The following is a 51,233-nucleotide window of genomic DNA, read 5'->3' as shown; positions in this document are numbered from 1 at the left end:
CAATGCGATTAATCGTGATTAAACATTTTAATCCTTGCCCAACACTAATCATAACCAGTAAAAAGCAAACTCTAAGAACACTTCTACAGCTGTTGTATTCTGATAATTAACATACTACGGTACTTAATCATGATAGTGTGTGAGCTGTAATTATTATGCCTTCCATGACTTAAAAGAAACAATTTCAAATCAACCTTTATGTCTGTGCCTTGAATAATAGTGCTTTTTTATGCCTGTGCAATCAGCTACATCTATACAAACTTTTCTATCAGAGGAAGTTGTGTCTCTGTAGAGACAACAGACAATCACAGTTCCTATTATATTAGAATTTAATTGCTAATTCTAAGTTATGCAATAACAGAAGCAGCCACTCTGAAGTTCAAAAGGATTCTACACAGTCATATTCAGTTTAATATCCTGCAGCTGAACAGTGCAAAATGTACCAATTTTGAGTGAATGTGGACTTCAGCCAAATCAAGAGACAAAAAAAAGGAATAATGGTGCGGACTTACATACTTATATATATATTCAGGAAAGTGCAGTGAAGACACAAGGCACAGGAGACAGATTTATGAACCACTACTTATTTGGTAAAGCCTCTGTGATGCTTTTGTGTCCCACCGCTCTGTAAGGTGCATCTCAAAATCATTTATAAAGTTCAAGCCAATGACTTAAAATAAACCTTGGGTGAGTCAAGACTCCAATCAGAAGAAAAAATGAAAAATTGCCCCAGTATTAATGAATGGGAGACAAACCTTTAAAAATATCACCATAATGCATTTTATTTCACTGCAGTTTAGAACACCTGCAACTGTATACATGTAACTGGAACAATAAGGTCTATACAAATCTTCAGAAGATCCTCCAGCACACACTTCAGAGCTCATGCTACTTCTATATAATATTGCATAAACTCCATCAATTTAGATATCATCTCATCAGTCTCATTATATTGTACTTCTTTTATTTTACAAATCTTAACAATGTTTCAACTCGTTTTCATGAACTCCATTAACTTTATTCCAGGCAGTGACCAAACAGTCTGAAATCATAAGAATCTCAATGCAGCGGGATTTTGTGATTGTCCTTACAGCTCAACAAAGCCTGGGGCGTTGCCTGCTGTCAGCATCATCACCTTGGTGCATAGAAAATACAATGTCCATTCATTTCTCACAAACTCGAGTTTATAAATAAAAATCTCTCCCTCTTGCTCTCAGTCTGTCTGTCACACACACAGACACAAAGACATACACACAAAAACACACACAGTCTTTGCAGGGTGGAGTTGGGTATCAGCCCTGGAAGGCGTGGATCTCCTCTTTACTGAAGCCCTGCTGCTTCAACAACCTAAAGCATGAACGACCGGGAAAGGAGGACAAGGAAAGAAACTGCATTAGTGCACTGAAAAACAATACAACGATGATAACATAATAGAACAGTGAAACTCTGAAATGTATGTAGTCAATACTAGATAATACTACTGCTGTTAAAATAAAGGCTCAGTTTTTTAAAGGTTTTGAAAACATTGCCATTTTTAATGGATGACCGGACGTTTCACTTTTAGCTCTCACATTCACTTATTTCTGAGCGCTAAAAAAAAGCGTATGTGAGAGGTATTTTTTGTGTATGTGAGGTAAAATTGTGAATGTGAGAAGTAAAACTGTGAATGTGAGGTTAAACTGTGAATGCGAGAGATATTTTTTGTGAGAGGGAAGACATGAATTATGTCCTTTATGGCCCCTCATAACGCACACTGCCAAAAAAATGAAACATCATAATAAAAGGTTAGTCTGTATTATGATGAACACATTTTTGACAGTGTCAGAAACTAAAAATATGAAATTTTGGGACCATCAAAATTTGACTTATTGGGTCCAAAGCAATCATCTTAAAGAGCTGTAATTTAAATGATTATATTATATTTATCCATATTATGTGTGTGGGAAGACAGCAGGAAGTTAATCGCCTCGGCCATAGAAGTCTTGCATATGGTGCACATGCTCTTTTTTCTGTGTATACGCCATCAATGTATTATGTAGTAGTATTAAGACCTGGATACCAGATTCCACACTGGCACTTCACATGGGAATTTCTTTCATTGCAATGTTTTGTTTGGCCATTGGGACAAACTGGCAACACTGATTTGACAGAGCAGTATCTAGCTCTCTTGGTTCACCCATGGCATGTGTCCATGAACTACTTTGATAGGATTGAATGGGATGCTGTCTGTTTGTTTACAACCTGTCTGATCTTATGGATTTGAGAGTGCAATGTTATCATAACTGAAAATAAGACCTACATTGTAGTTAAATTGAATGCACTATTTTCTCAGAGCCTTGGGACAGTGAGGTAAACGTTATATAATAAAGGTATTATTACACACCCTGTTGTTCGCTCTGTAAAGGCAGTGGGGCCGCACACACACACATAGCATTTGGACCCATCTGGCTTGTTGAGGAAATTATTGAGCACAGACTCATCCACCTGACCCTTCCTGCCGGTCCAGCTGTTACAGGGATCAGAGAGGATGTACTCCACCTGAAACCTGAAATACAGATAGAAACACTTTCTGAAGATGTACAAAGACATGAGATGTAGCAGAAGAAAAGTGGATGTCTCAAGCTTAAAAGCACAGTGCACATTGACTTTAACTCAACATGTCCCTCAGTTTGTAACTCAGTTTATCCCTTTGAACACATCAAATATTCTAATATAAAACTATTTTTAAACTTCAGATCCTTTCATAATGCCCATGTCCAATGTCCCTGGGAACAGCATACAAAACAGAAATTGTATAATGTAGCCTATTTGAAGATCAATATCCAAGAACTGTTTTTCTCAAATTTTCCCCAATGGAGCGAATTTCTGCTATTTCAGCACATTGTTATATTTTACAAGATATATCTGCTTTTTCATGCAGTCAAAGTCTTCTACAGCATGGTTTCCTCAAGCCAATTAATTCCTGGATGTCATTCTTTAAATATCTACCATTCTTATATTATGTAGCTCCTCTCCACCACCTTGACCTTCTTGATTTGATGCTGCAGTTGTGGCAATTTTTCACACAGAGCTTTGTAAAGACTGCAAATCTGCTTAAAATCCACACAAAGGGGGGTTTAAATCAGAACAATCATTGAAAGTGACCAACCTCTCACTATTAGCAGCCAGTGCATCCAGTTCACAGCGCCACAGAATGTCCTCCTCTCTTCGGTTAAAAAAGAGCAGCTTGATTTTTCTGAGGACACAAAAATGTTGTTGATTATCAAGTAAAAATCAGTAAAAATGAACACACAATGCCTGTTATGTCAATACTCTACTGTGGATAGTAAATGCTGATGGACAATCATTCCATTCCTGGTGAACAACAATGAGTGGGGCTTTTATTTTGAAAAACAAGCCTCAAAATTGACATTAGATCAAAATCAATCAATCAAACTTTCCAGTTTCTAGACAAAGTGTTGTGTCTCATGATCTTCCTCTAATGGTTCTCACCTGATGCTGTCCTGCAGGGCCAGTTGGATGAGGCGAGCCATGGGTGTGAACCCTGTGCCTGCTGCCAGCAAGTAGAGATATGTGACATCACGAAGGGGGCGAAGGCTAAAGGTTCCCTCTGGACCACTAACAGATATACAGTCCCCTAGAAGGGAAAAAAGCATATAAGGGAACAAACACATTAATGAATATAATGGATTACACATTGCAGACAGAGGAAAGTCTGGAGTAACAGTGATGTTGATGTGAATACATAAATGATGAAAACACATCCAAGAGAGCACAAACACTGTAGGAAACAACAGATGTGCTTTGTTCATTTGTGCACCTTGAGCTCAAGCGCTTTTACACTAAAAACAGCACTCATTCACCCATTTACACACACATTCATACACTGGTGGCCAGCTAACCTAAATGGTGCCACCTGCCACCATCAGGAATTCATTCATACACCGATGAATTAGGAGCAATTTGGAGTTCAGTATCTTGCCCAAGGACACTTCGACGGTCAGGGATCGAACCACCAACATTTCGATAAGTGTGCAACCGCTCTACCAACTGAGCCACAGCATAGAGTGACGGCATAATGCTGCCTTACTAAACAAAACCCAACAGCACACAGATTGCATGGTAAAACTGATCAAGATGTAGAGCTAACCTGTGCTTTCATCTATGTACATCTGAATCTTTGTCTCTCTCTCCAACATTATCGTCTTTCTTCTTTCCTCACTGCCCACTCACACACTGGATGTGACTTACCGATATGCAGGTTGTTGAGATGTGGGGTGAGCACTCCGTCAGGGTAAACCTTGATCATGAGGTAGAGGTCTGCTTCCTGTGAGGAGTGGCTGGAGGTGGCTGCCAGGTTCTGATCTACTGGAGTGTAAGGCCTCACTACCTCCGTGTCTGGATATGAACAAAAAAAAAAAACTTTTTATATTACATATGAAGTATCTTATCTAGTTCAGTACACACAAGTCTTTCAGAACAATTTGAATTTTGTGTTAATGATGCTTTAAGGGTGTCTCAGTAAGATATTAATCTGTACTCATTTGGTATTTAATGTCTGAGTTATTCTCCTCTACCCACTGAACTCTCTACCTAATATTTAAGACTTCTTAGATTTATCACTGTGGTGCCACCTAATGGACATCCCATTACAACACATACAATGCTATTCAAGTTATGAATCATCTGTTCTCCTTTCAATAATGCCTATGAAAATATTTCGAAAAGGCAATAGCACCACCTCATACATGAAATTATACCTTCATGTTAAACAATAGTTATCATTTAAGTGCCCTGACATTTTTGTATTACCGGTGAACATGAATGAACCACAGTTCTTAAAGAATCAGATCGAATGTTCTTCTTTTTACCTTTCCCAGCTTTTTCTCATACAGTTAATTACTAAATGTAGAGCCTGACATGATTTGGTTAGAGGTTAGACTTTGTTTTCTATGAAGCTCACAGTGCACAGGGAAGATGAAACACATAAGCTTAATAAAGGAAATTAGTTCTATGTTTGAAACTATCATTTGTGGTAAAGTAGTAAGCCCAATAAGGTAAGTGTCAAATGATTTGGAGGCAGATCTAGAACAGAGAGGCAGGATAGTTAGATATCTCTAGATGGACCTTAAGGCAGACTGTTGAAAGAAGCAGTCATGTGACTTTCTGTGTATGTTTCTACTGACTCAGTGGACCATACCTTGAATGGAGGCTTTGAGGTAGACATGTTTTCCAACAGGCACATGCATGACAGTCCCACGTGGAAGTTGCAATCTGAACATATGGGTGTTGTGGTTCACCTCAGCTTTAGATACCAACACACAATCCCGATAGTAGAGTGCTGTAGAAAGAGATCAATATTTATCATTATGAGCCATCAAGCAAGCAAATATCTAAGATTAAAAAAACAGATGTAGAATGAGGAGACGAAGCAGGAGTTAGGACGAGTCTACAAAAGCTCATTATTTTGGTGGTCTTTTAATGCAATTCTACAGTTTCACTTCCTGAACCTCAACGTTATTATTTAATGCGACACAATCAATGTCATTAACATTCAAATAAGACTTTAGGGGAACTTTAGTTGTCACAGCAGCTCAAGATACAGACAGATGTATATATATATATTTGTTTTTATTATTATTATTTTAACAAACGACAAACAAAAATGTTTATTTGTATACACACACACACACACACACACACACACACACACACGGTGGAATGTTTTTTTTTTTCTCACCTCTGTCTTTTTTTTGTAAAAATGTATTGTGGAATTCCAGTGGTTGACCAAGACTTGACCATTTTCCTTTGGCCTGTTTGCGTATGGTGACTTGGATCTTTCCCACCAAGGAGGCAGTGTGGACTGTTGAAGAAATGACAGCATAAGAAACAGAACTTGAGAAATACACAGATTTTGCAAATACTGTCTATAATTGTTGTTTTCATTGAATCAAGATGTTGTCTTACCTTCAACGTGTCCTTCAACTTCATCAGCTAGACCTGAAAAAGCATGAAAATGACACTGATTCTACAACCAAAATCATCTGTTTATATTGTGTGCAGTGTTTTCATGTCTAATTATACAGAAATCCTGTTTGATTTTGGCAGTGTCGGAAACATGTTTAATACCATACTTTGAAAGCAACTGCAACATTCAGATGAAGTTTGGGTTCTGCAGCTAGATTTCAGTAAAACAACTAGTGAAACAGACGTGCCCTCATTTCAATAAATGGATGCCAAAATCCTTACAACAGCACACACACCCTCTCAGCAGCTCTAAAAGACAGTAATCAGCACCTCTGGGACACAGTGTAAATAACAATTAAAAAACAGAACATAAAAAAGACCGTTTGCAACGGTAGTTTTTGTTATAGGACTTTTTTTTTTAGCAGATTCTTATGATGTTGACTTTGACAAAGACTATTTCCTATGTGACACACAACACAACACTGACAACTTCACATTTACAATGCCACTTGAATAGCAAGCGTTTTGATCAATTGAGGAAATGTGCTAGTTCACACATACAGAAATACACATACTTGTGCCTTGAGTCTGCTAAATCACATCATGTCTGTCGCAACCACAGTAAGTTCTCTGTAACAATTAAAATGTGTCCTCACTTATGGTTATCCTGAAGACAGCACATTCAAATGTTGAAAGCCACATCTCTACTCACGTAAGTGTATCATGTAGGACATTTTCCCCAGCAGCACTTCCAGTCGTAGAACACCCGCCTCAAGGTCAACAATGGAACAGCCAGAGCTGGGGATCTGACAAAAAAAGCAATTTCCATCAAAACATCCTAACCTTTGATGCAGGCACCTCTTTGGTCAATTGGTAACTTCATGCTTAAAATATTCATTAAGATTGTCACCTAATGCTTCAAACTTGCATTATTAAAATAGACTTGAAAGACTTGAAGATAAAAAATCTTATCAACGTTGTTTGAACAGAGAGAGAAAGGCAGCCCAATTCATCATTCACTAAACCCGCCTGCAAAAGTGAAGATAAAGAGAGATCATTAATTAAGTAGATTATGTTATGTAAAATAAGCTGTACATTAAAGGGGTAGTCAATAAACAGTGTTACTCTTTTCTTACTTCATGCTTTTACAGTGATGGATCACTGCCATACACTGGCACACGGCAGCTGCCTGTGTGTTGTCGCCTCTCTTATTTGTCCTTTACACTAATGAGCTCTGCTCTCCCACTGATAATTAATTACAACTTATTACAAATCCAATGGAATATGTCTCTGAAAATCTCCCTTTCCCTCTCCCTCCCTCTCTAGTATGGTGAGTGAGTACCTTTCTTTTAGCATAAACGACCAGATGAACAGTCACATCTGTTTGGAACCAGTCGTACCTACACAAACAACAGATACAGTAACAATATTGTCAGTGATTATGTATAAAGCTGTAAAACTTTGTAGCTGTTGTTTTTTGATATACTATGTTCTTTCATACCGAGGCCGAGAGTCTTTGTTTGGGGCAGGAGCCACTGACACAGGTGGAGCGAGGCCAGTCACTGGTGTAGGAGGGATGATAGCTGAGAAGAAAAACAAGACAGATTTTAAGGCGGCCACTGATTATTCACTCCTTTTACCACTAAATGAAAATCAAGTTGCAGACACTTGCTAGAGATGAACATATCGTTGTGTTTTTCAAATCCCTTCTCTCTCACTAGTCACATGAGCAGTTCTTGGGACTCCAGGGGCACCAGCAGCATTAAATACCTGTTAGCAACTCATCAGTGGCTTTTTCTGAACAAACCCGCCTGCTCTCTGAATCAGACACAAATTTTTTCACAGTGCGATGATCTCTCTTAATTTTTTCGTGAAATATCCAGTGTTTTCATACCTTTCGCAAGATACTGCACTATTTCAGGCTTTTCATCTGCAGAAAGACCCCCCCCTCTATTGAATGAAACCTTTGACTTGCTTAATAATGTGGAACAACCTCATTAAGTTGTTTCCCGTTATTACGCGCACTTGGCAAATGAATCACCAAACTTGTCTAACATTGATTTGTGATCAATTTTGTTTCGTCGAAATTGTATTTTCATAATAATTTGGCTTGCAGTTCTGCTGTGTGGAGTTTGCATGTTCTCCCTGTGTCAGGAACTCACCGGGTACTTTAATTGGTGATTCTAAATTGGCCATAGGTGTGTATGAGAGCGTGATTGTCTGTCTCTATGTGTCAGCCCTGTGATAGTCTGGCGACTTGTCCAAGCTGTACCCGCCTCTGACCCAGTGTCAGCTGGGATAGGATCCAAGCCCCACGACCCGTGTGTGGATAAGCGTTTAAGGATAATGAATGAATGAATATTATCCTACTTCTTTCTAAATAAACTCTGTTTATTTCAAGCAGCCTTTGCTTTATTACTGAAAAAGTGTAGTATACTTAAGTATAGTCATATCCAAAGAAATACCTTACATTGTTGTTGGCCTTTTATTTTGAACTGATTGGTCATTTATTTATGCAGTAAACAATTCTTCATGTACATATGCATGAGACACATTTGCATCCTGTCCACAGTTGGTCCACAGACGCTGCAAATCCTATTATATAACTGCACAGGCAGGTCTGTGTCTGCTGCACTGCTGCAGAAAATACTGTATGTGTGTGTTTGTGGGTGAGTTTATACCTTTGATTGCCGTGGTGGTCTTCATGGCCATCCTTCCCACAAGGCACTCTTTTAACATCGATTCATAGTTCACCCAGCGATGTACCTACACACAAGAACATGCTTGTTACCATAGCAACATATGTAGACCCATCCGTTCACCCATATTAACATTAAAGAGCTTACAGAACTACATTAAACCTTGCACCTCTTACAAGGTAGCCAAGACAAAAATATGTTCCAGTCCTCCTAAACCCCTTTATACATGTGTTGGTTCGGCTCGGCTCGGCTCGGCTCTGCACATCAGCGTCTCTATTACAAGAGGGCTCTTGAAGGCGTCTTTAACTGATGGATGATCTACTTATCTTACACTGACAACGTTTGCTGCAAGTGATTTTCAGTCAGATAAATAAGTTTGTGAGTTTGTTTTCTGCAGCTCTTAATGTAATCTCACAGTGGTTGTTTCTGCTTGTAATCGCTTCGCACAACTCAGTGCAGCAAAACTGGTACTGGAAACCCAAATCAGCTTAACATTGCTGCACGGACAAAGTGTCAATGGAAAATCTCTTTGAAGGTCCTCTCTGTTTTGTTTCCAGGAAAACTTATATTCACAGCTTGACTGGACGTCCTTTTGTTTGGCCTCAATGAGATACAAAAAGCAAGCAGGGAACCGGTATTATTAGATAAGAATACCGTAATCAGTTTAATTTATCCAATTTATCAGTTAGAAAAACTTTGCCAGCCTGACACTTAAATGTATTATACAATGTTAACAAAACTGCTTGAAAAATAAATTTTATTGTGACTTTAATACCTAGAAAATGCAAGACTGCAACGTTTACCATTTGTACCTGAAGCTTTAAAGTTTAAAAATGAACATGACAATGAAAGATGATATTTCTGCATCCCTTCCCATACCTGGTCAAACAGTTCAGTGCCATCTATCCCAGCTGCCTTCATCAGCTCCTCTTCTCCACCAGGGTGGTAATCCATGTAGGGGGTCACATTGTAAACCATCCCTGAAAACATACACAAAAAACAGCTTTATGTACATTACATTCCCGTGTCCATGCTGAGAGAAAATGATGCGCACGCGCACAGACTCACAGACTCACAGACACACACACAATGTGTTCTTTGTATCAGAATATAACCACACACACACCTTACCATATACCACACACTACATAACTGTCAATTTAGGGTTTGATTTGTATTTACAGTAAGGCCAAGCCCTGTGGACAAAACAGTGTTGATTTCAATAAGGCAATATGACAATATCAACAAATAAATATAAAAATGTTTGTCGTATTGATGTCTCCTTATTGTAAAAAAAACCCAACTGTGGCAAAACTGTGCCACTGCAATGATTCATCATCTGCTAACGTTAGCGCTGGCTAGATTAGCATGGTGAAATAGTGAACAATGTGACACTGTGAAAGGGTAAAAGTTCTAAGACAAAAACATGCAGTGCACTGTGGTATTGACCTGTCAATCATACGGTAGCTCCGCCCTAAAGCATAACCTACTTTATCCTCTATTTAACTCTCAATGGGACCATCATTTACAAAATGAGCATCATGCTATGTTGAAGTAATATGATGATTATTGAAATAAATGACTGAGACCATAAACTCATTGTGAGAATGTTGATTGAGGTAATACATCCAGTGAGAGGCAGGATCATATTTCTATGGACTTACATACAGAAGGAGTTCTTCTTGCAACACATGGTGTTGCCAAGTGCTGGCCATTGGACTGGATAGAACGCAGTCTTACTGTTTTGTTGCAATTGGTACATGCACAAAATGGATTGGGTCAGCTAATGCAAGCGCCAGCTTGGTTACCAACAGAGGTGGAAAAAGTATTCCTGGTCACAATGAACATTAGTGTCTATGGGACAGTTGGTTGGAGTTGCTGAATTTTAGCAAATTTTGGCAATTTTTATGGAAATCACCCGGAAGACGAAGAATTACTAGAAATTACATTTCCTGCAGAAAACGCGTGTGGATGCTAAAAGCTGAAGTAAAAGTTGTAGTGGAAAGGAAGGAAGGGGTCTAATTAGTAAGAATATAATTGTAAAAGTTGATAAATACCAATAATTTGGTATGTGTAGTATGTGTAAAGTATGTATAATACATGCATTATGTGTGCACAGTATGTGGAGTCTGTATGCACACAGTATGTTTGTACATTATGTATAGTACGTGTCGAGTGTGTGTACAGTACAGAATGAGTGTACAGTATAATGTCCGTACATATCTATTGTATGTATTATGTGTGTACAGAATGTATGGTATGTATGTACGGTATGTAGAATGTGTGTACAGTATGTGCAGTATGCGTGTACATTATGCATAGTGTGTACTAAGTATGTACAGTATATATAATGTGTGTACAGTATGTCTCATATGTGTAGTCTGTATCGTATGTTTAGTATGTGTGAAGTCTGTATTGTATGCATTGAATGTGTGTGAATCATGCATGTGTGTACAGTATATATAGCATGTGTAGAATGTGTGTACATTATGTATAGTATGTGTGTATAATATGTATATATAGTATGTAGAGTATGTATTTAGGTCTGTGTGAGCTAATATAGGTGGGATATATATTCCCATTCATTTACAGCAGGTAAAATGAGTATTAAACACATAACCATTTTCCTCAGTAAAGATATTTCTAAAAGGTGCTATTGAAATAAGATTTTGACCAGATGTTGGTAACAGCCCAAGTAATCCATACATACAAAGAAACCAAAACAAATATGTTCAGAAATTAATTTATGTGTAATAATGTGAAATGACACAGGGGGAAAATATTGAACATACTTAATGAAATGTATTTAATACTTTGTATCTAATACAAAAGCCATTTGTAGGCTCGAACACTGGTTATCTCAGACACTGCCATTAAACTGGCATACCACAGAAGCAACTTCAGATTTTATTGGCCAAATAAATTAGTTTGTCTCCAAGTAGAATTTTATTTCAAAAGTGCTGCACCAGGACGTTAATTTAATTCTGTGAAGGTTCACTTCTTTGATCTTGTGGTCATCACACTGACAAGTTTTATCCTACCTGCTGAATACTACAGCTACCATGCAGACTCACCTCGTATGCAGGTCCAGCAGTCACCTCTTGTATTGTGTTTCTGCAACTCTTCCTGGGTAACTTCAATCAGGCGCCCTCTGAGTCCTGTCAGATCTTTTCCACTCTTGGAAAACCGAATCCAGTCCATAAGACTGTGACCAGGCTTCAAGGCCACCTAATTATGCAAGGACAGAGTAACAGAAGATAACCAACCTGCTTTTTAATATTTAGCCAGCTAACCTAGACACGATTTTCACTATCGTCACACTGTTAAAATAATCGCCTAACTCATTTTTTCAAGTTTTGCAGGAAACACAAAAAACTTCACCAAAAGAGTAACATATCACATTTATTGATTGAATGTGGCAAATTAGAGTGATTATCTTAAAGGGGTAAAATCACATGATCTAATCAACTGAGGATGTAGGCGATTTTACCATAGGTGACCGGCGTCATGAGTAGAAAGGAAAAAAAAAAGAGACAAAAATGACTTAGGCGATTATTTTAGTGTGACGCTATGTATGAGGTTGCGTGTTTCTGTCACTCGAGGACAACTTGAAAGTTTGGGAAAAGGTTGGCTAGAGATCATAACCAGTTCTGGTTAGTGTTACCTTGTTCCTCCCGGACTGTCCGGACGGACCGACCCGCTGCTGGGAACACGCCGCAGGGAACGACTGGGTCGGGATGTTCAACATGCTGCCAACGCTTCGGAGGCAGCCCCAGTTCCGAAGAAAACCTAATTAACCAACGGCAGTTTACCAAAATGGCACATACAGGACACTTTGGTAACTTAGTCACACTGGCTGTATGATGTTGTTGCTGCAAGTTCCTCTCTTGTTGTGACACATCCTTGTTTAAACAGCGTTGAGCAATGCAGCTAAGCTAAAGGGCTAAGCTAAGAAGGCATTACCTTTAACACTACCTTACTAAGCCAATAACAGCAACATATATATCGTCAAATTAAATATCGACTATAAAGTTAATATTTGCCGTATTACTCAAATAATTAACAAGCGTATTCATTAGTTGCTCGCCATCTAGTGATGGATTGCGAGCGAATTCCTGCCTTCGCGATTCAATCACCCTGAAAAGACTACAGATTAACTCTAGCTGTCGCACAATGTGACGTCGATGTCAACAAATGGTGTCGTAAAGCTGCGACGGACCTCTGCTGCCCTCTAATGTCCACAGCATCGCATAGCATATCCATAAATCTCGTTACGTTAATCAAAAAGCATTCAAAAATCTTTCTTGTCTTTGAAAATGAAACCAAAGAATATATTAAGTCTATTAAGAAATCTACCAACATGAAAGCTATAAAAACTTAGAATTTATGTACACTTTACAATGTTTTTGTATGAAAGCTTGCCTCTGTATTGTTGAAACCCCCTGACGGCGATTTGTTGGTGTATTGTCTTGTATTGCACCATGTTGCTTTAATAAAGTTTAAAAAAAAAAAAAAAAAAAAAAAAATCGAACACATGTTCCTCTTTTTTGCCTTCTTTTTCTTTGAGTTTTCTGGCGGATTGCAATCCCAACTTTAAGGTGTTTACCACCACCTACGCTACCGGAGTATGTAGAACAGGACCAGATTTACATTATTTCAAAAACAGAATAAAATAAGGTTACAATTAAATCCATAAATAAAGTAATAGAAAGAAACCAGAAAGAGAGATGTTTATATTAAATCAAACAGGTTCGAGTTTAAAAAGTATATTACCCCTCTCCGTGTTTCTCACACCTTATCACCACCTGTTCCTATTAATCCTTCTTAATTCCATTGTTGTCTAACCTCTTTTACCCTTTGCTGTAACTGTTCCCTTTCTTCGTTGTATTAGACACAGTGCAATAATGCGTGTTCAAAGTTTTCTATAATATTGAAATGCTCACATATTTTATCCAAAATAAACAATGTTTTTCTTTGTGGTTTGATCAAACCTTAATCTGGATATACTGCCTCTTCTCTTATATTTATTCCACTCACTGTATGTGCTCTTACTATCATTATCTCACTTTTTCTGCCAAATGTCCCTTATTTTTGTTTTGGTTATTGCTTTGCCTTCTCCTTTTCTAAATTGTATGCCCAGTATGCTATTCATTTTAGTGGATTTTTAGCCATTCTCTAAGAAATTCCATTACCCTCTCATCCACATGAACAGTTACCCAAGAAAATTCTTCACATATCCCCATTCTCTGTATTCTAAACAAGCATGGGAACATTTCAAATAGAATATCGTCTCCGATTGATTTCATGGTCTGCATGCTGTAAAGTCTTGCAGCACACTGAAGTCCAACAATCACCACCATAATTTCTGCTGTATAAACTGCTAGTTTATCTGTGATTCTATATCCCATGTGAATTTGGAATAGGGAAATGTATACTCCTGTTCCCACATGGTCATTTTGATCTTCTGAGCCATCATTGTATATCTAATGATAATAAGTGTGCATTAATCTGATTTATATAGCACTTTTAAAGATACTCAAAGTCGCCATCTGTAAGTAATTCTAAAAATTATTCCTTATGTACTGGTTTGCATGCTGTCCTTATATGCTATCCTCTGCTATGCTATTCCTTAGTTCCATTATATTAAAATGCATGGGGGAAATAGCCATGGAGGAATATTACTTAGTGAAGTAGGGGAACTAAACATTAATTTCCTTGACACAGTATTCTCCAACATCAATTGGAAGAAGTTTCTTTGGTCTGATAAGACAAAAAATTAGCTTTCTGGCCTTCAGACTGGACGCTATGTCTGGCAAATACCAAACACTGCACATCACCACAAATGCACCATCTCCACTGTGAAGCATGGTGGTGGCAGTATCATGCTCTGGGAATGCTCCTCAGCAGCAGGCCCTGGAAGGCTTGAGAGAGGGGAACGTGAATGCAGAAAAATATCGGAGGAGACGACTGTTGGTGTGAATATTCAAATTAGAAGAAACACAAAATAACCAGCAGTCTGGTGAGGAATCAGCCCAGAACTACGCAGGAGGAGCTTGTTAATGTTCTCAAGGCAGCTAGGACCACAGTTTGTTTCTTTCTATCCTATCCTGTCTTTTCCTTCTTAATTTGTTTGTTGCTGGACACCGCTCCATATCCTTCTCCTCCCAACATTCACCCATTCCACACTCATGGTACTGCTGATTGCAATCCGCCAGAAACAAACTCCCACTTCCTATATTCTGACCTTAGCATACATTTCTGATGAAGCCAGCATTGGCAAAGGCCTCTGGAACCAGAAAATAATGTGGGTTCTTTAGATATATGTTCTTTTTTTATTACGCAGATATTTTTGACATGCCAACAGGAGTAAATGTGTAATAATGTTAATAATGACTACGGTACTTTCCGATGTGCCATTTCCCAGCTCCATTAGTGTATTATGAATGCCTGCTCCATAGATATATGCATGTTTATAATATATAATGTTTTATCAACCTATCTATGGCTTGCTAACCCATGGTGCACAGTCTTAATGAAGTGAATTACTCTATGCGTCAAATTCAAACTGACAAGAAAAATACAAACAACCCACCTGAAAGTAAACTATTGAATATAGTGGTGAAAGATGAAGCATTTGGTCCTGTGCTTGATTCCCTCTCATTGTCATCATCACTATCCTCTTCTGAATCCAGCTTGTTTTCATCCGACATTGTGAAAACATGGTGTCTCAAGCAGCTTCGTCATTGTATCTCTACAGTGTAATACAGTGTGCCTTGGACGTTCAGCAGAGGGCTTTTCTTTTGAAAGACTAATCTGCTTAGAGGATTCAAGGACAGAGGCTCTCTGACTTCAAAATAAAGGTCCATGTTCACCTAGTAAAGACTCATAATGATTTTGTTCAACAGGTTCCCTGGTAATGTCATCATTATATGACCAGACCGTCATAAATATAATGTAACTATTGCTGAATTAGATAGACAAAAGTAAATTTGATTGCATTGGAGAACGAAAAATCCCACTATTGACCAGTTTTAATGCATTGAATAATGGCCATTGCTCAAGGATTGACTACTAGTTAATCTTGGAAAATATAGATTTTTGCAAAGAAGTTAAACAAATGACTGCAGAAACTGTTGTATTGGAAATGTCTACTTTGAGCAAATGGGAGTTGTTCTAAATCCAATCAAAAAATCAAGTTAGTTCGCAATTTAAAAAAGAAAATATTCTCATAGATTAAAAAAGCAGAAACAGACATTACTAGTCATATTAACATGTCATGTTGTAAAGCTGATTCATCATTGGAAGAACATGTTAAATTGAATGACCTGCAATCTGAATTAGATAATATTTGGAAAAAGCAAATGAGCATTTAAATATGTTCAAGGGCTTGTTGGATTGAAGAAGGTGAAAGTAATTCTAATTTCTTTAGTCTGGAAAAACAAAGACAAACAAAGAAAAATATTCTGAAGTTGCATATTAATGGTGTTCATGTTGAAAGCCAAAGCCAAAGCCTTTTTTTTTTAAATAGAAAATTGTATAAATCTTACTTTTCCCAGAAAAAAACTGTGTTTAGATAAAATTAGGGGATTTGATAAGATGATGGATGTGGAATTCAAGCAACACATGGTGGATAAATTTAGAATTGAAGAGTTAGCAGTACCCTTGCGAGACTTCTGGAGGGGGCATGGGAGTTTGCCCATCCAGTCTACATGTGTTTTGTGGATTTGGAGAAGGCTTATGACTGTGTCCCTCGGGGAGTCTTGTGGGGGGTACTGCGGGAGTATGGGGTACCGGGCTCGTTGCTACGAGCTATCCGGTCCCTATATAACCAAAGTGAGAGCAGTACATACTCGGCACAACGTCAAACACGTTCCCGGTGGGTGTTGGCCTCCGCCAGGGTTGCCCCTTGTCTCCGATTCTGTTCGTGGTCTTCATGGACAGGATCTCAAGGCGCAGCCGGGGGGAGGAAGGGATCCGGTTTGGTGACCTCAGAATTGCATCTCTGCTTTTTGCAGATGATGTGGTTCTTTTGGCTTCATCAAGCCGAGACCTCCAGCACTCACTGGGGCGGTTTGCAGCCGAGTGTGAAGCGGTTGGGATGAGAGTCAGCACCTCCAAGTCTGACGCCATGGTTCTCTGCCGGAAAACGGTGGACTGCCCCCTCTGGGTGGGGAGAGAGGTACTGCCTCAAGCGAAGGAGTTCAAGTATCTCGGGGTCTTGTTCATGAGTGAGGGTAGAACGGAACGTGAGATGGACAGGCGGTTTGGTGCGGCGTCAGCAGTGATGCGGGCGTTGTACCGGACCGTTGTGGTGAAGAAGGAGCTGAGCCTGAAGGCAAAGCTCTCGATTTACCGGTCCATCTTCGTTCCAACCCTCACCTATGGTCATGAGCTTTGGGTAGTGACCGAAAGAATGAGATCGCGGGTACAAGCGGCCGAAATGAGCTTCCTCCGTAGGGTGGCTGGGCTCAGCCTTAGAGATAGGGTGAGGAGCTCAGACATCCGGAGGGAGCTCGGAGTAGAGCCGCTGCTCCTTCGCGTCGAAAGGAGCCAGTTGAGGTGGTTTGGGCATCTGGTAAGGATCCTCCCGGGCGCCTCCCGTTAGAGGTGTTCCGGGCACGTCCAACTGGTAGGAGGCCCCGGGGAAGACCCAGAACACGGTGGAGGGATTATATCTCTCGCCTGGCCTGGGAACGCCTCGGGGTCCCCCAGGAGGAGCTGGATGTTGTGGCTGGGGAGAGGGGTGCCTGGAATGCCCTGCTTAGCCTGCTGCCCCCGCGACCCGGCCCGGATAAGCGGACGAGAATGGATGGATGGAGTTAGCAGTTCGGCAGATGTCTAACGGTAAATCTGGACTCAACGGCTTAACTGTCAAGTTTACGCTTTTTTTGGAATAATATCAGAGAGATGCTTTACAATGTCTTCTTAGAATGTATAACAACAAAGATGCACATAAAAAGGCTAATTTAACACTCTGAATAGCCCATAAGTATATATCTTTTAAAAAAAACGATCAAAATGAGTTAATAGTAAGTCACAATCTCATGTAGGGTTTTCTCCTGGGTGCTCAGGTTTTCCCGTAATATATACATTTTAGGCTAATTTAACACTCTTTATAGCCCCTAAGTATATATCTTAAAAAAATGTTGATCAAAATGAGTTAATAGTAAGTTAAGTAACAATCTCATGTAGGGTTTTCTCCTGGGTGCTCAGGTTTTCCCGAAAATATGTACATTAAAGGCTAAATTAAGACTCGGAATAGCCCCTAAGTATATACCTTTAAAAAAACGATCAAAATTAGTTAATAGTAAGTGATGATCTGGTTGCCCACATTTTTCTCATAAATGTATAGATTTTAAGACTTCGATCGAGCCTTTCTCATATCTATCTACTGTCTGATCCATCCACACTCCGGAGCAGTAGGTGGCGACAATGCACCAAATAAACTGCCAACCGCGGTAAAATAAGAAGAAAACGATTTGGACTCATCTGTTGTTAGGCCTGTATGTTTTTACTCCTTTACAATGAACAAAAACAAAGCCAGTGGCGTGTCGTGGGTGAAACCAGCGGAGCCGTCCTTTCTGAAGAAGTTTAAAAATGATGTTGGTTATAAAGAAGGAGTGACTGTTGATACTAAGGTAACGTTATGTGGTGCCTTTGATGATCATTTAACATTGCGTTAACCTAACACACAGACTCCGATCAACGTTGACTTCCATGAGTGAAATCTTGGCTCTGGCTTTGTCTTTTACCAGCCTTATGTTGCATTTTATTGGGGTTTTGTGACAGTCTGCTGATTAACGTTAATAGCTTAACTGTATCCCAAGTCGGACACCGTTCGGCTAAGATTCTATCAAAATTTCACATTAACTACTAATATAAATGTTCATGTTATGCTTTCAATTAATTAAATATTGTGAAGTTAAAGTCTAACTTCTTATCTTTCAGGCTGTATATTGTTTTAACCGTGTACGTTAGGCTCGGGTTTTCCAGAGTAGGCAAAAGGACGCTACCGCCGGTGTTATGTCCTTACTGGTTTCCACACTAACTGCTTCCCGTACTGGTGTGTGTAGCTGTTTTCTGCCTCATTTAGCAGATTCGTCACATATTTAATAAACATAGACAGTCATGGGAATAATTAATAGACCACCCTTGTTTTCTCCCTGCTTTCTTGTTCATTTTAATGCCTGGTACAACTAAAGATCCATTTGTTTGGACAAATATAATGATAACAACAAAAATAGCTGATAAGAGTTTAATTTAAGACATTTAACATGATTTTCTTGATAATGATTTTGGTTATAATCAATAAAAACATGGAAAATGTCCTGATATCAGTTCTTCAATTTAACTTTTATGAGCTATTTTTGTTGTTATCGTTATATTTGTCCAAACAAATGTACCTTTATTTGTGCCAGGCACTAAACTGAACAAGAAATGGAAGAAAACAAGGGTGGTCTAATATTTTTTTTCCATGACTGTAGAGGTGATGGTTCATCATGAACAATTAAAGTGGGTCGCAGTGAATTGGTATCCAACTCTAACCGAACTTGCAAACATTATATTTTCATGCTTTCTTTTTATGTATAGGTGGCTGGTGATGCACAAAAACAATAATATCCACAGTAGATAGGAGATGTGACCTGGAAATCACCAGTTAAATGTTAAATAAATATGTGACGAATCTGCTAACTGAGGCAAAACACAGCTGCACACGAGTATGGCAACCAGTTAGTGTGGAAACCAGTAAGGACATAACGCCGGTGTTGTGGTTCAACTGGTGACCAAGTTAACTGATGACTTTCCGCCAAATGAATCTGTGGTTTAAAACACACTTAACCTTTATATGTAGACTTTTATGAATACTTCAGAGATAACATTTTACTTCGTAATAAAATAACTAGATAAAAACAGCAGCCACGTATTATTTTTTTGTTTTTAACTGCTGCCCTACCTGTCACCAGTTAAACCTGTCACCAGTTAAACTGTAACACCGGTAAATCAGCCGTGCGTAACTTCACCCCAACTTGGATCTCCTCTCTGTAAAACAATGGGGGCTGTTGAGTTTTTGGGGGAAATTTGATGTTTCTGGGTAAGCCAAATAAATATCACCGTTATCAACACACCTGGACCATACTTCTGTCCTTCTCAATAAAATACAGTACAGTAAATATAAAGATTACTGCTTTGTCTCATCAGAGTTACTTTCATATTGTAATTAGACATGTAAATCTCCATATACATAAATGAAATTTCACACGTAGATTGTTAAATATGTTTAAATCAATTATACCTACACTGGTGGTGGCGATCTTATTCGAAATGACCGTGAAAAGTGCGTCATTGCAGGTGTGTCCGATTTGGGATAGAGTCTATAACCCCATGTCTGTGTTTCAAATCCCCCTCTAAGCGCCAGATGATGCCAACACTGGATGATGACAGCGGGAGTGATCGAGAAGATGAGTTACCTCAAGTTGTGGTTCTGAAAGGAGGAGACCTCACTGCAGAGGACGCCAAGAAGATCAAGAACCAAATACGTGGCGAAGAGAAAGGTAAGACTGGATGAGCATTAATTGGATTTTTATGTCAAGAGGGCCTCTATGTTTTACTTGACATGCCAAATGGTGCAGCCAGGAAAATGTTGTAATCACATCAGCAGTGACAGGTTCGATGAGATTGTTTTTGCTCAATTTTGCTAAAATAAAAACCACTGCCTTTACACAAGCTTTGCAAAAAAAAGTGTGCTTTGATTAATCATACCTATCCATCTTGTCAATAGATGATGAACCTGTACCTGATGGTAAAATCCTGTTCAAGAAACCAGCCAAGCGCTCCTCCTCAGACAAATTCCAGGGCATCACTGCCTCCTCTAGCAAAAAGAAGAAGAGTGATAGAGGAGAGCAGCAAGAGGAGGAGGAGGAGGAGGAGGAGAAGAAAAAGGAAAAGGAGATGAAGTCTGGAAAGAAAGTAAAAAATAACAGCCTTCTGTCGTTTGGAGGGGATGAGGAGGAAGACGAGGATTAAATGTTACTGATGACATGTAAGACCCACTCACATCTATGAAAGAAATATGACATTGGAAAGTGAAAGCAAAATGTATCATAAAATTGACAAATAGGAACATGGGTAATTAATTCACAGACACATTCTTCGCAGGTATTAAAGGACAGTGCTAGTGTTTCTGCAAGTCAAAGCCCACTGACTACATATAGTTTATTCTTGATGTTACTGACAACTGTTTTGTTCATTTTTGTACAATTTAAAAGTAAACTTGCAAAGATTATATGCTCTTGAATAACAATTTACCAGATTGAACATCTTGATTACCCTGTTTTTTCAGCTCCAGTATTGCATTAAAGGAGCGCAGTAGGGGTGACTTCCATCTGCACTTGGCACATTTAAAGAAAACAATTTTTTCCCCCTTTTTAATTAGCCAACAGGCCTGTTTTTGTACCGTACATAATATCAAACAAATATCATACCAAGCATTTCCAAAAATGCATTTTGTACCTAACACTAGTTATATATTTGAAATTACTCAGTTTTATTAAAATGGACCATGTTTACTAGTAACAGCTATAACAATGACACAGGCTATGCAAATTTAAAAAACAACATTAAGTTTTAGGAATAGCATTGTATTAATAAGCTCTGTCTGTATACAAATCAATACAAAGGGAGCACACAGGGAGGTTGCCTTTATTGTGAGTGACTTTTAAATGTCAGATGAGTGCAACATCAGGTTTTCCAGAAATGGCCCGTGCTAACTCATCTTTGCTGAAAAAGGTGTAGTAATATTCACTTTGAGTTTACCTAATTTTACACGAACCAGTCTGCAATCACCAATTACTTGCAATAATCTTCCGTTTGAAAATTAAATTAAAAGGGGGTAAAAAATGTTTAATTGTGTCTCTTTGTGGTGTCATAATGTATTTAATAGTAATATCTTTTCAGCTTCAACAAAGGAGCTGTAAAACGTGTAGAAGCCATGCATCCTTTTTTTTAAGACACTGTTGTTGCATTTTTCAGCTTTATTTAGTGACAGAGAGAATGGAAGGGGAGAGAGAGGGGGGAAGACATGCAGCAAAGGGACCTCGGGCCACATTCAAACCCAGGTCTGCCACGGCAAGGACTCAGCTTTAGTGGTATGTGCTCTACCAGTGATCCACCGGGTCGCCCCAGAAACCCTGCATTCTTGTCAATGCAACTGTATGATTTTTGTTTTAATGTGGATGTTTTTATTGTGTGTAATTTTAAATAAAAGTTGTGGCTAATATTTTAAAAATAAAACATCAAAATCAACTGTACATACTGTATGGTAAAGTCATTGTTGTGTGTGTGTGTGCGCACATGCTGCTGGGTTACATTTGCACCATACAATGAGTTCAGCTCAGGTTGGAGTAGTGACTTGACAATGACCAGAAGAGATTAAGTCGACAGCATTACCAAATGGAGGGATCAAACTAGAAAAATCAAATCAAAATGACTTTATTTATCAAAATGACCACCCACTGCTGTTTTTTTGGTCCATAAAGGTTTTGTATAGCGGATGATCCGGGTATTTCAAGATGGACTCGAACATGTTGACAGTTCATCTCTACACCACCTCCTCCAGTGTGTCCAACCTGGCTCCAACCACAGAACCAGCTCTTTAGACCAGTCTGTCCAACCGCCTTCTGTGTGTGATGCTGCCTCCCCAGCAGACTGCAGCATAAAACAACACACGACCACCACAGACTGATAAAACATCTGCAGCATCTTACTACAGATGTCCAGAGATCTGAGCTTCCTTAAGAAAAAGAGGCGGCTCTGCGTCTGTGTTTAGGGACCAGTCCAACTTATTATCCAGGTATACACCTAGATACTTATAACTTGGCACCACCTCGATGTCCACCCCACAGGTATTCTCTGGCTAAAGACGGGGCTTGAACATGTGGAAATCTGTGATCATTTCCTTAGTCTTTGAGGTGTTCAGTAGGAGATAGTTCTTGTGACTCCAGTCACTGAAGGCTTATATCAGATCCCTATATTCAGATTACTGTCCGTTCCTGATATACGCCACAATAGCAGTGGCGTAATATCTTAAAGCAAACACCATATGTGGTAAATGAGGCCCTTGATTTTATTCTCAGGCACATGCTGCCATCATCTATGCCACTTTTATCTATGATTGGTCAGTCATAATTTAGTTACCTTTGGAAAGAGCCAGAGTAGCTGTTTCCAACATTGGAAACAGAGTCACAGAAGTTGGGTAAACTAACTGCCTGCTGACTGTAACTTTACATTGACTGTACAGACAGAGAGTGGTATCACAATTTTATGGAAATATGCATTTTACAAAACAAAGAATCATATCTATGGTGTCCTGTCTGTCTATATATCTGTGGTGTCCTGTATATCTATCTATGGTGTCCTGTATATCTATCTATGGTGTCCTGTATATCTATGGTGTCCTATAGGCCTATATAATATATCTATGGTGTCCTGTATATCTATGGTGTCCTATAGGCCTATATAATATATCTATGGTGTCCTGTCTGTGCAGCCGCAACCACACCGAGTCAGCAGTGAAGGGGCGGAGCTCCACCTCCAGGGGGACCTCACCGTAGAAATCTATGGACCTCACTAGCAAGATGCTAGGATGCCACCGAAGGCAACGTTCAGCGGGGTATAATGTAAATTAATCTGAAGGGAATGAAGACACATGTTCCCAAATGTCTACCGCTTTACAGCTGAAGGGAGGGACACTGACAGGAACATGCAAACAGGTTAGTAATGGTCACTGTGAAACGTTTGGCTAAGCAGCTAATGCTAGCGTAGGCTGAAATTGACTGTCATTAGCTCATGTGTTTTGGCTACTCCTAGGTGCAGCACAATTTCATTGTTACATAGGCCTGACGTTCAAAGTGTCAAACCTTAAGGAAAAGCAGCGGGTTCTTACTAATTATTTATTTGTTTTTTTTTTACATGACTAGCCGCTGTATTACATTGCTTGGCCAAGTACAGCATATAGACAGAGCAGCGCATCATACTCGGAAAGCCACGCCCACCGGAGGGGAAAACAAAAGGTGCCCCATTATGCAACCAGGGGTATGCCTGGACACAACTGAAAACATTAGATTTGAACACGTCAAATAATAATTTGAGCACCTTGTGTCCACCAGAGACACGCCAGCTGATATTAAAATAATGTTAGCCATGTGTGAGCAAACTAAGGCACTTGCAAACATAATGCCATAGGTTTCTGCTTTATCCACATCCCATTACAAAATGCTTTAGCCTTACTTGTAGCGATGTTAGCCTAAAACTGATATTTATATATTTGACTTAATGACAAAATGCTTGCTGCACATGTAACTTAGGGACACTAAATGTCAGTATCCTGCAGTTCTGAATGAATCTTCACGGTAAATTTTCAGAGTGCTCACTTTTAAGGCAAAGTGTACAAATGTTATTTGTGCAAATGACAAGTAACTCCTTGCATGGTATAATAATTATGCATTACATTAATATATTTATAGGACATAGGCTGGAGATATTCTTGCAGTTAACTATACGTACAGGATGGCTACATCTTGTATCCTGTGTTGCTTTAACCATTGCTTGTGCATGCTATCAGAAATTATTCTATGCATCAGCAAGGTAAAATAAACACAGAGACGGTGTCGAAGTAGTCCTCTACCAAATTTTCTTTGGAGAGCATATCCCAAACCCAACAACCTCGAACAGCAACTACAGCACCTAAGCCCTCCAGAAACCTTGTGAAAACCTTGCATACGTTTATGTATCGTGTAGAGGGTGGAGGGGGAGTCAGTGGGGGTCTCTGGGCTTGTTGATGAGGCCAGTTGCAGAGGGGAAGAAACTCTGTAAGGGATGGGAGGGGTTTGGCTAAAATCCTGCCTGCATGCCTCAGAGTCCTGGAGGTGTACAGGTCCGGAAATGATGGCAGGTTGCAGCCGATCACCTTTTTTTTAATTTAATTTGATCATTTCAGTTGGTTGTTTACTTCACATTGGCTTCCCATCATCTTTAGGATTCAGTTAGGCTCTATTTTTCACAAATAGAGCCCTGCACAGTCAGGCACTAGAGTACGTATAAAACCTTCTCCACTACCCACTAGTTGTCCCTAGCTCTCGACTGAAAACAAAAGGGGCTTTTAAAGTAGTGGCCTAAATACTATGCAACTCTCTTCCTTTAGTCTAATGGTCTGTGTGAGGTAGTCTTTTTTTCGGTAGGGTTTTCCATCTGCTCTGTTAAACGCTACAGAAAGTATTCTATGGCTAGCTTAGTGAATTGGGTTTCAGTCTGACTCACCAGATGTATACTGTTTGGATAAACCTGGCTATTACCATGGTCTCTGCTATCTGCTCAAGGAAACAGTTGCCACATCCTGGGATTACCACTTCCAAGATGATAATGATTGGTTTAAAGAATTACAATCAAGCTGGAGCGTTAACCCTGAATGACAATAGGGCAGGTCAGACCTTTGTCCAGCACTGACATAACGGTTTGGAGTTATGTCTGGCTATGAGAGACTTGTGTAGTGCCAACAACTGATAAAAATGCTTTTTTCCTCTTTAAAGAACCAAACATTTAACTTGATACTAAACTGGGACCCTCCTGCTCCTTTTTCTCCAGTATGTGGCACTGAGATTGAGGCCTGAATGCACAGTGGATCTGGCGGCAGCAGCAGGAGGCATCTAGCTTAGATGAAGGATGAAGAGCCCTGTGCACAGATGCAGGGATGTGGAGCATGCGCGTGGGCAGGGCAGGGCCAGTACTGGGGCCAATTACCTACAGGCTGAGCAGCGCATCCCTATCTCCAAAGATGTCATCACGTCCTCCTCTGCCTCCGCCATGTGGTTCATCAGGGACGTTTGTGGCATTGTGTGTGCCATGATCACCTGGCTGCTGGTGTTGTACGCAGACTTTGTGGTACTGTTTGTGATGCTGCTGCCCTCCAAAAATCTGATGTACAGCATTGTGAATGGGACCCTGTTCAACGTTCTGGCCTTCCTTGCCCTGTCCTCTCACCTCAGAGCCATGTGCACTGATCCCGTAAGTGGTGCTTGTTTGGTGCTATCTACACACACAAATTCAAATTCGGGTGACAGGTTGTCATGATTTTACTGTCATTGTCGTGCAGACAAGTTTAATGTCTTAGTTTTATATACAGGTACATCTAAAAAAATAGAATATCATGAAAAAGTTCAATATTTTTTGTCATAATTTCAGAAAGTGAAACTCATAGATTATATAGATTCATTTCACAGATTGAAATATTTCAAGCCTGTTTTTCTTGTAATTTTGATGATTCTGGCTTAGAGATAATGAAAACTCAAACTCAGTGTCTCAGAAAATTTGAATATTGTGAAAAAGTTTAATATGTGAGTCCACAGTCAGTCAGTGGTGGTTTGGGGCCATGTCCTCTGCTGGTGTTGGTCCACTGTGTTTTCTGAAGTCCACAGTCAACATAGCAGCCATCTAGCAGGACATTTTAGAGCTCTTCATGCTTCCACAAGCTCTTTGGAGATGCTGGTTTCATTTTCCAGCAGGACTTGGCACCTGCCCACACTGGCAAAGGTACCAAAAGCTGGTTCAGTGACCATGGTGTTACTGGGCTGGACTGGCCAGCAAACTGGGCTGACCTGAAACCCATAGGAGTCTATGGGCTGTTGTCAAGAGGAAGGTGAGAGACACCAGACGCAGATGACCTGAAGGACGATATCAGAGCAACATGGTGCCGTAGGCTGATCTCCTCCATGCCACCAAGTATTAATGCAGTAATCATACAAAAGGAGCCCAACCAAGTATTGAGTGTATAGAAATGAAGATACTATTCAGAAGCCTGACATTTGTGTTTAAAATATCCTTTTTTTAATTGATCTTATGTAATATTCAAATTTTCTGAGACACTGAGTTTTGTGTTTTCATTATCTGTAAGCCAGAATCATCAAAATTACAAGAAAAATCAGCTTGAAATATTTCACTCTGTGTAATGAATCTATGTAATATATGAGTTTCACTTTCTGAAATGATTGACAAAAAATATTGAACTTTTTCCACAATATTCTAATTCTAATATTCTGTAGTCCTGATTTATAACCTGAGCTTTTAACAGTTGTGAAAGTATGTAAAGCTTTAACTTACTATTTTATTATGATGATAAATCGGATGCAATTTACATTGACTTCATCTGCTATGTCGTCATCTTTCTTCCAAGGGGGCGGTGCCAAAAGGGAACGCGACTAAGGAATACATAGAAAGCCTTCAGCTGAAACCAGGGCAGGTGGTCTACAAATGTCCCAAGTGCTGCAGTATCAAGCCTGACCGAGCACACCACTGCAGGTATGACAGAAGAGACATGAAATTCTCATTGTCGCATTATGCATTCACAAACTCAATCTTATGTTTACAGCTGCAGTGTTTTGGTGCAGTGAAGAATGTCATCATACATTCGGACTTTGGTTAATTTGTAAAATAGAACTTTCTCGTTCTTTACACTACATTCTTCACTTTCTACTAATGTTTGTTATTACTGGGGTGGTGATGCAGTGATACATTTTAATTTAATGTATTTGTTTTTCCTTTATACCTGACTTGTTTTTTTATAACAGTGTTTGCAAACGCTGCATACGCAAGATGGACCACCACTGCCCCTGGGTCAATAACTGTGTTGGGGAGAACAACCAAAAGTACTTTGTGCTTTTCACAGTAAGTTCACTGCAGGAATGAGTCTCTTATAATGTAGGCTGACCAAACACTTTTCATGATAAACTGTATGATTTTTGTATCTGTGGAACATTGAGAATGTTTCATAAGGAGATTAAATCAATATTAGATACAGATGTAAAGCAGTACAGATGCCGAGGATGGTATTCCTCAGTTAGTGTATGTGAGTGTAAGCAAAATGGATGGAAACGCAGAGCAGTTTTTAAAAAAAAAAAGGATGTGTGATAAGTGTCACCTTGGCTCCATCTCCATCTCACTCATATTTGCTGTGGTACTGCTCACATGATAATTTTGAAGACATTTTCTTCTGTTTTGTAAATGAAATGCCTCTGACTTTTGATGTGCGATGTGTGATAATAATAATAATAATAATACATTGTTTTATTTAACATGTGAGCTATATATTATTGATTTGTTTAAACATTTATTGTTCAGTTTGTAGCAGAGAGAAATCTGATTTCAAAGAGAAATCTGAAAGGGACACAATATAGAGAGAAAACTCATAACAGACAGAAATGTTTTTATTGTTTAACCTTGTTGGCATAAAGGAAATATTTCATCCTTAAATTGAACATTTGTACATCAATTACTCTTTTGTTACCTTGGGTTCTTAAAGAAAACTTTGTTTTTCTTGTGTAATTGGTATCCACCATGTTGTGATGTCCTCTCTGTGAGGGTTTATAATAGCACTTCAAAGGTGGTCTAAATCTTTGGAAGGGAAAAACTGACATGGCCATTTCCAAAGGTGTCCCTTGACTTCTGACCTAAAGTTATCTAAATGAAAATAGGTTATATGGATAACCACAAGTCTCCATTTAAAGACATCCCCACATCATGCCAATCCCATGCAGTTTGTGGCAGAACCATGCAGTAAAATGTGTTGGTTTTGCTTATTGTTTCCAAAATGTCAAAAGTTTTTAAAAACAATTTAGTGTTTTTAAAAGGTGTTCCTTAAGGTTTTTCTTCTCTTTATGTCTCCTTATGTGGATCCCTGAGCATTTTTGAAATACATTTTCTTGTGGTTAAAAATGGGAAGAAAAAAATATCACCAAGTTTTTGTAACCAATGGTATCCAACTCACCCCTATCTCTTCAAAAAGTTAACAACAAAATTTCTTCTCTCCGTTATGAGTTCTCTCTCTGCTTATGACAGTTTTTTATTAGCTTTATTAGCTGAAACATTCAGCTGTATTTGAGCTAAGTTGGTTTCTGGTATTTAAAGCACAGAATATCAGGTTTCAGAGGCAGAGTAGGAGCGGGTTTTGCAGAATGCGAGTAGTAAAAAAAACACATCAGACAAAGACAGAGAGGTAGCCCTGCTAAATATCAGGTGCACCAGTGTGACCAATGAAAATGTTCAGTAGCATTTCATAGATTTGTGGTTGCATATGCGATCAAAATGATTGCACTCTGGAACCGTGCCTTTATTTTGACCTCTTTTTTCTGCCTAGATGTACATTGCACTCATCTCTCTCCACGCTCTGCTCATGGTGGTCTTCCATTTCCTCTACTGTTTTGAAGATGATTGGACAAGTGAGTAGCTATGTAACTCTTAATTTCCTTCATTCACTGAACGAAAGGCCTTTGCTTTAGTAAGATGTGCAGAGGTGAGCATATCAGGATTGGCCGGTATGTGAGTCACAGAAGTCTACAGTGAGTGCAAATGAAAGGGCGGCTCTGGAAGACCTGCAGCTTCCCAGTCAGCTACAGTAGTTGTGTATAAAAAGCGTTGTGTCAGTGTTACTCCACTGTTGTAGAGTAGCATGTTCATCATTAAAGTCCAACATGATGTGCCAATCAAAAAAACCAAACCGGAGCCCAACTCCTGATCCCCGCTGCTTTCAGGCGGAATAGGAATCCACTTTAATTGTCTTGTAAGTGTGTATACTCACACACATACAATACAGTTGACCCAGTTTTTTGTTGCTGTCAATTTACTTTCACAGAAAAAAACATACAACAAAAAACAAGGACAATAAAGCTGAAAAAAGGTCAACATTAACATTAGGCTAGTATAGACATGTGATTACCTTGTGCAGATATAATGTGAGTGCAAAGGGTGCTGGATTAAATATGTACAATATATTTTACAGGCTACTTTATATGTGATCTGGGTTTGTTGTCCTGTTACATGTTGGATGCTTCTATGTTACAGTGTCTTGGCTAGGTCTGTCTGTCTGTCTGTCCCTATCTATGTATATTCATTGATCCACCATAACATTATAACCACCTGCCTAATATGGTGTAGGTCCCCCTTTTTGCCACCAAAACAACTCTGACCCGTCGAGGCATGGACCCACAGCACACTTTCAGTGTGATCAAGTGCGCTGTGGTATCTGTCACCAGGACGTTGGCAGCAGATCCTTTAGCTCCTGTAAATTGCAACGTTTTTTGAGTGTTATTTTTAGATACAACCGTCCTCGTGCCTCCTCAGTCTGAATGTAGTCTCTACTGGTTTCAATAACAAAGATGGCGAAGGATGTAAAGCAAGATGGTGACAGCCGTAACACAGAACTTGATGCTTCAAACGGGCAGTCCACAATCCAATTGGTGATATTCAGTCTATGAGCACATCCCACAAGTACTCGATTGAAATTGAGATCTGGGAAATTTTGAGGGAGAAGTCAGTACCTTAAACTTTGAGTGTTCCTCAAACCATTTCAGTCCATTTTTCAGTGTGTCAGGGCATTATCCTGCTGAAAGAGGCCACTGTCATTAGGAAATAGCGTTTCGATGAAGGAGCTTACTTCGTCTGTGACAATGTTAGTTTGACGTACCAGCTACCTGGGGGTACGTGTCCAGGGGGAACATAGGATGTGAACCAAGCAAAATACTGATAACAATAATTTAAAAAAGTTAAATATAAACATTGTAAAGCTTATAGAGGTTATACGTAATTTCACAAATAGATGAAATGTACAGTTTGATATGGATAGTTAACTCTGTAAAGATTGTTTACATTTTTTTAAATTGTATTTATGGCTTAAGAATTTAGTGAAAATAATAAGTAGATTAAACATTCAATTGTGAGCAAAGATTTTTGTCATATGCGGTGTATCAAAACAATACATTTTTCAGAGTAATATGAATTGGGGAAGATATGATCAGCAACAAATTGAGACAACTTACTCACAGATGTTTTGTACAGAGACATTTCGAAATGAACTGTCCAGCAGCCCCTTTCTAGATAAAAATGGGACACTGCATGTCTGGTTCTGGGAGACACAGGGGAGGAGGGGGTGGGATAGGGAAACGTTCTCAGGTATTTTTCAGGTAAGTGATCTTTCTTTCTTTCTTTCTTTCTTTTATCTTTTATTCATTTATCTTTTTCTTCTCTCCTTTACAAGGCTACCAGTCACTCTACTTGTTTGCTATGTTTGCTGTCAATCAAAATAACATTCTTTCTCTACCTGTATGCACATGGCAGTTGTCAGATCTTCTACTTTCATATTTTCGCTAATGGTGTCACAGGGCAGAACTTGCAAGAACAGAGAAGCTACAATTGCAACAGGCACAAAGGGGTTGTGATTCCCTGCTCAGGATGCCATTACTCCACTATATATTTGCATAGCAAAATCTTAAATCAGTCTGCTAAATAATATATCAATACTGTCTCACCACCACTAATTTCACTATGTTTTCCTCTCTCATGTTGCTAAACTAATGCTGAAGGGTTAATTCCTTTTAATAAACTTTTGTTGCCACAAATTAATCAGTTAATTTGGTGAAGTCGCAGTCTCATATTTAACCTAAACCCTCTCTGGTCCTCCTTGACAACACTTTATGTTACTGCATTCATATATTTGACTCTTCCAGTATTAATTAAATAAGTATTCATCATTGTGTTCAGGGCATTAAGTACTTTGGAGTTGGTAGTAATTTGACTTTTTTATTCATTCATGTGTCTGTCTAGTAATTGTTATTTCAGTATTTGCTTATCTCTGTGTTCAGTAGTTATTTCTCGTTTGTTGTGTAGTTAGTAGTTTAATAAATCTTTCATTATAATGAAGAACTTGATCCTGTGATTCTGTGTGTGGGTGTGTAATATTGGGTCAATGTATAGGCCAAAAAAATTCAGTAGCAGCCAACGCTTAACATTTAAAGTGCTTATGATGCTACTGAGCTATTTATTACGTGACATATTTTGATATCAGTTCATTATTAATAATGGCTACAACAGATGTTCAGTGGTAGTAAGTAGGATGGAAACCCAGTGTGAAAGCTATTACTTACCAGTGTTTTAAACAAACAATATGCAACCTTCAGCCGCTTGGGGTCTCTCCATTGAACAGTAACGAGTGACTGACTGTTTGATTATTTCCTGAAGAAGTGTTGGAGCTGCTGTCTTCATTGTTTACTATTATAGCAGATGAAAATCTGTCTGACCGGGCTAAAGCAGATATTATGTTCATGGGCGACTTCAAGTTCAAGTGATGTTACATTTAGTAAAGCTTATTCATGTTATGTCATTTAATTCTTATTCTAAACACTGTTACCCACAGGATAAGATTGTATTTGGAGCAGACTCTCTCTTACTGACTCTCACCAGCCTGCTGTGCTGGAGTTGTTTCAGGCTGAGTTTGAGTTGCCAAGTCGCCAAGTGAAGGCTGGAGCTGATGTCTTCTAGTCTCCTAGCTGCGGGGAGTGATGTGGCTAACCAGCTAACTTGCTAACTAATCATTAGAGTGGACTTCCCATACAGATACTGTATCTAATCAATCACAGGGAACCCCGTGCTATTGTGTGTATTCACAACGATCACACTAGAAATAACTTTTAAGAACATTTTCAATGTTGTACCATTATATCATTACCGATGCATTAGCCTGTGGGTTTCATGAGTCAGTTGTCAAGAGTAGGACAATTGCAACACATTCACTGTGTTAATTTTATTTATATTCTGATCGTTCTAGAAAGATTTTTTTCCTTTCATGATCAATAATATTTATCATGGATACTATTAAAGTAAAAAAAAAAAAGAGTGAGAGTGTGTCTGTCAGTAAGAAACACTTTCTTGTGCCCCTGAGCAGGACACAGTTCACAGTATAAATACAGAATGCAGGTTGTTATTCGTGTACAGGTGTTTGTTAAACAGGTTACTGGCTTCAGAGGGAAAACACTGATGACAGTGTGCAGCCTTTATTAATATTAGTGCATGGCTGTATCTGTAGGCAGCTGATCCAGTTGCTTTTCGCTGTCATAACAAACGGGCATTCCGTAATGTTTCAGAAAACGTCAAGTAACGTAGCATAAGCTGGGACGCCACAGTGTTAGCCTGTGTAAGCATGAAGCCTAGCTTGTTAGCTTCGTTTGTCTCCGCAGGTTTGGTAGCTTCGAGCTAGGTGGGCATGCTTTAGTGAGCAGGCTTCTTTCGGCCTGCCTCAGCTCTGTTAAAGAATACCGAATCAGGCATTTAGATTTATTTTAAATAACTGCAGTCGGAGCGCCCGCTGCTGAACAAATGTGATGTCACCATTTCTAGATCATGCCAAGCATCTTTCTGATTTGTGTTCTGAAAAAAAAGATTTTCATATCAGCGCATAACGTACAACATATATGCCGATACAGATATATCGTCGATAAGCAAAATCGGCCGATATAATCGGCCCACTGTTAATCGGTTGGGCTCTACCTTTAAAGGTGAAATTAGAAATTAATTTAGTATTTAACTAAAGAAAACATATACATATTTCACCTTTAAAAAATGATAACCATACCCTAACCTTTTACTGAAGCACTCTCAGCAGGTGACAAGCACATTTCTGTTGAAAGGATTGCTTCAGCGATTTGTAACCTGCAGGAGAGTTAACAGTAGAGCGCAGTAGTTTCTTTTATTGTAGTTTATAGAAATTCCTCATATGGGCCTCTTTTTTCCCCTTCACTTCTCTTCCTCCATGTCCTCCATCCCTCAGAGTGCAGTTCCTTCTCTCCTCCAGCAACAGTCATCCTCCTTATACTCCTGTGCTTTGAGGGTCTCCTCTTCCTCATCTTCACCTGTGTGATGTTTGGCACCCAAGTCCACTCCATCTGTAACGACGAGACCGTAAGTGATCCTTTTAGTGACCCACAATCCTCCTACCTCTTATCTTACTACTTCTTTCTGCTCTTCCCTCTGCTGCTGCCACCCTTTGCTTTTAACAGTGATGTCTTCAATCTTCTAATTCAAACTATTAACAGCTCAGTGATGTCTCGGTCTGAAAGACATATTAAGGGTTCTTTTGGCAAATCAGCCACTGATGTAAACTTTATGCTTTCTGCACCAGGATTCAAAGCTTGACAGACATAGCACAATTAGCTGACACCCTTTCAAACAGGAATGTGAGTTGTGAACTGTACTGCCAAGTTGTCCGCATTTCTAATAGGACACTTTCGCTAACGTGAGCTTGTTAGCAGAAGGATGTAAGTTGTTTTGTTTTCTTTCCTCATAACTGACAGATTTTCAAACAGCAGTCTAGGTGTGAACTATACTGAAAACACATTAAATGTATATTGGAGTTGGAGAATATAGACCCACGTGTCCTTCACTTTTGCACACTTGCACACACGTTTTCAGGACAGGTTCAATATTCTGTTTCTCGTATCCGTCAGAAGCCTTTAGATGGTTGTTTAGCAAATCATCCAAAATGTAAATACAGGTATGTAAATGCATTTACAGATGCAGCCACCAAGAATTTCCCCTCACAGCCTTTTGGCTGCTAGTCAGCTGACTCACAGTCAACTAATAGGCAGTGGGATCCTTAAAGCAGCCTTGAAATTATTTTATTTTATTTACAAAGTATTACATTAAGTTCCAATGGTCTTCATTTTTTATTGTCCTTTCATAGAATTATAAAACACCGCAACAACGTTAATAAATGTTGTGATGAGTGTGTTGTGTGTGCAACACAACAGTATACTCACACTGCCCAAGCCACAGCATACATTGTAGTATGTTTATTATTGTTTATTGCCTTATGGTCTTTCACAGTTGTCATGAATTGTTTGTTAGAACAACAAGATCTCCAAACTCCAAATAGGTCGTCTGTCCACCCAAAGTGACCCATATGAGTGTTTCACTGGTACAGGACAGAGTGGACATGGGACACCAACGCTGCTCTCCTTGGTGAAAGTCCTGGGTTTGTTTGACCCATCCATCTCTCCTCCCTCCCACCAAAGCAATTTTTGGGCTCCATACTCCACCTTGGAGTCATTCATAAAATGCATACGTAATTACTACAGCTGCTAGAATAGGGGAAACTTAAAATGTGGGTCACATTGACCTCATTGTAGAAACAACCTATTAGGTCGTTTTTAAAAAGAGAACAGTCTGATCCGATCAGTCTGACTAACCAAACTCACTGCTCATCTGGCTAATGACCTAGCCAGATGAGAAGCCTGTGGTGGTAATGATATGTAAGGAGGGTCATAGTGAGTGAACTTGGAATGAGAGATTAACAGTGAAATATATGTGTATGTATAAAGTGTTTATTTGAAAGTTAAGACTCTAACCAGGAGTAAAATAAATCTTGATTGGAAATTGTTATTGACTTTCCGCTCTAAAAAGTTGTGAAGGAGGAATATAACTTCCCCTCGAAAGAAAATTGCTATGCACTGGGATTGTGTCAGAGCCCCCTTTTAAAGATTGTTTCCTCCCTGTTAAAATGATATGGCCCCACTCGGTGGTAACACATGGATTAAACAAACCAGTGTTCTGTTGTTATGTGGGCTCTGCACGAGTTGGAGTATTATAGACAAGGATATTTTAATAGTGTATCAAAATAAATTCCCCATATTCTTACAGTAAACTTACCCATGTTTGTTAATTTAAAAAAGTAAAGACGTCATTCTGACGGAAATACACAACTAGAAATGAATTGAATCAATTTCTTCTCCCCCGGCTGTGTTTTGAGGCTTGAGTCTCCATGCATTAGCCGCAAGCCTGTGCGTAATAGAGCCTGTGGAGGCTTTTTTTTTCTCTCTCTTGGACTCACAGAGTGGTTAGAAAAGCAGCAGATCATCTCCAGCAACTGTGAGGGAGCAGTGACCTCTTAATGCAGATGAGTTCCCCCTGAGCTGAGGCAAACTGGTATTTCAGTTCCAGAAAGACGGGTAACTTGAACTCTGGGTCAGTTACCATTTTAAAAGATTCTGTGAACCAGATCTGCTCGCTGACAGGTTTTCTGTCTCTGTCTCCTCCCCTTACAGAGCCAGACACCCAGTTTAATTTCCTCATTGATTCAGTCCTTATCACAGCAAGCATTGAAGCACATTAATTAGGGGAGGTTTGCTGTATGTTTAAAAAGATCTAATTGCTGGTTGGATATAAATCTGAAACTTGCATGACTTTCTAAAGTTAGTCCAACATTTGTCAAACTACAGTGAGGGAAATAATTATTTGATCCCCTGCCGATTTTGTGATTTTCTCCTCAATTTTCCCCGAGACAAATAAATGACTGGTCTATAATTTTTAATGGTAGTTTAACAGTGAGAGACGGAATATAAAAAAATCAGGAAAATCACATTATATAACAGTTATAAATGTTTTTGTATTGACTGTGTGAAATATATATTTGATCCCCTAACAAAACATGACTTGTTGGCAGCAGCAGTTGGTCACCAGGTCTGTTCACATCTCATGCCTCAAAACCTTAAGGATATGGCCAGGAACTGCAGTCGCTTGGCAACTCCAAGCTTCAGCTCCCTCCACAGATTTTCTATGGGGTTAAGGTCCGGACACTGGCTAGGCCACTCCATCACCTTAATATGCTCTTTGTTGAGCCACTCCTATGTTGCCTTGGCTGATGTTTTAGGTTATTGTCGTGCTGGAAGACGACCCATCTATCTTCTCCTCACTGTGGTGGAGTCGTCCTGTCCCCTTAGCAGAGAAACAGCCTCAAAACATAACGTTTCCACCTCCATGCTTGACGGTGGAGATGGTCTTCTAGGCAGCATTATCTTCCTCTAAACATGGCAAGTCAAGTTGATGCCAAAGAGCTCGATTTTGGTCTCATCTGACCACATCATGTTCTCCTAAGCCTTCTCTGGATCATCTGGTGTTCATTGGTAAACTCCAGACGGGCCTGTACATGAGCCTTCTGGAGCAGGGGGACCTTCAGGCTCTGCAGGATTTTAATCCATTACAGCGTAGTGTGTTAACAATAGTTTTCTTCATGACTGTGGTCCCAGCTGTCTTGAGATCATTAACAAGCTTCTCTTGTGTAATTCTGGGCTGATTCCTCACCTTTTTCACGATCATTGATACTACATGAGACGAGATCTTGCGTGGCGCCCGAGGCTGACTGCGACTGCTGGTTATTTTGTGTTTCTTCTAATTTGAATAATCTCACTGTCTCCTTCCCACCAAGCTGCTTGCTGATGGTCTTATATATTCCAGCCTTGTGAAGGTTGACAATCTTGTCCCTGACGTCCTTAGACAGCTCTTTGTTCTGTCCCATGGTGGAGAGGTTGGAATCTGATTGAATGATTATGTGGACAGGTGTCTTTTATACAGTTAATGACTTGAGATTAGGAGGACTTTCTTAAAGTGAGAGGATTCATTTGTGGGCCTCATGGGCACATAACTGGTCTGAGCGAGAATTCTTGGTGAAGGATCAAATACTTATTTATCTCAATCAAATCCAAATAAATGTATAACTTTTATATAATGTAATTTTCTGGATATTTTTTGTATGTTCTGTCTCTCACTGTTGAAATAAAACTTACCATTAAAATTATAGGCCGGTCATTTATTTGTCACTGGGAAAATGTAGCAAAAAATCAGCAGGGGATCAAATAATGATTTCCCCCACTGTAGCTGTTCATGTCCAAAATTCATATTTGTCTGTAATCTAATTTTGTGTGCTGGTGTCGTCACACTCCACTGGCAGGTGGTAGTCGTCTTGAAAGTCAGTACTGTAGCCAATTTAATCTATAGGCTTTTAATGTGTCTAACTTTATTTCAGCTTTACAGTTTTTAAAGTGGTGTTTTTAAAAGATGCAAATGTATTTTCATAGAAAGGTAAATTTGTTCATGTATCAGTAGAAGAAGGTTTTGGCAGTTTGGTGCCATCATAAAATAAATCTATTCTTGTGCTTGTGTATTAGAGCTCACAAACCAAACCCATTCCTAGTTTAAACTTATTTTTGCCTGCAAATGTACGTCAGATATATGGGAGTCATTTAATTATTTAGTCAGGTGAGAAGGGTTTGACATGCATGAAACTTACTAAACAGCTATATTATGCTTGTAGAATATTCACTAAAATACTGTGTTCTTTGGTTTTCAGAAAAGCATTAAGAGTTCATTTTCCCTTTTTTATTTTTTGTGGTATGAAAAAAAAATCGATTTGGAATTTGGTTTGTGATCACTGACTGGATCACAAAAGCACACCAACTGAAGTGCGGTTGTCTCTATTTTCAGGGCATAGAGCAGTTGAAAAAGGAAGAGAGAAGATGGGCTAAAAAAACTAAGTGGATGAACATGAGGGCGGTATTTGGACACCCTTTCTCCTTATTGTGGTTTAGTCCCTTCTCCACCCCTGACCACGGGAAGGCAGAGACCTACCAGTATGTGGTGTGAGAGCTCAGTTCAGTGAACAAGGTGGCCGGGTCCAAACCAAAGTAGGTAAACCTGCCCAGTCCTATAGAGCTCAGCTATGGCAGTCTGCTCCGGATGCTGAACAGGATTTACATTTCTATCTTCCACACATGGACATCATTCCATCTGCTTATTGTTTTGCCGTCTAAGTGCGCTATACTTTTTTTTGTATTTCACTGAGGGAGTTGAGAAAAAAGTCCTGGTTGAAAACACTGTGATAAATCTGTTGTTGTCTAAACTGATTCTATTGCACTTTAATTACTTTTAATATATTGTACTTTGTTTACTCTTGCTTTCTCTGTAAGTGTTAGTTCAGTTAAAAAAACAAACAAAAAAACATGTTCTCACTTACCCCTATTGATGTTTGGCCCCGCTGCTAGTTTTAGGTGCTGCTCCAATACAATGAAAGAGGATGGAATCCAATATGGGGCTGCCGCTAACAATTATTTTCATTATTAATTAATCTGTAAACTGTCAGAATAAAAGGTGGCCTTCACCTGTAGGACTATGAAATCCATTTTTTGTTTTCTGGATTCCTGTTTTATTCTGAGTGTCAACAGACCCCCCAGATTCAACGAACCCCCCAGACTTTTTGGGAAAGCTTTGGTATAAAATCCCTCCAATAAGGACTGGCTCAGCTAAAAATAAAAAATGTATAGCTCTGTATACATCTTATTATGCAGCAGTGAGATATGAGCTTGTCTGTATTTGACTGCACTATTCCAGTCACCTTCAAAGCATTTAACAGTATTTCATCATTCACATTTATACAAGTACTAAACTTTCTATTTCGCGCTTTCCATTTATCATTTTCTCCTGTGTGAACTGCTCTGTTCTAAAGTGTGCATTTTATTCTTCTATTCTTTGTTTATATGATATTTTATCTATCCGTTATCTGAATGCATGGTACTGGTGAAGGTTAATTTAGTGATGTATGTAAAACACTGCTGGAAAGATGATGCCATGTCACAATTCTCTAAATACACATCTCAGTACGATTTTTAAGCTCACAAATTGATTCAATTTCTGATTCAAATGTGTAAAGACTATAAAGTCTTGATTTGTTTTCATCCACAGAGTAATGGTTTTATGCACTGACAGCTGTCATTAACATTGTCATTTTTGTCTTTAAAAAGATACAATGTGTCAAGTGTGATGCAACTGTCATCTATTTTTTTCCATAATGTACAGTTAGGCCAATTTGATACAATTTTCAAATTTGAATGCGATAAAAAGTCATGTTGATTTGTTTTCAAATGCTTTCTGGTGCGGACAACTCCTCTTGAGGACAGGGTGAGCTTGCAACAGAGGTCACATTAGCTGTCCCATCAATTTTAACACATACTGAAGGCCAAAGTGTACTACTAAATGTATTTTACGCTGTTACAGGTTCAGCCAAACCTTATGATGAATGAGTGAGCTCTGAATATAACAGGATGCATTCACCATTTTGACTATTTAACTTATTTGCTTCTTCTTCTGCAGTTTATTTTCAATTTTTAAAGTGCATGTGAGTCATTTTGTCAAGTATTTACAACCCCAATTCAAAAAAGGTTGGGAGCTATTTAAAACATAAAGGTTGGGACAGGGGCATGATTACCACTGTTACATCACTTTCTTTTAACCACACTGAGTAAGCTTTTAGGAACAGAGGACAATAAAGTGCTTGCTATACGACTTCAGTTGCTCAACAGTCCGGTGTGCACTTCATAATGCTCCAAACTGTTTTACTGGGAAATCAGACTAGACTGCAGGCAGGCCAGTCTAGTAATCACAGTATTTTCCATTGAAGCCATACTGTTGTAACGTGCAGTATGTTTCTTGGCATTGTCTTGCTGAAAAAAGACTGGATGGCAGCATTTGTTGCTTCAAGACATGTATGTGCCTTTCAGCATTAATGGGCCTTCACAGATGTCATGGCCTCTAACACACCCACATCAAAATTGTGCTTTTTTAGGTGCTTATCGTCAGTTATCAATGCAGTGCAGGGTTCCTGCCCTACCCCTTGCATGCAGAGATTTCTCTGAAATTCTTAAATTTATTATAAGTGTGCGTTAAGAAATGCTAATACTGTTGTATAATAGGCCCAGAAGGTGGTGAACCACACCCCATCCTTGAACATTTTGAGGAAGCCCTTTTTAAACCCAAAAATGATACTATCACTTTCCCTGTCTTCTGTTGCCTCTGTCCCAACTTTTTATTTTTATTTGTTGCTGGCATCAAATCAGAAAAAGCATATATTTACAAAAATGAAGTTGATGAGGTAGAACTTTTATTATCTTTGTACAATTTTTAATTGATATGTCAGGAAGGATTATCAGATTATTACATTCTGTTTCATTTAAATTCTATACCACATAGGGCTGGGCGATATATCGATATACATTTTAAATATTTTATTTAAGATATATTTTTATTTAAATGTGGACTTTATGGAGCTTTGATTTAAAAAAAAAAAATGGTTCTCCTGTTGTTATACAGTATTTATGTTTACTTAAATGATTTCAATAAAAGTAAATGTGACATCATCATATTCATATTTGGCTTTGACTGAACATTTGCTCTCACTTTGCGATATCGGGATATATATCATATATCGATATTAAGCCTAAATATATCGGAATATGACTTTTGGTCCATATTGCCCAGCCCTAACACCACATCCCATTTTTTCAAATCAGGATTGTATTGATGATAAGCATCTTGAACATCATGGTAGTGTCAAAAGTTTTGCTCTATTGAAGTAGTTGTTACAATCAGGCCTACATTTTGTGTTCTCAGGTGAAATCTCTGGTGTGTTTCTTGGGTTATGCCTGTCAGTCATTTCCACTGACTCCCTTTGCAGACCTCCAGACAGCAGCACAGCACACATACAACCTTGCCCATGGAAGAACAAGGGCCTGAATGGGAATGGCATTGGTCTTATCAGGTCCCATTTCCAGTGCCTTCACCACCTGAGGGTCAACCTGGACAGGACCAGTGACATCGTTATTGCCTGCACTGTCCTCCAGAAGGAAAGGGCTCCCAGTGGCTTAGGGGATGGATTGGGACGATGCTGCAATGTTTCCTGAAAACCATCAGTGGCGGACTCGTCAGAGAGGAATATATTGTTCATTATTTTTGGCTGATTTCAACATGTTCGGTCATTTTAATTGCATTTACAGAGCAACTCCCTCGAGACCACAGTGATTAAATCTGTATGAAAAAATGATGTGGACACTAGACTTTCAACAAAATATACATAAATATGCATTATAGTGATGTTGGAGTCGTTTTTGTTTCATTTCCACATCAAAAAAAGAAAAACTGGAAGTGAAGTAAGGGATTAAAGGAAAAACAATAACTATGGAGTTTTTACACTTACGAGGTAGAAAATGTATATTCTCATGTTGTTCCTACTACTTATGATTATGAGCCCACAGTCAGAGACTCATTCCATGGAGGCTGGCTTGACGTATGGCGGTGGAGAGAGAGAGAGACAGTGAGTGAGCAAGAAGAGAGTTCTTTTAATTATCAGATTTTCTATACAAGTACACTAGCAGTTAATAAATTAAATACTGATAATTACTGTTCAGATTTTTTTCCCTTTTTCATTTATTTGATCCTTGAGTAAAGCTGTGTTTATGTTGGTAAATAATAATTTGGAGACAGTATTAAAATGTAGTCTGAGTATTTTCACACACTCCAAGTTGCCCATATTTACACCATCATCACTACTTATATATCCCCTTTTAATAAAGTGATAAAGCTATCAAATATAACTGTTGCTATGCCTAGCCAGTACTACACAGCTTACAGATTGGTTGTCTACTGGACCTCTGGAAGTCCTTACCCTCATGTAAGTTCGGTCTCGTGGGTGACAATAATAAAAATGAATCACAATCACAAAGTGTCTGTTTATATTACTGTATAAAAACATTTTATGCAGTTCAAATCAGATAAATATTACAGATATACAGATACTGAATTAATGCATGCATGCAGCAGCAGTTTATGACTAATAACATTTTGAAATGCTACATGGTCCTCCCATCCTAGCTTCAACATCCCATCCTGATATCCATCATATCACTATGAAAACAATCCTCTTGTCCTTAATGTAGCGTTACATGTCCGGCAGCAGTGAATTCCCCCTGGAAAAACACACCCAGGCATGGAAGCTAGCTCCGGTCTTTCCTCAAAGTCCTGACAGGCTGGAGTTTGTGCATCCTGCATGAATAATTCACCATGGTGACAATTGATGAAATGCAGTGTAAAACTATAGAAAAAAAAAAATCAAAACTCACTCAATTATGATTCCTGAAACCCACTAACACCCACTACCAGGGGTTGCATTGACCAAATATTTACCATATATTTTTTTTAAATAATGCTGTCTGTCATTGTGACAATTAGAAAACTGGGGTGATTTGCCATAATTCAAGTAATCCACACTCCTGTCCAGCAGGTAGCATGTGCATAATAATTATCTATTGTATAGTCTTGACCTGATCTCACAAGCAAAACCTTGTTGTCCAGCTGGCTTCAGTGAATACATTAGAGAGCCCTGCACGCTCGTAAATATTCACTGCGAGCGCCGGAGGGCTGCTGGAATAAACAGTTATACAGTCATATACAGGGCTAAAGATGGTAACGTTACTGTAACGTTGATGTGGGCTCTTCTGAACAGCTGGGGCTGCAGCGCTAACAAACAGCTGACACTGCAGCCAAATACCGTTGATAATCGAGGTGAAAAAGGGACGAGGAACGAGGACTTGTTTCACCTCTTTTCTGTTTATCATTTGTAGGCAAACCCAACTAAATATGTTTTATAATCTAAAAAAAAAGACTGATAATAATAGATTATGACATCATTTTTATGGACCCGTCTGTCAAAATGACAGACAACCGAAAGGTCAAACAAGTTCTGCCCACTACTGCCCATTGCAATAAAGCCAAGTCAACTCCTTTAGCTTGTATGATGTTGGGGTGGAATAGCTTTTGAACAAGAATTTCTCAAATTGGCTACTTTTCCCTGTGAATTTCTGTCCTTATGTCTTGTAAAAAACACAAAATCCTGCAGAATCTTATCAAATGGTAATTTTCAGGAAAGGACAAGTATCAGTTCATTCAAGTTGCTGAGTTACCTCTTTCTAGAAGCAACATTCCCACTTTTAAGTGCCTGAGAAATTCCATTACATGTCTGCTGCCACGGGTTGTTGCGAAGGGCACGGCTGCCTGCTTGTGATGAGTCAAAGACATATTACTTGTCCTTTTTGCCCTCCTCCTGTGAGAGTGTCTCAGGTGTTAATCCATGAAGCACTAGCAGTCCACACAAGGTGAGAAAGATTCCTGTCCACCATAGAGCTGCATGGCTCTCTCCGAAAATGACCCTCCCAAGGACAGCCTGGGCACACAAACAAAAGACACACAGACACAACTTAACCAGAATGCTGTCACAAAAAAGGTTTTCTGTCAAGTATTTTTTATTTTACAGACTCATAACTGTACAAAGTAAAAATCAAAGGTGAATATTTGAGCACCATAGGGATATTCTTACAGAGGAGATGAAGTTGGATGCAGTGGCGGTGACTGTAGCTCTGGCTGAAGAAGAGCACTGTCGAAGGGCCTTGGAGAAGAACGTCCACATAACAGCATTACAGGCGAACAGCAGACCTCCACACAGCAGCCGCAGAGGGATGTGGAGCTGCAGAAACACAGAAAAAAAAGAGAATTTAGCCATGCAACCAAAGATGAGTGACATGAATGAAAGAAGAAATCTTCTATTGCTGTTCTGTTGGGTTGAGGTCTGGTTTATCAGACTAAGGCTATACGTACTATATTTTTGCCTTTTCTGTTATAATGACATGATTAATGCAGTTGTTTAAAAAGACCAGCACCACTTATGTTCTGTCTCCCCAGTGTAGTTCACGTGGACCACATGAGTTTCTGATTTTGACTGTTGTGTGAGTCAATTGAACTGTAAGACTGTAACAGTAAAACATTATATTCATCCCTTTTTGGTTAATTCTTTCTCCTTTTTATTCAGTTAATGCCGGTCAGCCTAATTTGAGCCACTAAAGCGCAACAGCTAACACAAATGTCTACAGTGTTAGCTTCCACCTGTGTAAAGCTTGTGTAATATTGTTAAGATAACGGAGATACTACAGCTCCAATGTTCACGAAACATTGTGAGATAGAAAAAAACAAACAAAGTGAGAGTTCTGACTATGAGTTTCAAGCATACTTAAATAAAGAGAGGGTGTCTGTCTCCTGGCTTGATAACTGAAGGCTCTGGCTCCCAATCTACTTTTGGAGACCCTAGGAGCTCTTCGGGATGTGATGTTGCCTGTCTGGTAAGAGTTTAGTAGGTGAGGAGAAGTATTTTAAATTAAATTCTGGATTTTACAAGGAGTCAGTGTATTGAGGCTGATTTTGGAGAAATATTATCTCTTGTCCTTGTTCTCATCAGTACATATTCTGCAATGTTATGTAGGCGAACACTACATTACGTAGGGGTTTTTATACAGGAGTTTTAGCACAAATCTGGGGGCCAAATACAATCACTTCAATTTTGTTTAAGTTTACCATTAGGAAATTGCAGGTCATCCAGAATTTTTATGTGTTTAAGGCATGCATGAAGTATAGCTAGCTAGCTGATCAGATTCATTGGGCTTGACCAATAGATATAATTGTTTGTCGACAGTTTAACAATTAAAGTTTATAGAGTTTCCTAATATTATTTCCTAGGTTAACAAAATTGGTCCAAACACAGAACCTTGTGTAACACCAGAGTGGCATGCATGTATGTATGATTCATTGTCAATTTAAACCAACTGGAATCGATCCGATAAACTGCACTTCAACCAGCTCAGTGCAGTTCCTCTAATGCCAATTATCTTCCAGTCTCTGTAACAAGATGTGATGGTCGTTGGTGTCAGATGTAGCATTCAGATCTAACAAGACAAGTACAGAGGCAAGTCCTTTGTCTGAAGCAATCAAAAGGTTGTTTGTAATTTTCACAAGTGCTGTTTCAGTCAGTTTACCCTACGACTGATTTGAGTGGGTGGCGTATATCCACAATAGCCTCCAAAAAGCCCCCCTTCCTTCATGAGGGTGGTGCTGTCCACCCTGCCTGTGTGTCTTTCAGCATGTTAAATTGAACACAATACAATACATTTTAAAAAACAACCTGTCAATCATACTGTAACCCCGCCCCGAAGCATACCTTCTGTTTGACTCTAAATGGGACCATTGTTTGAAAATAAACATCATGTTCTATTGAAAAAGACTTGAAACTAATGGCTGAGACCATAAACTTATTATGAGAGTGTTAGCTCTCATAATAACACATATTCAAATTGACCTATTTTTGTGGGGACGTCACCCCCTGCTGGCCATGAGAAGGAATGCAGGTTTAAGGCACTTCCGTATTGGTTTGCCTGCTCAGACCAGAGCAAGAAGTTACCATTTTAATTCAAAAGCACATTAAAGAAACCCAGACAACAGATCGTCTTCTGCATTACACGGCCACAAAGGGAGGTGTTATATCTAAATCCTTACCCAGTCACAGGTTGTAGTCCAGTCGTGTGTTGTAGTCCAGTCGCTGAGTCCTGACTCACACATCTCTCTCAGGTAGTCTGCACCGAATGACAGCTTGGCAGACAGAGATGCAGCGGCTCCCAAAACGCCCGCTAACAACGCGTAAACAGGCCCTTGAATCATACTTAAACGACACACTACTGGGAGAGCAGTTCATGCAACTATCCGCTGACAGCAGCGTGTCCTCCTCCTTCTGCTCTCCTTCTTCCAGCATTGACAAAACTGTATACATGAATCATGATGGACGGAGCAGCTCACTGAAAACTTCCGCCGGCCGAGCAGGCTGCTTCCGGTTTAGAGCCAAGAATTTATAATAATAATAATAATTATTATTATTATTATTATTACTTATTTATTTATTTAAATATTTTGTATATTTTAATTTTATTATTATTATTTTAAGATGTTATTTATTTATTTTATTATTATCATTTATTTAAATTTTTATTTCGTTATAATTATTTTTTACATTATTATTATTATTTTATTGTTATTATTATTATTATTATTTATTTTATCATTTTGTATATTTTAATTTTATTATTATTTTAAGCTGTTATTTATTTATTTTATTATCATTTATTTTTATTTTTATTTCATTATAATTCTTTTTTTACATTATTCTTATTATTATTTAATTATTATTATTATTATTACTATTTTATTATTTGATTATTATTATTATTATTATTATGGAGGATTATAGGAGGAGAAGACATGGGATCAAATTACGTCATATACAGTCTATGGTTGGGGTTGGGGTCAAATTGTTCACACTAATTTCTATTAGTAAATTACTGTGCAGAAATTTTTTTTTGTAATTAATACAGCTGGGGCCCAGTTGGTAGAGCTTTCATCCAGTAACCGGATATTAGTCAATATAATATAATTTCACTACATTGTTTTATTGTATATGCAACAAATAAACGTTGTTTGATTTGATTTCACATCACTCCTGTAGGAACTACTAACTTTCTTTGTTTTTGCTTCATTTCAAAATATTCATAGTTTCAACAGATTTATTTGTAATATTCTGCTTGTTTACTGGTGTACTGAAAGTACTGTTACAGTCACCCAAAGCCAGATGAGCATCAGAGGGGTTTATGTAACGCCAGTGTGCAACAAGTTCTTCTATGCAGCTTCCTGCAGATGGCAGCAAAGATTAACAATTCTGGAACTAACTCAATAGCAGACAACATTTTTCTTGGTTTCATTTATTTTGATGGGTGTTTTGTTTTCTCTCCTAACAAGGCAAAATGAGCCCAGATGAGCCAACTGTGAGTTATGTCCTATTGCTGTTATGTTCTCCTCTTGCCATCCCTTGCCTTCTGTTGCATTCTACCTCTTTTTCTCCCTCTTCTTTGTCACTCTACCCATTTCTTCATCTCTTTGTGTAGATCCAGCACAGGGGCAGATAATTATTATTTCAAAACCATTTGCCAGATCATTACCAGCTAATCCCATGTTTGGTCTGATGAGTCACGCGCCTCATTTACCACGGTGCAGGACAGCTTGGGGCCCTTTCACAAACACTGGCCAAGGACCAGCGGCCTGCTCTGTGGGGCCACCAGACCGCTCTGGATGGGGGTGGGGTTGAGGTGTTCCTCTGGGACAAGCAGGGATCATAAGACACAGCAGAGTGGAAATAAGAGGACAGAGTGTTAAGTGTGAATCTAAACAAGTTTTATACTTGTGTTCGCTGTAAGAGACTGTGTCCACTAATTGTGATCATTATATTGTCTAAAGCATTGTACTTAAGCAGTCCTGCAGAAGTAATTAAGACCATTTCTGTCTTTTTTTCTCTTTCAAGCATGTTCTTCATATAATCACTTTACCAACTTTTCCTTCATTCTATCTCTGTTGAGCAATAAAAAGGAGATGAATAAAGTAGTAAATAATAATAAAGAGTACTGCAGTTTGTGGTACATTGTAAAAAATCTTCATCCTCATTATTTTAACTCATAATGTGCTAAAACAATAAATAAAATAAAAACCCCGAATTAAATGTCTTTCTAATCCAAATCTTAACTGGAGAATATTTCCAAATCATTATTTTTTTTATAGTTTCTACATATATACATAAGCCCATTTCTATTCATTCTTCAACTGCTTTTGGTTCAAAACCTGGTAATAGTGAGCCCTAATCAATATTTCTTTATTAAGAATTGATTAACTACCTGTTTGCAGGTATACAGTATACATGTGGAATAAAATTGCATTATAGAAGTTTCAATTCAACTCAATTTTGATTATACAGCCCACAATGACAAATCACATATTTACCTCGGAGAGCTTTACAATTTGTACAACATACACCCTCCGTCATTTGACCCTCACAATCGATAAAGAAAAAATCCTCGATAATAAAAAAACCCCAACAGGGAAAACAATGAGGGAGGGATCACACTCCCAGGACAGATGTACAATAGATGTTGTTTGTACTGAACAGACCAGCAAATAAGACATTAGTCGAGTGTTTCTCCTGATTTTTAATTCCAATCAAAGTCATGTTTAACATGTTTTTTTGTGTAGTATACTAGTATATTAACAATGGTTTCCTGTGACGTCCTGCTGGGCTTACCATCTGGGCCAGAAAGTTACATTGTAGTTGTGAAGACAGGCAGCATGAGAAACACTTGGGTCTTACTAAAAGCAACCCATTAGACCTTAATGTCCATCTGTTTCCTCCTCTAAATGTTCAAGTCTTATTGCCAGTGTCTTCTCATAAACAATCACACCCAATGGACTGTTTGCTGTTGTTGTTGACAGTGGCACACTAGATGACGTGTACACATTGCCATATGGTGTGTGTTTCCTTTTCTTGGTCAGTTGACCAGACAGATCGTGGTACCACAGCACATGGAGTTTCCATGGCAACAGATGAGGCTGAGGCCAGTCGATCAACAAATGGCTTTGGCAACCGTTTTAGTCATTGTAATGCAAACTTGCCGTTGTTACTCCAACACTGTCAATAATATTGGCCAAACACATCAGTCGTTACAGTTTGTGTGCACAAGTGTTTAAATTCATCTGTCATATCAAAGTCTCGACTGCTGCACAAGCCAAGTTATTTTCATCTATATGTCATCCTTGTTTTAAAAAAATTAAAACTGAAAAAGAGTGTTTGCAATGATGAACCATTATGCAGTGTAATGTAATTGTGTGTTTACTGGAAACATCTAATCTTTGACTTTTTGTATCTGACTCTTTACTCTTTTTGTATTTAAATAAAATGTAACACAAAGTTTTACAGTGATTCCTTAAATGATTTAAGGCTGCTTGATCCATTTATGTATCTGTAAAAAGCTGATAATTTCAGCCATTACAGCAGTTTAGCTTGTAGTTTATCAGAGACATGGAATGTTGTATTTCTGGCTTCATCAATCAAACTGCATCTAAAGGTCAAGAATGTGTCTGCTCGTGTCTCCCCAGACTCAGAGTTGTCATTACAACCTAACTTCCGTGTCAATCCCCTGTTCAGCACGATGGGTCATCAGGAAGGGGAGGAAGTGCAGGAATAGCCCTCTTCAGTGTAAAGCAGCTCTCAGCAGGACAAAACCAACTGAGAGCCCATTCGACCTGCTGTGGGACTGCAGAGCCTGCCTGTCAAAGTAGTTTTATGTTTCAGAAAATGTCTCAGTAGTAGTGCAGGCTGACACTGTAAAAATATCCAGAGGTCAAAGTGTTTGGCTGTAGCACTTCCAATTCCAACAGAACCTAAAATGATACTACAATTTATTTATTCAGCACTTCTGAAATCTAGACTTAAGAACGTACAAGTGAAAAAAAAAGTGCAGAACAAAAGAATATACATAGATGCACAACAAGGCTATGGTTAGCACTTTCACCTCACAGCAAGATGGGCTCGACTCTTCTGTGTGGAGTTTTCATGTTATCTCTGTGCCAGTGTTGGTTTTCTCCTCCCACTGTCCAAAGACAAGGAGCTTAGGTTAAGTGGTGACTCTAAAGCCGTGTTTCCATTAGGGGAAAGAGTCTTAGGCCACGCCCTCTCAAATGGCCGCACACTCAGCTTCTCCATTACAAAAAAAAGGCCCCATAGGGATTTATGAGACTTCGGCGGTGACGTATAGTTTTCGATTGTAGTGTAATCGCTTAGCAACAGTTTAGACCGTGACGTCACATGCCCTACAGATTAAATACGGGAGACGCAACTGTGGCTGCCTTAGCTAACTGTGCACAATGTCCTCGGCTGATCATAAACAAACCAGCATGGCTAATTATGCACAGTGTCTCCGCTGATCATAAAAAAACGGGCATGCTAACTGTACACAAAGTGTCCTCTGCTGATCTGAATTAACTGCTCCTGACTCACACCAGTGCATTAGTTCATTAGGATTAAGTTTTAAAAGAATTTGTCATGTCCAAGAAATTGTGTTAAGTTATATGTTTTGTCCTGTGTCCATGTTGTCTAGTGGCTTCCTGTTTTATTTTGGAAATTAACTCTCCTCTCGTTTCAGGTCACTTGCCCTTCCTCGTGTGTCACCAGTCTGATTGTCTGCCCCGCCCTGATTGTTCCCACCTGTTCCCCATTACCTTGTGTGTGTATATATAGCCTGTGTTTCCCCTTGTCCTGTGCCAGTTCGTCTTGTCTTGTGAAACAGTAAGACCCACGCCAGCCATTTCCTTGTATCTCGTCCACGTCAGGTTTTGTATTTTTGGCACTTTGCTTCTTGTTATTTTGATACTTTGTAGCCTTCGTGTTTTTCCTCTCTTGAGTGATTTTTTGTTGTTGTTCCTCTCAGTGAGTGATCTTTGTTTTCTCGTGTAGTTTTTGATTTTCCTCAGCAAGAGTGATTTTTCTTTGTTACTTTTTCCTAAATAAAGGATAGTCTATTTTGTAAACTTTGTCTGAGTCGTGCATTTGGGTTCGGGTCCTCGTTCAGTTGTGACAGAATTTAAATCCATATACACCCACTTATTGCAGCTTGCGGGTATATCTCAACAAATAATAAATATTAAATAAAAAAAGTTCACTATCAATGTTTGTCCTGACAGGGTTCATTCGTCTTGAGCACCAACAAAATGCAGGAGACAATGGAGCTGACAGTAAATACAGTCCTCCATAATGAGTCTAACCTTTGATAGCTTCTTAAATGTTCTGCACTTGTGGTAATTAATGGAAGTAACATGCTCGTACTAATTGCTCCGTGCTTTGTCGCTGACAGTCTTAATAAAGCAGAACAAGTTTTATTAATTACTGCTTACTGGGTGATAATGATATCACATACAGCCCTGGGAGGTCAGGGCGGAGGGACTAATCACTGTAGGGCAGGTAAAGGTCTACTTTTGGCAGAGACAACTTTCACATGGAACAGCTCTGTTTAGTTGAAAAAAAATCCATGATGATTTTGTGAGCTTTTTCTTTATAATTTCCCCAGAAATTATGAAGTTACTACCCAACTTTATCACATGCTGATATACCCAATGTTAACTTTTGCTTATTTTTTTGTATAATGCTGTAATTATTATATGCTAACAATGTCCTTATGATTTGAAATATAAAATGACATAGTAAGTGTGACTTACTACTTAGTTGTAGTTGATGGACGGATGGACAGACAGACAGACAGACAGACAGACAGACAGATAGATAGATAGATAGATAGACAGGCACTTTTGTTAAAGATACCTCATACCACAGGTTACAGCAAGGCATTT

General features: G+C 38.9%; 4 protein-coding genes across 8 annotated transcripts; 2 read left to right on the top strand and 2 right to left on the bottom strand.

Annotated features, from left to right (window-relative positions):
- Positions 1–756: 756 nt before the first annotated feature.
- Positions 757–12,854, bottom strand: LOC131975595 (cytochrome b5 reductase 4). The gene is made up of 15 exons (XM_059338269.1): positions 12,331–12,854; positions 11,741–11,894; positions 9,546–9,646; positions 8,649–8,733; positions 7,469–7,550; positions 7,310–7,367; positions 6,680–6,773; positions 5,968–6,000; positions 5,741–5,863; positions 5,201–5,341; positions 4,252–4,398; positions 3,493–3,637; positions 3,149–3,235; positions 2,384–2,545; positions 757–1,347 (listed from the first exon to the last, which is right to left on the bottom strand). The coding sequence occupies exons 1-15, from the start codon at positions 12,412–12,414 to the stop codon at positions 1,293–1,295; spliced, it is 1,551 nt and encodes a 516-aa protein (XP_059194252.1). The 5' UTR covers positions 12,415–12,854; the 3' UTR covers positions 757–1,292.
- Positions 12,855–18,115: 5,261 nt separating this feature from the next.
- Positions 18,116–21,971, top strand: kiaa1143 (KIAA1143 ortholog). Of its 2 annotated transcripts, XM_059340129.1 has the most exons (4): positions 18,116–18,304; positions 20,077–20,218; positions 20,446–20,706; positions 21,696–21,971. In XM_059340129.1, the coding sequence occupies exons 1-3, from the start codon at positions 18,191–18,193 to the stop codon at positions 20,688–20,690; spliced, it is 501 nt and encodes a 166-aa protein (XP_059196112.1). In that variant the 5' UTR covers positions 18,116–18,190; the 3' UTR covers positions 20,691–20,706; positions 21,696–21,971. The 2 variants fall into 2 exon arrangements, with proteins under 2 accessions (XP_059196112.1, XP_059196111.1); XM_059340128.1 differs by lacking the exon at positions 21,696–21,971 and having other exon boundaries at positions 20,446–21,659.
- A 1,240-nt stretch (positions 21,972–23,211) lies between these two features.
- Positions 23,212–41,168, top strand: LOC131975967 (palmitoyltransferase ZDHHC3-like). 4 transcript variants are annotated; one of them, XM_059338814.1, is made up of 7 exons: positions 23,212–23,434; positions 25,305–25,724; positions 26,890–27,014; positions 27,284–27,380; positions 28,849–28,930; positions 33,310–33,440; positions 40,819–41,168. In XM_059338814.1, the coding sequence occupies exons 2-7, from the start codon at positions 25,383–25,385 to the stop codon at positions 40,954–40,956; spliced, it is 915 nt and encodes a 304-aa protein (XP_059194797.1). In that variant the 5' UTR covers positions 23,212–23,434; positions 25,305–25,382; the 3' UTR covers positions 40,957–41,168. The 4 variants fall into 4 exon arrangements, with proteins under 4 accessions (XP_059194797.1, XP_059194798.1, XP_059194796.1 ...); XM_059338815.1 differs by having other exon boundaries at positions 40,755–41,168; XM_059338813.1 differs by lacking the exon at positions 40,819–41,168 and adding an exon at positions 37,797–40,786.
- Positions 41,169–41,849: 681 nt separating this feature from the next.
- tmem42a (transmembrane protein 42a) lies at positions 41,850–45,806 on the bottom strand. Its single transcript, XM_059338817.1, has 3 exons — positions 45,516–45,806; positions 43,513–43,659; positions 41,850–43,359 (listed from the first exon to the last, which is right to left on the bottom strand). Exons 1-3 carry the CDS (start codon positions 45,675–45,677, stop codon positions 43,216–43,218), a joined length of 453 nt encoding a protein of 150 aa, XP_059194800.1. The 5' UTR covers positions 45,678–45,806; the 3' UTR covers positions 41,850–43,215.
- Between the last annotated feature and the right edge of the window lie 5,427 nt (positions 45,807–51,233).

Source organism: Centropristis striata, chromosome 8, assembly GCF_030273125.1.
Source record: "Centropristis striata isolate RG_2023a ecotype Rhode Island chromosome 8, C.striata_1.0, whole genome shotgun sequence".
In the NCBI taxonomy this organism is placed as follows: domain Eukaryota; kingdom Metazoa; phylum Chordata; class Actinopteri; order Perciformes; family Serranidae; genus Centropristis; species Centropristis striata.
Note: the sequence above shows the minus strand (reverse complement) of the source record. Positions and strands in the feature narration are given on the sequence as shown.

Excerpts from the sequence above, each read along its gene's own strand:
- LOC131975595 (XM_059338269.1), bottom strand. The coding sequence starts at position 12,414 with ATGTTGAACATCCCGACCCAGTCGTTCCCTGCGGCGTGTTCCCAGCAG. Across the intron at positions 11,895-12,330 it reads GACAGTCCGGGAGGAACAAG|GTGGCCTTGAAGCCTGGTCA; the intron begins GTAACACTAACC and ends TTGCATAATTAG. Across the intron at positions 2,546-3,148 it reads CTGGCTGCTAATAGTGAGAG|GTTTCAGGTGGAGTACATCC; the intron begins GTTGGTCACTTT and ends TCTGTATTTCAG.
- LOC131975967 (XM_059338813.1), top strand. The coding sequence starts at position 25,383 with ATGAAGAGCCCTGTGCACAGATGCAGGGATGTGGAGCATGCGCGTGGG. Across the intron at positions 27,381-28,848 it reads AGTACTTTGTGCTTTTCACA|ATGTACATTGCACTCATCTC; the intron begins GTAAGTTCACTG and ends TTTTCTGCCTAG. Across the intron at positions 28,931-33,309 it reads TTTTGAAGATGATTGGACAA|AGTGCAGTTCCTTCTCTCCT; the intron begins GTGAGTAGCTAT and ends TCCATCCCTCAG.
- tmem42a (XM_059338817.1), bottom strand. The coding sequence starts at position 45,677 with ATGATTCAAGGGCCTGTTTACGCGTTGTTAGCGGGCGTTTTGGGAGCC. Across the intron at positions 43,660-45,515 it reads GGACTACAACCTGTGACTGG|CTCCACATCCCTCTGCGGCT; the intron begins GTAAGGATTTAG and ends GTGTTTCTGCAG. Across the intron at positions 43,360-43,512 it reads CATCCAACTTCATCTCCTCT|GCTGTCCTTGGGAGGGTCAT; the intron begins GTAAGAATATCC and ends TTGTGTGCCCAG.
- kiaa1143 (XM_059340129.1), top strand. The coding sequence starts at position 18,191 with ATGAACAAAAACAAAGCCAGTGGCGTGTCGTGGGTGAAACCAGCGGAG. Across the intron at positions 18,305-20,076 it reads GAGTGACTGTTGATACTAAG|CGCCAGATGATGCCAACACT; the intron begins GTAACGTTATGT and ends TCCCCCTCTAAG. Across the intron at positions 20,219-20,445 it reads AATACGTGGCGAAGAGAAAG|ATGATGAACCTGTACCTGAT; the intron begins GTAAGACTGGAT and ends TCTTGTCAATAG.